Genomic DNA, 71,199 nt, shown 5'->3' on the forward strand with positions numbered 1-71,199 from the left:
TAGGTATTAGCTTAATTTGCCATCAGAAGTATCATAGTACCTGCAATGATAAAGTTAGGATCTAAATTTAACAAGCCAATCGAAACATTTAACTAAAAACCTGAAAATTTTTATTCTTTAGCGAAAACGAACGCCTGTACTAACCCTTCTATAACTCCACCGTTATTCCGTGTTGGTTTAAAGTGAATTACTAGTTCCTTAATTCCTTGAAAATCATAGGGATAATGCTCTTGGTTCTCTTGTCTTTATCATATTATTCTAAGATCGTGCACTCCATGCATGTTTTCTTGCTTATTTCACTTGATTAAAAATTGTTCACTTCACTATCTTTGTTGGCCATAAGACGGCAGGACGGTAATTAGACTAGGTACACCCTACACTTATGTCTTATGTGTGTCACCATCATTGGCTAAGTAATATAAATGTTAATTTGGTCTAATTGTCACAAATAATGTGATAATTTGCTGACTTAATTAGCTACTAGCTTTTTAGAATCATCTACATATTTTTTTATGATTGCTTGAATGCCTTTATTTGAACACTTTTTGCATAAATCATATACTATGCAACAAGGAGATTATAAAAACACATTAGAAAAAAATATATTACAAGGAAATCTCGAATATACACTAAAATTCGCCATTTTTAACTTGTTAAATCCATGCAACACGAGTTTGCATGCAGGGTAGGTCTGAGGTCTGAGCATTGATGAGAATTCATAATTCAGCTGGTTATAGACATATTGATCGAGATATATAGGCAATTTAGGCCGTATTTTGTATTAATAATAAGCAAAATACATACTCTCTTTAATTTAGTGACGTATTTTCCTTTATATTTAACTTAGTACTTCGTTATACTAGATCAGAAATACCAATATTTTTGTGGGTTTTCGGGCCTTAAAAGACATATTTTGCCATGAAAAAAAAACTCTAAAATATCGACAACTCTAGCATTAAAACTTAAATTCTAAAATACAGAAAAACCGGCAATATTCATGAAGCGGAATGAGTACTATTTTTCTTTATAATTAATTGGACTAACATTCTTCAAAATGTGAAGGGACGGCAGCCCTACAATACATGAGACATTCTTCTACGACCTTAATGAAATTTCAATATTTTGACTAGTCCACTATTATACATTCCCTGCACATACCACCACTTTTTTTTAACAATAAAATTCTCATGAAAGCTCCTTGTATTTGGACTTTTAGCAACAAAAAAAATGACATAATATTCTTTATTTTATTAATCATTCTATACTTTATACTCCAACCGTCCCAATTAATTATTTACTTTTGATTAAAATACTTCGGCTGAGATGGAAAAATTAATTTAACATAATATTAATAAGTCAATGATACTTTTCTTACCAACTAAACTTTCATGGTATATAACCATTAGTGGAGCTCCTGTTTAAACTTGAGTGTCCCTTCATAGTGGCTCCCAAAACAAATTAGTATAATCTTTTATATATTTTTCATTCTTTTTTATTATTTATACAAATATTATCTAAACTCCCTAAATTTTATTTTTCAAATTTTCATACCCTTTTTTTTTACAATATTTTCATGCAATTTGATGTTTTGTTCATCTTAAATGTATGTCACATGTTTTTCACGTCATTCAAAGATCTATAATTCCTAATGAAATAGTAATCATTCGATACAGATTAAAATCTCGGTCGACGATATATTCATGCTAGGCAACGGAATTCGGAACTTCTGATTGTTTTTCATTTGAAGGGATGCTATTTTGTTGTTGGTGAGTTTTTTTTTTTGTGTGTGTGTTTTATTTCATCAAAAGAAAACTAATAAAAAAAGAAAAAAAATATTATATATTGAAAAGGGAAAAAAAAAAAGGTATATGGTGGTGATTGAGAGAGCGAGTTCATTGTCTTCCTTGTCATCGACAAGGAAGACAGAAAAAGGTCGGAGTTTTGAAAAAGATACGAATAATACTCATGAAATTGTTAAACTAAAATCTGTCAAAAGAGCGAGCTCATTTTCTTCTATAAGGAAGGAGAAACAAATCATGACTAGTAGTAGTCCGAAACACGGTCAAGAGAGGCTAAAGTCGAAACTTATGCCAAGAGCGAGCTCATTTTCTTCTTTACCTTCGCCTTTAAAAAAGGAAAAACTTATTAGAGGTGGTAGCTCATTGTCGACTTCTAATGTCGAGTCACCTAAGAGGGCGAGGAAGAGTTTGACCGGGAAGGTGAAGTCGAAAATCAAGGAATTGGGTCCCATTTGTAAAAAGCGTAAGGAAGTATTGACTTCTATACAGGTGGATGATGAATTTGAGGTTTGTTTCGATAAACAGATTAATGAGGGGACGATGATTAATCCCGATGACTGCTTTTGGCTGTCATCGGGTAGCATGTCCCCTCAGGAGTTTGGTTTGTTCATGAGCGCGCTTGATCCTTGCCTTGACGAATGGGTTATCTCCTTTGTACCTCAGTCGTCAAATTCTCCTAGTGTTGTTAAGCACGAGGTTGTTACAAGCGGAGAGACGCTTGTAGAGGAGCCTGTTAAGCACGTGGTTATTAATGAAGATCCAGCTTGTTCGAGCTCTCTTGCTTTGAGCACATACACTAACAATTCCGCGTTTTGGAATATGGATAGGACCGGTGTATGGGTGTCTTTGATTAATCTCGAAGGTGAAAATTCAAATTTAATTTCTGATGAAATTTCGGAAGATGAGGAATTAGATTCTAATTTTCCTAGCCCTACGCATCAGGAAATTAATTGGGATGCGTATTCATCTGATGTCGGGATTTCTTCGTCTGCAAGATCAACTCAAGAGAGTTCTCACAGTGATTGGTCTTCTGACCTACTTTCTGATTCTCTGGATTGGGATCTTGATTCTGAAGACCCGATATTTTGGCCATTTGGGTTAGAGTCTGGGTGGGATCCGAATCTAGAATCTTTTTCAGTGTCCCCTCGTAAAGGGACATACAAAACAGACCTAGATTCGGAAAATGATGGTGTTGGTGTTGGGGTTGGTGTTGTTTCCCCTAATTCTATCAAGTTTCGACTTCATGCTAGTCGAGATGGTAATAAAGACGGATTTAAGAAGAAAATCCTTTTTGTCTCGGGTTTAAGTGCCTCGAAGATAATCGAGTTTAAAAAGGGGTATCGGAAAAAGATAGCTTCTTCAAGACGGTCACAAATTGGGAAAAGAGTTGGTCGTTTTAAGAGACGGGTGCCTCCTCCTATACTCGAGACTGATCTTGAGGGAATATCACCTAAAGAAACTCCTACAAAAGAAACACAGGAGGAATTGGTCAGTTTTGCTTCTGATATGATGTCTGGATCGGAGGATTGGGCCGATGAAATGGACTCGGATGGCCCATTAGTCTGGCCCAATGATCAAAGAACTGATTGGAATTGGAATGTTACCTGTGATTTTCTCAACATTTCACCTAGGAAAAATGTTGTCAACATTACAAATTTCGGCTCTCCAAAAGGCGGTTTCACAGTTTCAGGATCTATACGACTGAAATTCCGGTCTAATAAGAAGTCGAAAACCAAATCAAGTTACACCCTGCCTGGTTTAGGAGCATCCAAAAATTTCAAGTTCAAACCCGAGTCTCATAGAAGGGGGAAAAAAACTACGCCACTGAGGCTAAGTCCGTCTTGTAAAAGTTTGGTGGTTATAGTCCCTCCAAAGAGGATATCATCGTTTAAACCGACTGGCTATAATAACGGAATTACCAGGATTACTGCTAATAATGGGAAGAGAATAAGATCTATGCCTATACAAATGGGTAGATCAGCTGAAGAATATATCAGAATGCTATCTGCTGGTTCTGTAAACAGGAAGTTTCCGAAAGCTGTACTAACCTCAGAAAAGAACCCGATTGAGACCGCTATGGGGCTCAGTGAGTTTGATGGACACGAGGGTGTCGATATGGATTTCGAGGAAGGGAATTTCTCTTTTGAAGAATTCAGGAATGGTTGAGATGAGAAACTGATGATTTCAGGATTTTTTTTCCTGTTATTGCATGCAGGAAAATGCTGCCATATTTTTGCTGTTGTTCCTTTTCTTTAATATTAATATGTTTGTTTGTTGCATTTATGTGTGTGATATCAAAAAATGATTAAAAAAAATCATAAAAGACAAAAGATCAAAATAGAGTGATTGAAGATTTTTGTGATCTGGTCATGTACCTATTTTGATGTTTTTCTGTAAGACAATATGATACTGTAATAGAAAAAAATGAAAATACAGAAAAAAGAGGCTAGTTTATTTTGATTACATTGTGTTTAATTTTGGTGTCAATTGGAATAATATTATTGTATACGGATATAAGTTCGACCTTTTTTGAAAATCACATAAACTAGTACAACTTGGAGCGAATTAGATCGTGTATTTGGAGCGAATTTTTGCATACATTAGTTGATGAAGTGCATTCGCTTCTTCAGTCATTCCACCGGTATCAAGTATTGAGTAATAGGAAATAAATATAATTGTTGGACTCAACCATCACCTTAAGGTTTTGATTGAGATGGTTGAGGTCCAACAATTATATTTATTTCATATTATTCAACCATCTCAACAAAACTTTAAGTTGATGGTTGAGGTTCAACAATTATATTTATTTCATATTATTGAGTACGGCGAGTTCTTCCATCATAGAAGCACTCTGAAATTGTTCTTTTATTTCCTTAAATAAATCCATTTTTTCCTCTTGAATCATACGGTATTTGACAAAATGTTCATCAAATTGATGTCACCGGAGTTCCGGGTGGTTGATGATTTCTAGATATATTATCTTCAAAATTTGACATACTCCTTGTTTTCTCGTACTTGAACCTGGGCTTATTATTAATAGCCAGGTAAGGTATATCGGCGGCATTTAAGAATTTGGAATATTTGGTGGTGGTATTTGGGTAATATTTCGGAATATTTTATGAATTTTCTTGATTATTTGGATCTGTATTATTCAACATGTTTACGAAGGATCCTTTTCAGTTGGGATCCATGGCTAAATTAACTACCTTAAATTGTAATTTTTAATATTTTTGAATTAACTTTATAAAGAGAGATTTTTAAGCTGTGTAAATGATGAATAAATATAGTGTAATACCCGCCCTTTTAGGGACTCGTTGACCGACCTTGGGAGCAGGCAGTATCACTTAGTGATGCGTGCCAGAGTTATCGTTTGTCTTGTTTGCCTTTCTATGTGGGTGGTACTCGATAGAGTAGAGGTTACTCGATCGAGTAGCTTGGGCACTCGATCGAGTAGGGGCCACTCGATCGAGTACGTTAGTTACTCGATCGAGTAGCGTCTTTTCAGCGAGGGTTTATAATCGTGTTTTCTTAAAACCGCAAATCATTTCCGCCTCTTTCCCAAAACCTAGATGTCGTCTCTTCCTCTTCTCTTCACCATAGAACATCCCATGAAAGCCTTTAAGGGTACTTGTGCCATAGGAGTGGATTGCTTGAGTCGGATAGCGGTCTTAACGCCGAACTAGGATGCATAGGTATGTCATCATCGTCATCTTTGTCTTTGTAATTCTTTGTATGGTGGTAGTAATAGTAATAGGCTTGTGTACTGATTGTTTAGGGATTGCTTGCTTGGTTGATATCGTATGGCTGATCGAGGAATCGCTGCTTTTGGTTAAAGGTAGGTCCGCCTACTCGGTTTCTGTTGATGGTCTAGTGTGTCGGTTGTTGTGTCGTGGTTGTTGTGTTGTTGTTGTGATTGTGTGGCAGAATATATGTGGTAATCGGTTGGTGTATACAGTTTGTTGGTTGTTGATGTATTGCAGCTGTTTGTGATTGTTTGTCTCTGGTTCTCGAGGTGCGTCCTCGGCTGAGTGGAGTCACTTGCGGGAGTGGCTTCACGCCCTAGTTTCGCCCTCCGTGGAACCCGCCACGGGAGGGGATGTGCACATTAATGGGACAGGGTTATCGCTCGGTATGATGAGCGGGGCTTAGGTGGAAACGGCTGCGGTCCCCCACTGGCAGGGCTGGTCCAGTGGACAGTCGGTGACGGAGATTGGTTGGAGTGATTGTGATTGTATGTGTGTTTGGTTGTGGTTGTTATAAGTTGGTTATGGTTGTTGTGTCTTGTCTCAGTTACTGACCTTGTGTGGTTTGTCTGGTTTGTTTTGTTGTGTCTGCCGTGATCCCTTATGGTGAGCAGTCTGTCTTAGCAGGTGTTGTCTTGGATGGTAGCTGGAGTCTTGACGGGATGAGTCCTCACGAGTAAGCTAGATGTAGTCTATAGAGTTTGACGAGATGTACCTTTTGTATCAGTAGTTGGTTGTATCACTTGTAAAACTATTATAAATGTTCTTTTATTGACCTTTGATGATTACTTTCCTCGGGCAACCGGGGTGGTGATGTCCTTGTATGCTAGGGAAGGTCTTGGTAAGGCTCCTTGGTATATGGGGGTGTCACAAAGTGATATCAGAGCAAATTGATACATACATGTGTTCATGATACATACATGTGTTCATGATTGTGGCTAAATATTCGAGTAAAGTAGCGGCTGCATTTATAAATTCATGTTTGCTATGATTCATGAGTAATGTCAACAAGGAATTATATGTGTTGGGTAAATGACAAGAGATAAGTATTAGTAATGTGTGTAATAATTCGGTGGTGAACTTCGGGGACGAAGTTCCTTTTAGAGGGGAAGAGTAATGTCGCGAAATAAAAAGGTCGATATTACAATAATTTTGTTGTTTGTTTATAATGTTTCCTATTGTTCCTGTTATATTTCCAGCATGAAGTTATAACTGTTTTCATTGTTTGATGAGTAATTTGTATGTTTAAGTAAAAGTTGAGTAATTTGCTATAAAAGGACGGTCGTAGAGAGATAAGCATGTCAGGGACGGTAACGAAGTAGTACAACTTTGAGTCATGCGTTGTAATAGGATCGTTGGGTAACATGTTTGTGTTATGTGACATATTTCGTGTTGGTAATCATGGACTAGTGAGAGTATAGTTCCATAGCTGCGTGGCTAAAAGTTCGGAGTCGTAGTATGGTTGTTAGTTGTGTTAGTACATGTGGCGAATTTGGTAATTAACGTTGTGATTCGTAGAAGTTTGTGTAAATGGTATTAGACAGTTGATGATGATGACATGGTGGGATGGTACTTCTAGAGAGTAGGGACCTATGTCGGGAGAACGGTAGTATCGACCTTGTTTCCGTGTTTTGTGCCTTGGGGAAGGGTGAGTTGAACTTCGGGGACGAAGTTCTTTTTAAGGGGGGAAGACTGTAATACCCGCCCTTTTAGGGACTCGTTGACCAACCTTGACCGACCTTGGGAGCAGGCAGTATCACTTAGTGATGCGTGCCAGAGTTACCGTTTGCCTTGTTTGCCTTTCTATGTGGGTGGTATTCGATAGAGTAGAGGTTACTCGATCGAGTAGCTTGGGCACTCGATCGAGTAGGGGCCACTCGATCGAGTACGTTAGTTACTCGATCGAGTAGCGTCTTTTCAGCGAGGGTTTATAATCGTGTTTTCTTAAAACCGCAAATCATTTCCGCCTCTTTCCCAAAACCTAGATGTCGTCTCTTCCTCTTCTTCACCATAGAACATCCCATGGAAGCCTTTAAGGGTACTTGTGCCATAGGAGTGGATTGCTTGAGTCGGGTAGCGGTCTTAACGCCGAACTAGGATGCATAGGTATGTCATCATCGTCATCTTTGTCTTTGTAATTCTTTGTATTGTGGTAGTAATCGTAATAGGCTTGTGTACTGATGTACCTTTTGTATCAGTAGTTGGTTGTATCACTTGTAAAACTATTATAAATGTTCTTTTATTGACCTTTGATGATTACTTTCCTCGGGCAACCGAGGTGGTGATGTCCTTGTATGCTAGGGAAGGTCTTGGTAATGCTCCTTGGTATATGGGGGTGTCACATATAGGGTATTTATAGATAAAATTAATCACTATACAAATCATAATTTACTCACGTAGAATTCTACATAGAATAAGAGAAGGGAAGGCGATTCGAGCCAAGCCCTCATGGATTTATTCTTGGCCTCCTTTCCAAAAGGCCTTGTACTTATGGCACTTATAAAGATAATCTTTCTTCCTCACGCCACCGATGTCGGGCATGAGTTTGCACCTTAACAATCCTCCTCTCAAATCAAGTATCATCATCTTGACTGAGACCTTGACCTCTTGTGGAGAACTACTACACCTTGCAGCCCCAACTTCTAGACACCCACATCACCAAGTCTTGATAACCCCTCCTAAACGACACACCATGTGTCTCACGGGGACATGTGCTATACTTGCGTACCAAACTCCTCTACATCCAATATACCCTGGACTGGGTAGGAAATCCCTACCTCTAGCGAATCCACAATATCATAATCGTCTCATAATTAATCATACAACGTACTGAGTAGGGAAACTCTACTTCTAGAGTATTCACTTGTAATCGCAGCCAATCACATAAACGCATAAAGAATACCAAAATTGCCACCTACGTCAATCGACTAGATTCTATTACAATCAATTAATGTCAGCACATCGCATACTAAGGATAACCGTACCAACTTACCTTGTTAATACAAGAACTAGACCACGGCGGAAGTTACGCCCCGACTCGCCAACCCCATGTCCAATCTCTCTGATACGTGCATTTTATATAGTCCTTTTTGGCCTTTTTATGCACGTATTTCTATGCTATTATCGTAGTTTTATGCTACGAAATGCCCCGAATATGCTACTTTGGTTTGTTTTGTTCTATTTGCAGGAATGGACCAGAAAGTAGTGAAATCAAGCCTTTTACCGTCCGTTTAGCATGCATTTGGAGGAAGAGTGAATTTGGAGCGGGAATGTAGCTATTTTGAGGTGCGCAAAGAAGTAAGATAGCTAGGCGAACAAAGGAAGAACTTCAAATTGCTAGTGCCTACTTTGAAGAGCCATATCTCGAGTTCTACAACAGATTTTCAGGTGATTCTAATTGGAGAGGAAAGTTTGTCCTCTTATCTTTCCAACGCCACTGGAATCGCCCTGTTTGCCCAAGTAATAACGAAGAAATGACAGCCGTTTGAAGTTCAGTGCACGAAGCAGGAATTGTGCGCTGGAAAGTACTCGATCGAGTACAATTGTGTTCGATCGACTCCTTTTTCTACTCGATCGAGTAGTGCCTATTTAATAAGTGTTCGATCGAGTACCTAAAGCACTCGATCGAGTGGTTTGAGCTAGGATTTGCTCGATCGAGTGGTTTTAAAGCACTCGATCGAGTGGTTTCTCTAATGGGCTCGGGCTTTTTAGTTTATTTTCGTTATTAGGTCAAATAAAATCATATTTCTTATAAATAGGAAGGAGGGACGTCATTTGTAACTCTCTCTCTTCTCTCTTACGATCTCTTATCACATACACTATTCTTTATACTACTTTTCTCCTTTGCTACTGGATATTGATCCTCCCTTTATTTTCCGATCACTGTAATTTTCTCTCTTCTCCCTTTTCTGTTTATTTAATGTTTACTATTTCTCTTTCCTTTGTTTTTGTTCTTCCCTTTGCCATGTCTAGCTAATTTGTCCCTGCTAGGATTAGGGGATTCGATGAATGAATGTTAATTGCTAATTAGTTTACAGATTTGTCGTTGTTCTTTTTGTCTATGTTGTTAATCGCTGCTTTAATTGTATCTTGCTGATTGAATCGATGCAATTAGCCTTTTTAATTTTGGTAAGCCTTGACCTAGACCGGAAGGTTGGAATGGGTGAGACCTGCAGTGAACAATAGAATGCTTTAGTGAGGGCGGAAGCTAAGCTAATAGTATTTTAGGGCGAATTGAGACCGGAAGGAGATATTCGTTGCCCCTTAGACCGACACATCGACTAATCTGATCTGTGACCTTAACTGCAATTAATTGACGTTCATTGATGACCCGAAATCCTAGTTCCCTCTCTCTTCCTTGTTAATTTCTCTTATTCCCTTTTTCTCTTGCTTAATCTTATTAGTTTAGTCAAGACAATTCAAACCCCCCACTGTGACCTCAGACAGACTGAATTTGACAAGTAGATAGTGACCGCCTCCCTGTGGAGATCGACGCTACTTACTGCTAGCTTATGTTAGTGTAACTAGGTATTTTATTTTTGGTATCTGACGACGGTATAAAATTTTGGCGCCGTTGCCGGGGAAATGAGAAGGAAACTGTCTTTTAGGGTTATAAGAATGAAAGAAATGTGAAAGAAATGATGCAAACCTCGACTCCCAATCTTAAATATAAAACCGCTGAACCGCCACACTTGGTCGATTACAAAACCATACACGACAAAGTGGCCATCACTCGACCGAGTGACACCTGCTAGGTCGAGTAAACACCGTTAATTAGTCTCCCAAACTAGGTACACAAACCCCCACTTGACACCCACCAAGGACTACCTAGACACAAAAGGTTTTTCATAAGGTCTTCTAAAATGTTGGGTATTACAATTTGTTCCATTAAACCATCATCTTTGAAATTAATTTTTTCAACAAATTATATTATTTTCACTAAACTATAAACTATATTCTTCTACTAAAATTAAGTAAAATTGATAAACAATAAATTTCTAAATATTTTATTAATTAGTAATCGAACCTCTTTACATTTTTTAATCGTGAAACCCCGTTATTTTATCTAATCGTGAGATTAGACTCCTCAAGTTTCAATTGAAGTGATTAGGCCTTTAAGTTAGATAAAAAGTGAAAATCAATCCCTTGCTCAAATTTTCATGAAAAATTGAATATCTCATATCAAAAATAAACAAATATTTAAAAACCATAATTAAATTACATGAAAAATACAAATATAAATAATTTAAATAGTTTCTTTTAGAAAAAAAATCGAATTGCAAAAAAATAATTAAAATTGAAAAAAGAAAAATGAAAGTTTCAAAACATATGGAAAATAAAATAAATAAATAAATAAACTATTGTACATTTTTCTGCATACTATATGCGGAGTATGTTGCATACTTTCAATTTTTTTTATACTTTTGGTAAAATCGTTCTTTTTTGCCAAAAAAATTTAAGTTAAAAAAGAAAAGCTTTTGATAGCATATATATAGTGTGCAAATAAAGTGAGGGTTTGTTTGGTTATCCAACATAAAACACGTGAATTGCAATTCATGTGATTTGTAAAATTGGTGAGTTGTTTGTTTTCCCCAAATCACATGAATTAAAATTTCATGGGAACTCCTATGATGGGGAAAGTTGCTTACTTAGGCCCCTACGTAATTGGGAATTCCTATGGAATTAACTTCCCACAGTCCAACCAAATTTTTTTTTTTCATTTCACATGAATTGCAAAATCATGTGAATTATAACTTTCTTGGAATTTCAATTCCTCTAGCGAACCACCTGAGTGTAATACCCAGGATATTTGAGGACTCTTGTGACCGACCCTTTGACCAAGAAAGACCTTAGGAAGGGATAGGTGAGAGACTAGGTTAGAATAGGTACCTTTCAGGAGTGTTTACTCGACCTAGAAGGGACTACTCGGCCGAGTATTGTGTATACTCGACCGAGTAGAGCCTACTCGGCCGAGTATGTGAGTACTCGACCGAGTATGGCTGCTGTCGACGCGTTAATATAAATACGCAGGTTCGCAAGATTTATTTCATTTTCCCATTTTTGACAGTTTCTCTTCCTCTAACCCTAACTTACCTCTCTCTCACCAATCACCTCTACCTTCACACACTCTCATACATGTAGCCTACATCTCAACCATGGGAAAGACGGGGATTGCGTAGGAAGGATGTGTGTGTGGTCGTCGTTCGTGTCACCGTTGGTCCGCGTCATTAGGGTTCATCTCGGAGTCTTGCTTGGCTATGTGTGGATGCATTTTCATGGTTGGCGTTAAGGTAGGGTTTCCCTACTCAGTTTCTGTTAATTGAATTAAGATGTGATTGTATTGTGATTACTGTATCTGATGATCATCGGAGTGTTGGTGTTGTGGTGGTGGTTATGATGTTGTGGTGTTGTGATGATTGTGGTGGAGTCACTTGCGGGAGTGGCTTCACGCCCTAGTTCGCCCTTCGTGGAACCCGTCACGGGAGGGGATGTGCACATTAAGGAACAGGGTTATCGCTCGTTGATGAGCGGGATTTAGGTGGGGATTGGCTGCGGTCCCCCACTGGCGGCGAGGATTACCTGTTGCGATGGGTAATCTGGCAGGGCTACACACTTCGGTGTGTAGTTAGTTACTGTGTGAGATTCGGGAGACCGGGGATGGTGGATGATCAGCTGGTTACGTTTCGTATCTGTCTTATCTTGATTGTGCAGTACTGACCCCGTGTTATGTTTTAAAAACTGTGGTGATCCATTCGGGGATGGTGAGCAGTTGGTTTAGCAGGTACAGTTGGTCTGTTGCTGCTGGGCATGGAGGGAATCGAGTCATCATGCTACCGGTCTAGATATGCAGAGGCATGAGTCTATAATAGTCTTTGTCACCGCTTGTAATCAGTTGTGTATTTGGTTGTAAAGAGTTAAAGTATTTACCTTGTAAATGTTCTTTATTGTCTATTTGATCTACTACCTCGGGCAAACCGAGATGGTAACACCTTTATACACTGAGATGGGCCTTGGTAAGGCATCCTGGTGTGCGGGGGTGTTACAAAGTGGTATCAGAGCCGACGATTTTGGAACCTGAACAAATGAACCAATGAATATAGGGCGTCAAATTAAAATGAACCTGGTGTATGTACGTTGGGAGCCCCAGCCGATGCTCGATTTTGGGTGAGTAGGCGCCCTCATTTCAAAATCACGGCTCCATCGTGCTTAAGCCAATCACCGGGAAAGGGTAGCTGGTAGGAGTTGTTGCGTAAGGATTGTTGTCGTGTGCATGTGTGAATAGAGAAATGTGTATCAATGTGAGTCTGGCATGTGGTAACTATGGTTGGAAGAGTTGATGAAGTGTGAAATCTTGTTGTGCGTGGCAAGGCCTAGATGAAAGACCTGTTTAATGATGGTTGCATTACACGATGGTTAATGTGACCTGAATGCCCGGTTTAACGTGAGCATAAAATGAATTGTGGAATGTGTAATGATGTGGTTATATAGATTACTCTCTGTAGGTGAGGTAATTAATTGTAATATGCATACGGGTGTGATGTAATTGTTGGGGTAGTGAAGTAAGGAATGTAGGTGGAAACGTTAATCGAACTGGGTTTGGATATGCATAATTTGTGTATGATGTGCGTTTATGTGGTAGGAGTAAACTCTAACAGTGACGAGCCCGGTTGCACGGAAATCCGAACAACGTTACTCGTTTTGCAGGTCTATTAAAATTAGAATTTCGTTCCTGCTCTTTGATACTCGACCGAGTAGTACACACTCGGCCGAGTATGTAGGTGCTCGACCGAGTGCTCATTCTTGTCAGATTAAAAATCGCAACTGTTTTCAAGTACTCGACCGAGTATTCAGAGTACTCGACCGAGCAGTCCATACTCGGCCGAATAAGCCCAATACTCGACCGAGTACGGTTTTATCGGGACTCATCCGGATTATTCAAAAACCCTATAACGCCTATCATTTTTCTTATTTCCGCCTCCAACACTCCCTTTTTCTTCCCTCTAAAACTTCTTATTCCTTATCTCTCAAGCTCTTGGGTGATTTCTTCGTGGTTGTTTGCTCACTACTTGCCAAAACTTCGTTCAAGGTAAGGTTTTAAATCAATTTCTTCCTTTATTGTCAAAGTTGTGGTATGATTTTGTTCAAACATCGAATTCCCCATCATGTGTGATTGAAATCAAGTTTTCCTTTTAATTCCTTGGGTTTAATTGTCTGTACATCTCGTGTATGCCGACATTAGAGCAATTTTATGGCTCAAATCGCCTCTTGAAGTTTCTCGGGTTTGACTCAAGTCGAAAATTACCATCTTTTTCCTGTTTTAACATGTTATTTCAAAGTCCCTTGATGTTGAGGATGATGCCTTTGAGTAAAATACTTGATGTTTCGGTGAAAAATTTCGTCTTAAAAGTTCGTCTCAAAATTGTATACAATCAGAAAAACAATCCGTCTATGGCAAAAATTTTGTGTAAAGTATCCTTGTTAAAACCTATCTTTTTGCAGCATGCCGAAAACCAGAGGTGTAGCAAACAAGAGGACCCGTGCTAATGCCCAATTTGAGACGGGTCAGTCTAGCAATGAGCCTGTGGTTCCACCGTTGGAGGCATATCCATCGGTAATCTTCTCTGATTTTAAACAGCGTAAGGCTTTTATAGCCTTAATGAGCCGCCCATTCCGACCCACTCGGTGTGTGAACCCCGAGATTTTGGAGACCTTGAGAATTAAGGGAGACATAACCCATATCTTTAAAACCTTAGGAATGGAGGGACTGTATCATCTGAGGAAGAAGTCCTACCCTTACCTGACTTTAGAGTTTATGAGCTCTTTCGTTTATGATGCGAAGGAGAAGACTGTCTCCTTCCGCCTCATGAATGAGGATCACAAGCTGACTTTGGATGAGTTTGGATAAGAAGCAAGGCATGAATGGTCGTCCTTCATGTCGGAGCCCTATTATACGACGTTGCATGTGTGTTCATTATGCTCGATCTTAAGTAGACCTGGCAAAATGGGTCAGACCCGAATGACCCGAACTTGCTTGACTCGAATACGACCCGAAATCCGAATTGACTCGACCCGACCCAGAACTGAACATTGTCTGACCCAATGTTGACCCGAACTAAGGTGACCTTATCTGAAAAGACCCGACTCATAATTAACTCGATCGCAATTCGCAAATGACTTGAAGTGACCAAAAATAACCCGAAATCCGAAAGTGACCCGACCCGACCCGAAATGTGTGTTAGACACGATCCAAACTGTCCCAACCCATACCCAATCCGATTCTTAAGAGTATTACGGTCTTTACCGAAACCAGAAATTGAAACCTTCATTATACCAGGAGATAAATGATTTGAAAATAAACAATATCACTCCTATAGTCTCCGTCAAAACTCCAAGATGATTTCTTTCTCATCTCAACGACAAATGGGACAATGATTTCCTTTAAAACCTTTGAAGTACCCTCTGCTCATTAAATGTGATGCTAACCAACAAAGTGAGAAACTCTTGCGCTGCCTTGGGTATAGTCAACGAATCGACATCCCACTCACCCGAATCGTCATCCCACTCACAGTTACCCACATGTATGTACAAGGTTGCCAACAACTCGTTAGCGAATGCAAAATCAGCAATGCCAATTAACGTAGATCTCTCGCGCTCACCAAATTTTAATTGGCTAATCTGTTGCTTGTAGATGGAGATCCAAAACTCCATCGCCAAAAGAGCAACCGACTCTTCGCCGTCTTCGAAATCATCATGTGTTACATGCATTAGAAAAATAAAGTAGCGAGAGTCAAATCCCGAATACGATCCCATAGCAACAAGACTTTCATAGGCCTTCACCCTTATCTCCAATTCCGAAACGGTTGCACTTGGACATAATAAGGCAAGTATACGTTTCCGGCAGCCCGAGGTTACGTCTTCAAACTTAAACTTTACAAAAGCCTGTGCGGTATCAAAAGCTTTGGTTTCAACGAGACGAATCTCAAGTGTATTTTGAGTTGCATCCGATTCCATGCAACCTGTTATGGCTCTCATGATATCACCCGATTTTAATTCATCAAGATCATACGGTGATATTTTCTCACACACATAGCCAAGGGTTTCCAAGGTGGCTTGTATAATTATAAAAACAAAAAAAAAAGCAAAAAAAAAAAAAAAACGACCACCACAACCAACAACAACAACAACAACAACAACAACAACAATAACTATAACCATAGTCGTGACAAATCACAAATAAACATAACCATAGATGTGATAAAAATATAAAATACTAATAAATCGTGGCAAAAATATAGTAAATTGTGGTAAATGTATGTACATATAGATACTAGCTTAGTACCCGTCCAAATGCACAGAGATGCATAGTTTCGTTTAGTAGAGTAGTTAAAATAGATGAGAAAGAAGTAATTCATAAGTTAGCGTGAACTATTTTACAACCCCATTTACATTTAGGTGTTAAAATCTAAAACTATTTATATATGTGTTATCTAAGAGTTTTGATGATGTTCTAAAACAACAATGATCACATTCCCCTTTTACTGAGATCTGTATTTTATTTTTTTATATGTACTGTGTTGGTCTTATTTTAGAAAGATGTCATGACTTTAGTCAGCGTGTCTTTTTTAATAGCCGCCCTCCTATTGGTAATAGGTACAATGAACTTTTTGAAAAACTCTTTAGAAACGCACTAGACACTGAAATGATCGTACCAATTTCTGATGAGTTATCCACTCTACGTTCAAAGGGTGGTTTTAGTTTACATGTTGATGCAAGCTTCTGAACCACTCCTTAATTCAACTTGGGGCTGTTTTACGTTCACTAGACGACAAAAAAGTTGTGTTCGCTAGATATTGTGTTGTGGACATTGACTTGTTGCTTGTCGAGGATAAACTCCCGCTGAGATTTAAAGTGGTTAGGGATTCAAATGATCCTACAACTGAAGAGTTATGTTGTATAGCATATGGTTCGATATTGGTTAAAGAGTATGACTTGGAAGATGTCTCTCTCTCTTTACGGACTCTCAAGTTGCTCATGGGATCCTTTGTACTACACCAAGAACAGGTTCTCACAAGGTGCTCACAAGTTCTTAGGCATCTCTTGTAAAAACATTTGCCTTGCGTCTCCATCTTCTAGATTTATACAAATGGTTAAAGTGGATAGAGAGAAAAATGAGGTTGCGGATGACCTTTCAAAGCTTGATCAACTCAACCGTAAAGTGACGTACCCGCAATTCTTGGATAGGGTGAAGGCTGAAATGGTGGGATATAGTGTGAGAATGAGGCAGGAGTTGAAGTCGGTTAGCAACAAGAGCACCCTCGTTGGTAAAGTTGGTAAGGGTAGGAAATACAAGAAATTACTAAATGATTGTTGGGTTATCATTATCCGCCTATAGGTAGGCTTATCTACTCTACTTTAAATTTTCAGTTTCCTTTGGTTCAGTTAATTAACTAACAACCTGCCCTAAATGTCATTTGAAGTAAGTTATTATTTTTTTTTTTTTTTTGACAGCAGTAAAGATAGGTTGTTTACATATAAATAGTACGACTCCTAGACTCGAATCGTAGATTCGTACATTATTGCACTACAACGAAAACGCGGGATACCGACGGAAAAATTAAGGCCATACTGACGGCTTTTCCGTCGGTATTTCCATTTCCTGACGGAAATTCGGTCAGGAAACAGGGTCAGCTTATTTCGTCAGTAAAAAAACAGTCCTGACGGCTTTTCCGTCAGTTTTTTTCTTTTTACCGACGGCTTTTCCGTCAGTGCTTGAGACACGTGGCAATTCAGTGTAGCTGTTGAAATCACATTAAAAAGATGTATGTGACGGAATTTCCGTCAGTTTTTTTGTTTCTTCGACGGAAATTCCGTCAGTTTGCGGGACACGTGGCAATTCGGTGTAGCTGTTGAAATCACATTAAAAAGATGTATGTGACGGAATTTCCGTCAGTTTTTTTATTTTACTGACGGAAATTCCGTCAGTTTGTGGGACACATGGCAGTTACTGGTTACTTCTGGAAAAATGAGGAAAGAATGCTGTGACGGAAATTCCGTCGGTATTCTAGAATTCCGACGGAATTTCCGTCGATCTATTAAAAACAGTCCTGGAAACAAGAAATGGCACTTTGCCTGTACCCACGATGCGTTTTTGCATCGTTTCAAATACAGCCACAATGCCTATTTGCATCGTTTCCAATATAACCAAAACCTGCAAAACACATACAATCGTCAACCGCCAAGCGGGAATCCATTTTCACGTCGACCGCTAATGCGGGGATCAATAGACAACAAAAGAGAATTGAACGCAAAATGTTTTACATAAAAAGATAGTCAAATTCGTACATTATCTTACTAATTAAACACGAAAGAGAATTGTCTTACCATGTTTTTCATACTCCCTACTAGACGACAATACTAACCAAACTAAAGGCTCTAACCTAAAGGCTCTAACTTATTATAGGCTCAATAAAACTACCACTACCTCCAAACCCGTCATCACCACCTCCAAAGTCATCCCGCCTATGTGGAGGAAATTGTGAACACGTGTTTGGGGGTTGAGATACTTGCATATCAGCCCAAGCCTTTTGCATTGCCGCCATTTGTTCAGCCTGTTCATGAACCTGTCTTTCAAGAGCAATTCGAGTGGCTCGCTCATCATTCATTTGGGTGAAAAGCTGTGAAATTATGCTAGGAGCATAAGAGAAAGACCGTCGGCCAGCTTTGTTAGGAGGAAGATCATACCATATTTCGGCCCCTTTATCTCCGGTCCTAAACATCCGGTTCTTCTCGTCAAAGCCTCATACAGCCTTGTAGTACGCCCGAATCTCGTCGGGAGACTGTCCAAGTGGCAATGGTTGACTCATCTCCGCTTGGAAATCACGCTGAAAAAAGAGAAAATCGTCAGAAATGATATATATATATATATACCTATCTTTATAAGAAAGATATTATCGTTCTTTGTAATAAAAATAAATATTAAATTGAATACAAAAACTTACCTCAATCTCAGCCGCTCGAGGGTTAACCCACTCGCCCTTCTTATTTTTCTTCGTCTTCGTGAACAACTTGTGGGGGGTGGCCTCTTGGCCCTGAAATTAGTATGGAAACAAGTAAAATCAAGTATATATTTGTCAATCATATATATTAACCACTTTTTAAAAGCAATATAAACAATACTTACCAATTCCTTGAAAGCATCGGAGCAACTCTTCCGACCAAGAGTGTGGGTGCCCAATGCTTTCCCATCTTTACCACCCGACTTCCTATTTGCCGTGTTGATTTTCGAATGTTTGGCAAAAGTAGGATCATTTGGCCTATTCCTAAGGTTCTCCCACCAAGTATGTGCACCCACTTTGGCTTTTTCTTATTATATTTTAGTCCATTAATAAGAGTGGTAATCCGCCTCGTTACCCTCGACTGCCACTCAGGCACAGGATCATAGCCAGGATCGATGGATCTTACATGAGTCTGTTTCAAAAACAATTGTGAAATTAGTTATATAAAACTTAAGAAAATTATTATAAACTTAAGAAAATTATTATTGAAAAACATAATTACCGCAAAGTAATTCCACATCTTCTGACGCTGTGCGTTACTCGCTTCACCCCACCTAGTGAAGTACTTATCTCCTGTGTTACGGGTGAACGACCAAGTAACATATTTCTTGATTGGTTCGTCATCCCACCTGAAAAACACATAAATATTTGAAATTAAAACTGTAAATGTTAAGTTTTAAAAATAAAAAAAATTAACATAAACTTACCAAAAATGATCTCGCCGAGCACGGGCCGATGAGAGAGTCACCTGCATGTTCTCCTGTCTTGTTGTTGGAGGATCAGGATCTTCCTCATCCTCAACCACCTCGTCCTCCCGATCATGTTCAGTTGCATTACTATTGCTCCCAAAATAACGGCGAAAAATGTTCGGCATAATCACTGCATGAAAACAATTCAAATTGTTAGTTCAAAGAAAAAATCGTTAGTTCAAATCAACCATTTCTGCAGGGTATATATAAACAATTGAAACAAACACTAACTATGGAAAACAGAGTATATGTCGTTTTAACTTGATTCTCACAAATTAAGATTTGCAACTATACTACTTTTTACCATTATTGTTTTATTTGGTGTTCATGTGTCCAATGGAAAACTGTGAACTAATTACCACTTGCCTCTTCTTTAATGCATTTTATTGGTTGAATTGAGAGGTTTCTTATAACCAAACCTAACCTAACATTCCGGGGTTCACTTGCAAAATCTGGATGCTCTCTATCGAAATGCTTCCACGCTTCTCCATCACTTGGATGTGCCATTGTTCCTCTTTCTTTTAATCGAGTGTTTTTGTAGTGCCAACTCATCTCACCTGCTATGTGTTTGGTTGCATATAGTCGTTGTAACCTTGGCGCAAGCGGGAAATAAGTTATTGGTTTACATGGAATTCGCCTCCCACTTGAATTCTTTTTACCTTTATACCAAGATGCACGACACTTTGTACATTCTTCAAGATTGGAATTTTCCTCCCAGAAAAGCATGCATCCATTGATACATGCATCAATCTTTTCATGGGGAAGTTGGAGTCCCTTCAGAACTTTTTTAATCTCATTAAAATTGCGCGCCATTTGATTTTCCTTTGGAATTATGTCACCAACGAGACACAAAACCATTAGCGCATCTAAGAGATATGTTGTTCTCACATTTGAGTGATAACAACCTAGCAGCTGCTTGCAACAAACTCATATCACTTCCCTCAAACACCGGCTGTTCGGCTTGCTCTAACATTTTAAAGAACGAAGAAACTTGGGGGTTCGGGGTTTCATAGCGCACTTTTTCATCGTTAAGGTCATCAGGATTAAGTCGATCCTCCAAAATTTGGTCAACAGTATCACGCAATGCATTTTCCACGAACTCACGGTAAGGATTCTCACTAGCATTTGTACTAGATAGTTTCTCACCGTGATATGTCCATACATAATAATTATCGGCGAAACCATACGACCAAAGATGAATTTGAACATCTGCTTTCCTTTTAAAACCTAGGTTTTTGCATTTCTTACACGGACACCTCATTTCACCTAAATTCTTGTACTCACTACTTCCTTCCGCGAATTTAATAAACTCTTTCACCCCCTCTGCAAATGCTTTCTTGGGTTTCTTTTTTTTGTCTAATCTTTCATACATCCAATGTCGTTCTAATCTTTTCATGTTATTATGTATCTACACATTTATATATGTCATTAAAAAATAACCTAACAACAATCAAAATCAAGAATAATACACAATAATTTAACATTTTAACCAATATAAATATTGTATTTCTTTGAATTGGGTCTTTATCACTCCAACCTAAACCCATCAATGTACGTTTCAAGTCACTAGCAAACATGTACTTGTGATTTATTAATGAGGAAAAAAAATTCGGCAGCAATTCCCATCCGTTCTCCAAATACACAATGTAGAATAAATAATTACTCTACATATGCATTTAGAGAACATTAAAGGAATTGTCACCAAACTCTTTTCTCATTAACAAATCACAAGCACATGTTTACTACCTAAATGACTTAAAACGTACAAAGACAGTCCCAAAACGGGGACTATTCAAAAATTACTCACTACTCCTAGTGAGTAATTTTTGAACGGGCACTAGGTCAATATGAACAATAATTTTAACAATATTAAAAACAAAACATACAACAATGACTACTTTTTCAATTAACATAAACTAACATGATTTATTTTTCATTTTACATATCTAGTCTAATTATCATTTTAAAAACTAACATGAATAATTTTTCAATTTACATATCTAGTCTAATTATCATTTTAAAAACATTAACATTTCACAAAATTTAACAATAATCTAATTAACAAAAAAATTAGATGCATACATTAAAACCGTCACAACATACATTTAAACAAAATTGGCTTCTATCCTAAGTCAACATGCATCAACATCAACAATAATTCAACAATAATTAAAACAATAACTAATATTCTAATTCAATTAAGATAATTAAACAAAAAAAAAATTAAAAGACAAATACCTAATTAGCTCCACAAAGAAAAAAAATGAAAAAGAAGGATGAGAAAGAGGAAAGGTGACGGCAGCAGGGGTGGCGGCGGCAGTAGGAGGTGGCGGCGAGCTATGGAGAAAAAAAAATTAAAAACAATTAAAGGAAAAGGAAAAAGAGAAAGGAGAAAAGAAGAAAAACACAAAAAATTACCTTATAGTGATGGCGACGGCGTGGTGGTGTTGTTGGTGGTGGTGGCGGCGCCGGAAGTGGAGGAGGGTGGTGGTGGTGTCGGGTTTTAAAGTGGTGGAGGAGGGTTTGGCGATTTGTAATTTGGGGGAAAATTGGTAAAGTGATATTGAATGGATCCCGTGTTTGAGATAAAAGGAAGGACTGACGGAAATCCGTCGTCGTTAAATAGATTCTCGACGGAAATTCGTCAAGTATTTCAAAAAGCGACGGAAATTCCGTCATAGGCCTACTTTATCAGACCAATAATGCATAAATTTTACACGTCATATAATTTGGACTACTGACAGAATTTCCGTCAGTTTTTTCAAAATTCTGACGGAATTTCCGTCACTGGGTCAATTATTGTGACAGGTTGTCACACACTTGTTTTCAAAAAAATAACACATGTGACGGAAATTCCGTCAGTTTTTGTGTTTTACTGACGGAATTTCCGTCAGTTTTCCCAATTGCCATACAGCTGTCATGCACTGTTGGGTGTGGCAGCCAATGACGGAATTTCCGTCAGTTTTTTGGAAATACTGACGGATATTCCGTCACATGTTTTTTAGCGCCATTAACTTTGTCAACGCGCCAATTATTCGTGACGGGAAATCCGTCAGTAATTGATACCAACGGAATTTCCGTCAAAAATCCGTCAGTATCCCGAGTTTTCTGACGGCTTGTTTTTTCCGTCGGTATGACCGTCACTATGCCGCGTTTTTCTTGTAGTGTTGGTAGTGTAAATGTGTGTTACCAGCAACAGCAGGTGACTTATGCATACTTTTGCCCTAGCTCATTTACCCTTAGGTAAGATTATTGGTAGTCTTGAGACAAGACTTTGGTAAGTCTTAAGACAAGAATTACTCAAGACTACCAATAATCTACCCTAGTCTTGACAAAGTCTTAAGTTGAGTCTTGGAAATTCAAGACTCAACTTAAGACTTTGGGTGAGTCTTGACCCCACCTTAAAGGGAAATTAACCAATGAGTGAATCTCATGTGTCATTTCTTTTTTCTGAAAAAAAGGAGTAAAGTGGAAAAGTAGAGTCTGGGGTGAGTCTGACGGATAATGTATAAAGTCTGAGGTGAGTCTAAAGTGGGTCTGAACAATAAAGAAATAATAAAAGTTAGTGGAAAGCTGATGTGGCAGAGTCTTAAGACTTGAGAGAGTCTTGCTGATAATTTCACCCTTAGTCTTTTAACGGTCTTGCATTTGATGTATCACAAAATCTCATTATAGACGGCACATATCCGTCTATAACTAAAGACGGGCCAAATACAATACCACATTTCTAATAGGACAAGCAACAAGTGGGGTGGTGGGGGCCAAATATATCACCACTTTCAAGCTATTTGACCCCTTTTTAGCTATAGACGGATATATCCGTCTATAGCAAGACTAGCTGTTGATGTATATCCCTTACCCTTGTCCCTCTTTATGTCCTCCATTCTATCAAGTCATCTGATTTTATCTTTGCTGATGCGATGCGCCCCATTTCAATCTCATTATTGAAGTCATCTGATTCAAGTATTCTTCCATTAAGCTGCACTGTTGCAGTCATTGCATCCTTCTATCCCTGACCCTTTCTGTTTCGTTTTTAATATACACAAAATCTCATTTGTGACGGCACGTATCCGTCACTTTGGAGTGACGGATACCATTTTCCCTCACAAATGACCCAAATAGAGGAGAGAGGGAAGCACATGGGGGTGCCCCCACCTTGTCCCCCCTATCCGTTTTGTGAGTGGCATTATCCGTCACTTGCTCCGACCCGTCTTCAGCAAGACTAATTGTTTAATATATGATCTTGCTGGCTTTATCAGTGCCTACGGCCTCCATGTGAAATACTATATTTGGCAACAAAAAAGAATTGTGTCGGTTTCAATAATGGAGCTCGGCAGTTGAGAAACACCATGGATGGCAATGAAGCAATTTACGGAGCCCATGTAGTCAAAGAGATCGCTGACAGGGAGAGATCTGGTCAAGCAACAGTCGGGACATTTTAGATTTAAGTCACTAGTCGAATTCATTAATTTTTTTGGAATTATTCAGATTTGGGACATATACAGTTTCTTCTGATAGTGTTTCATATCAAGTCGGTTTTGTCGACAATTAAAAACACTGCAAAATTTCAGCAGCATGCAACACTATAACATTATCAGACCCTTTGTAAGATGTATGTAACAGCCAAGATTTGCAAATTTTGCAGAAATAAGATAATTAACAACCAGTTGAATGTTTTGAAAAAATCTAACAACGATGAGTCTCGACTCTCGAGCATATAAATAGCCAGCCAGCCAGCCTACAGAGATTTACAAAATCACAGTATGTGGTCGAGAATCCATTGAGAAGAAATCTACACTTTTAGCCCCATATTTGATCTTAGTCATCACCGGGTAAGTTATCGATACAGGCAGTAGTATCGATATATTCCAATGCCGCAACCAGGACTATATTATATACCATGGAGACTAAAATTTAGTCAAGATTTCATCCACATAAAATAGAACGGCTATTGTAAGGTAATCCTGCTTCGATCATCAACTAATCTTCTCCACACCATCTTCCCACATTGTATCAATGTTAATGCAGCAAAAAAGTATAGCAAAGGAATAGAAATGACGCAACCCCCAGGAGCGAAATTAATCAATGTCTGAAAAAATAAAAGGTTGTTATACAGGGACCAAGATAAATTGCACTAGTACAAATCTACAAATAACCAAGATAAATTGCACCAGTACAAAATCTACAAATAATATTTGGTATTGACATGATTTGTAAATCATCAACAATAAAGAAAACTTTAGAATAGTGTTACGTGCGTACCAGCATTCCAGCAATCAGATGTACAGTAGGAACAAAATACTGATCAACTCTCTTTCCCTCAGCATAACCGTTGAAGGCGATCACCATTGAGAAAGTGTGAATGGTTACAAATGCGAGAGCAATAATTGCTGCAATGAAGGTAAAAAAAATCATTACCGTAAGTAGAACTGAGAAAAATAACATTTATCCTAACAACAGTAATAACAACAAATAACATTACGGCCCCAGAGTTCAGAGTAATAGACAACAATAATAAATAACCATAATCTAAACAGAAAAAATAAATAGCGAGTGATTAACGTATCTCGCGAAACATGTCAGCAATCGCTTTTGAAAAAAGGTTACGGGATTTGACACCCTCAAATATGACTCCTATTCACCCGTAGAGGTAGGATATTACACCCAACACCTAGAGGTCTCTTAATAACCATCAGTAATTGTTAGATCTTCATTGCGGACTTGCGGAGATCTTGCCGACATTTTTAATTGGTTATGCTATTCAACCAAATTTATGACACTCAACTAAACATTTTTTCAATCTTTTTTCTAACTTACTCTAATTGCGTTGCATGCCTCCATCCCCCTCCCCTCCCCAGGAAAAAAAAATCATCAGCATACTTTTTATAACCCTCCCAAACTTCAAATACTAACCCCGTTACTGCTTATTTCCCTTGTACCATTCAAAAATAAAAGCGGGGGAAGGGGTCATAAGCACATTGAAAGGGCACTTAAACAGGATATCGAATAGGCAATAACAAACACGCTAAATGAAGGTGAATGTACAGAACCATCTACTCACCAGAAACAAGAAAAAAGGGCATCATCTTGCATCTATCGGCATAATAAGTTGCAGGTCCAAATGCAGGTGTCAGGAGGCTAACACAGAAAAATACCGCATGAGCCAAACCATGACCTAAGCCACCAGCTGAAGGATAAGTGGATAACAACAGCAAATATATTGGGTTAGAGATAACGCTCTGTTTGTTACGTAGTACAGCATAACGAAATCATCCATAGTACTAGCACCGAAAGACCCATACATTGGTTTCCAAATATGATAATTTGTAAGGAAACACCATAAAATAATATTTTACTTAAGGGAGCAATTATACATGTGTCGGATCATATCTCCCATAAGGCCATAACTAATTTTTATGGTTGATATACGATTTGAAATGTCAACAATATCTTACTCGAGTCACATTCAAATAACAAAAGACCACTCCATCGAGAAGGCGGATTAGTGGGTATTAATACTTTCACAACCTTTTAAGCTACATTAATGGTTACCTAACCATAGCGAAGTATATCGTATTCATTCTGAGCAACAACTCAAACAAAAAAAAGGTAAGAAATGATGGACACTTTGGAATATAACTCATACTCTTATTGGAGGCCAGACAAAAGGGTGCAACGCGACATTACCAATTTGGACTGCACGGCATCAGACAGGTAAGAAGTCTAGTCCGGTAAAGTACCCAGGAGTTTAAGGAAAAGAGAGAAATAAGTGACGGACATACAAATTTCAGGAGTTTCTATTTTTGGAGGTAATAAATTTCATGACTTTACAAAACCAAATACGGAGTAACAAGAAAAGAAAAAAGAACGTTAATCCAAAGAATACATGATTGTTGATCTGAACCGCAGTTTTACATTTGTTAGGTATGGATGAGAACTGGAACAAGTTAATGCCTGGACAACATTCGTTGTTTAATATAAAGCAGAACTAGTGATTATGTTTTCGCTCCCGAAAATTATTAAACTTGCAACTGTCCTACTTTTGTCATTAACTCACTTCTGGAGGCATAAACAAATCAATTACAAAGAATCCCATCAAGTTAGAAAAGTACTTTATTTTGGTAGGGAAAAGTGATTATGCTGAAGTTCTTAACTAAGAAGAGTCCCAGTTAAAGCTCTTTCTAATTGACGATTCAGAAAGACATCTAATATCAACCATTTTTGTTAAATCAATGCCGATTATCACTACAGAGACATTTTAGACTTGCAATATGTATCAATAAACAAGGTTTTTTCAATGTTCTTGGTAACTTACCCAGAGCAATTTGCATCTTATCAGTCAGAAACAATCGAGGTTTGGAAACACGGTCAGCAAAAGCATCCAGCATAACCTCCAACCGCCTGAAGCACGTTACAGGGTGAAAAATAAACATTAGTCCTGGAAAGAGATCAAACAAATAGAGAGCATGAGTAAAAAACTAAGCAAGTAACATTTCAGAAGCGTGTGCAATTACTACAAATTTGCATGGACTCCTCACTCAGCCAACTGAACAGTCTCTCAAAAGTTAATAAGTGTGGATATTCATGACCACAATGTCCTATACAGGCTATAGTTGTGGATATTCATGACCGGTAAAGAGACACTCACATCCCCACAGAACATGAACAGGTACAGGTACAATAAATGAAATTACGCTAACATAGTGAATATAAAAATCATTGACTCAACAGGTCAAAAGCCCACCAAAAACTGATAATCATCTCATTAATAAGTAACAAGGACCAATTGTAAGGTGATGAAGTATCATAAGTTATTTGTCCTCATATATGCCAGGAAGTTGTTCAAGTGAATGTCCATTGATTTCTTAAATCGTCCCAAAATCACTGCTACATGGTCAATGTAAATGACTAAAGGCGCCCTTGTCAATCTCGCTTAACCGGAATACAACAATTACTGATTTGGGTAAAGAGGACAACAAATACACCACCTGACACAGAGTTCTTCTATGCACGTGAAAAATGTAACTACTTGTGAGGAGGATCATAAGGAGCAACTACAATCTGTTTAAAGTTCAGACATGCGATGACACAGTTATACAGTGGTGGGCTGTAGCGTTCAGGATAAGTCTATGTGAGTAATTTTTGGGCTACATTAGAAAAAGGGTACCCTTGATTTTAAATGAGAATTTATCCCTTAGCTGACCCCATATTATCTAGGGAAAGCTTACTTCTTGCCACAGTATTGGAAAAAGGTTGCTCGAATGGATTTTGATAAGAACTTTGATAACAACTCAAGCTACATTTATTTTACAAGCAATGGATGGTACACGAGAGTAACATAGAATTTCCTCTTATTATCCATGAAATTGATTGCAAAATAGTGACAATTTCTAATAACCAAAATAAATTCTCTCCAACAAACGGAAAATGGTGGAGCCAAGGTGGTAACCAAAAATACTCAACCTTTCCACTGTACACTCCTTATTTTGCATCATGAGATGGCTACATGAAAACTCACTAGTCACTCCCTTCGTATAACAGCCAAATAATGTACAAGTGGATTTCGAAATAATCAGTGACATTGACATTTAAGAAAGTTCTTAATGAACTAGGTTCTCATCAGCTCAATACGCAGATTATAGAGTAACCACAAGTATAAAACGTTTGATGCTTGAAGCAAGTCAAGGGGTGAGGGGGTGTCATACTTGTAGGCTTTCCACAAAAGAATTCGAAGCCCTTCCTGGAAGCAAACAGACGTAAATACAAGAATTGCATAAGGCCACCATGATGTTGATTTGAAAGGCAGAAAACCCCTCCAAAGCCCTGAAAGAAGAATCAAGCTCACCAGCCACAGTAGCGTACTGCATGGTACATAAAGAAGAAGAAAAAAAAGTAAGACATGGGTGTGTCTAACCATCTACAAAAAATAAAAAAGAGAGCTTTTCCCCCTATCCCGCCCTAGGCGGTAGCCTTTGAGTTAATATACTCTCGCTATTGTTGTATCGTCCTTTGAGGGGACAAAATTATCAAACTGCAAAAGTATATGACCCAAAACCTAGATGAAAAACACCATGATCATAAACTTTCCTCAGGAAATAGACCGTTACGGAAAGGCTCCATAACTCCAAAACACTCCCACCTCCTCCATTAATAATAATATCAAGTCTACTACCTAAATTTTATCCAAAGAAGTGAATATAATCGAAACCCTGGGCATTGATTCCTAAGGTGCCATCAAATTTCATCATCTTAGCAATCAGAAAAATATGATAGCCCAACACATTGTTATAAGCTACGGATTTAGCTACCCTCATCAACAAAAACAATATCGAAAAAGAGAACATAACCCCAAAAAGAAAAAATTCACAAGCTGCATCAACAGTTCTTATCTAATAAATTAAAGGGTATAAACCAGTGACAAAACCAAGGGGGGCTAGAAGGGGCGCTCGCTTTCTAATTTACCTCATTTCATTACTAGTACACCCCTAAAAAGTTTTCGCCCTCTAAACTACAAATCCTAGTTCCGCCACTAGAATTAACAATCACAAACAAAAATTGGAAAGATACCCAATTCAATTTATGTATACATCTGTAATAATAAATCAAAAGAAAAGCAAAAATGACTGAAATTTGATCATTCCAGAAATGGAAGAATGCAATAAATTGAAAACCCAATAATTAAAAAAAAGGGTATACCTTGAAAGAACAGTGAGGATCAAGAAGGGTTTTTTAGAAATGAGAGAGATGAAGAGAGACAAAGAGGGTCCTAATGCAATTAGTGTGTATCCTATACCTGCTCCAACCGTCATTTCCTCCTCTTTGTCTCTCTTGTAGACAACAACAAGAAGAACAAAGTGTTGTTTTGTGTTGTGTTTTGTGTTGAAGAGTTCAAGTTAAAGCCTTGTTAAATGCACCAATGTTAATGCTCTTTGACAATTACACACACTATTGTATGCTTTTGTCATGGAAAATTCCCCATTTAGGATGATATTGATTATGGTGAACAAATGAGAGGTGATTTATTAGAGGCAGATTTTAGATTTTAGATTTTAGGTCGGATTTATATTTATTTATTGTCCATGATCATAATGGATTGTCGGTTTGGGATGAGTTAGAGGATCAGATGTTTTAAAAGATTTGAATTCGATAATTCTGTTCGTTTGTTTTGTGAACCGGATAGGCGAGATTTAAAAGACATAATAAATAGTGAACATGTCAACTATCAAAGCATTAAATTGATTCATTAGGCAATTATTTACTTGTTGTCAAGGATTCGAATGTTTGGGATTGAGATGTTGTTTGTCGATGATGATGATGCTGTAATACTCGGGCTTTAGAGACCGATAGAGGGAGAAAGGCGTAGACGGTAAATGAACCAAATAATTTTCTAATTATAGTTACCAATTGGCTTATGAAACGCAAATGCATTCAGATAGGATTAAGGACGATTTATCAATGAACTTTAATCCCTAGTAAAAAGATAACCGTTTTTTCTCCTTGTAATAAGGTGAGAAGGCTAGAATTCTAGATTGTTCATCTACGCTAACACCAACATATTTCATCCTTTCTGATGAGTAAGGTACGTTGAAGTCATCGACTATCAATCCATTTCGAAAGTGAGATGTCCATTAAAGGCCATCAATCAGCAACAGATTATCCTTGCGAAATCAAAGTTTAATAACTTCTTTGAAAAAATAAAATTCTAACTTCACCTCTCTAATAATAGTTTTAGATTTCTCATGAAAATTTTCAAGTATTCAAAGCAAGTTTATAACACATTATTTTTATTTTTCATAGAAAAATTGCTCCTAAATTTTTAAAATCTGATCAATCCGTTATTTTAGCACACCTAAAACAACATCTACGAGACTACGACTTTAAATTATCTTTAGAAATATTGTAACTTAGGATTAAACTCTAAAATATATATTTACTAGATTTTGTGCCCGTGCGTTGCACGGGTTTCAAATTTGCTTCTCATTTAATTGTTGTGGAACTTTTTTTACCATTTTAAACGGTGTTCACAATTATAAATATTAATTAACATCCATAAAATATTTTACCGATAGTAGTTATTGCCCGAGATAGCTGATTGTCTTGTTGGTTAATATTAATGATTTTACCCTCTAGGTTTAAAAAAAATACAAATACTTCGTATGAGTTTTAGTGGGTAAAAAGCTCAAAATAAATATAAATAATGTATAATTGAAACCAACCCAAACACTATAACATTATTTTATTATATATACACCATATATATATATATAGGCTCCATCAATATATATAACAGAGTAAGTTATTTTTTTAATTGTGACAAATCACTCAAAAATGTAACCAATATATCATGGAAATATCATATATAGCTTATAAAAACACACTTCAATCTTGCACGAGTTTACATCAAATAATTAACATCCAACACAGTACCCCTTATATAATCGGGTTCCGATCCACAAAATGTTATATTGAATTAACTATGGATCTTAAAACATGAAGCTAAGTTCAAATATAGACTAACTAAGCCACTACCCCGCACTCGTCTTGAAATGTTATTATCCAAAATCAGCCTCTTTGACTCCGTCTTGCGAAGGCATGATAAGATTACGTAGTAATCTTGTAATATCAATTCCTAGCTAATATTGTTATATTCTGTTCACCACCTTTGTAACCAATTTAGGATAGTTTATCAATTGTAAATCTAAAAGCTCAAAATATCAGGACGTGTAATATTAAACACGATGTCTTGGGTTTGTCCTATATATAGAAATGCAAGAGTCTTAAAGTGTTGAAATTCAATGTCATCCATATGCTAATCCGCTCAAACACCTTATTAAACCGAATAAATTTAGCCAATTACGTTAATCCACAATGTATTCGTATACATAGTAGGTCATTGTTTTAAAAACAAGTCTCATTCTTTTAGCTATCGCTTCTATTACACTTGTCTATTTGTTTTACACTTTTACTTAAATTCTTATTTCAGACCGTTCTTATTTCAGATGGTCACTTTTCGTCTGAAACTTATTACAGACAAATGTGATTATTTTATAGTTAAATGTAACCACAATGGTACAACGAGTGTTATAACTTATAATGACTTGTTTTACAATATTGATCACATGTAGCTGTAAAATGATGTTAAAATCCTGTCTTATTATTTCAGCTCAAAATGGCTAGTCCGAACCAAGATCAACTGTTTGTTTCATGTAGTTTCATTAAGGCCAATCATATAGGTGTTTATGCCTTCTTTTAGACATGATAAGTTTCAATATGATTTTCTTTATTATATTCCGAACTGCGACATATCTCATTAGCTTTCTCGCATTCTTCAAAGCTTACCAGTCATCCACCGCGTGCCCGTGTACTTTACACTGGACATGATAAGATCATACTCAATTGTGATAGGACATGTTATTTTTTTAAAAAAAATATTGAAGTGTAGATATATGGTATTGAATGTACGTATAATAAGACTCCCTTTGAGATAGATATACTCCCTCCTATCCACTCTTTTCTTCCCTATTTCCTAAAACGGATTATTCAGGTTTTCTTCCCCTTTCCTTTTTGAGAAAGTTTTTATTAATATTATACTCTTACCTCTTTCCACTCATCAAACCCCACTATATACTTTATTAATATTTAATTCTAATTATTCCTACCTCTCTCCAATAACCAAACCCCACCCATCTCCTTTATTAATATTTAATCATAATTATTCATACCTCTCTCCAATTATCAAACCCCACTCATATATTTATCAATATTATACTCCCCACCCTTAATCTCCGTGCCCACTTCAAAGGGGAAAAAAAGGGTGGATAGGAGGGAGTATTAGTTATATTAGACTTCCTTAAAGCAACAATGGTCATTATATCAATTTTCACTTTTATTATTATTGTGCATAAACTTTATCTTTTGGTTTTATTTGAACATGTTTAAATTATTTATCTTTTTTTTTGTATAAGAAATTGTATATTTTTATCATTTGTTTGACATAGTTCACAAGTAGTTGGAGACTGATATCTCTTGAAAGTAGTTGGAAAAAGTTTCGTTTTAATCGCTCGAAAAATGCTCTCTATATAAATCATAATAATAATAATTATTATATAAGCAAAAATTTAATCAGTATTTTGTTTTGCTACTTTTGTATGAGAATAATTTGTTTATACGATAGCATAAAACGGTAAAACATAGTTATGAACTTATGGTAGGTGAAGGAAACAACAAAAAACTCACTTTTTAAAAGAATTTAGACGTGAAGTCAAGAAAAGAGGCAAAGCTTTCTACCACTTTGAGATAGGCAAAATTATGGCTATTTTAGCAAACTAAATTATAAGTTTCTGATCTAGGGGTTTCAATCGCATCCCCCTCTGGAATTGCCAGTGCTACAATTTTGTTTATTTCATATGTATGTAGTTCTTTCAGACTCTAATACTGTCTTTTTATTTCATTAGAATTGGGTACAAAACAAAAATAACGTAAAAGTATTAAATACGAAATATTAAATACGAAACATGAATTAGTTGCATTAGATTTGTTATAAACTATATGAAGAAAATAGTACGCAACTCTTTACGTATAATAATTCTGAAAATTTTATAAGCGATAGGATTATACAACTTATTAAATTTTATAAGCAAGAATTCAGTGAAGCTTAACATTACTAAGCTTTGTCAAATATAATCATGCATTATGCATAAATAAAATCGACCATGTGATGATGTAAAGAAATTATAAATTATCTTTATACATATAAAACGACATACAATTCTTTAGGGTATGTAGCATAATAATTTCTCGTTGTATTGGGTATTTAGTTGACTTCATTCATCTGCGTATCATGACGACTTTGAGAACTCCACATTAAGACAATTAATCCTGCAAAAGAAAAATAAAGAGATTAATATCATATCAATACCAATAGTAAGTTCTATAATAAAAAAATATGCAAATAATAGCAAGCTTAAAAAAATTTCCAGATTTAAAATCAAATATTTAAGAACTTATAAATTAAACAACTGAGAACGTGGTGTTTTTCTAAGGAAGTATTGAGTGGTATTGGGTATAGGTCATCATTGCCTCTATTTATAATGGAGTTAAGGTTAAGATAAGGACCTAAACTTTACAATTTTTTCCGGTTAAGGGACTATACTATTAAATTATCCCGTTAAGGACCTCCCGTTATCATTTCCGTTAACTTTAGCGCAAATGATACAGAGATGCATGATTTATGCAATTTATGTGGGTCCCACCTTAATTGAAAGAAAATTAATTAATAAGTTTATTCTTCTCACCACTCCCTTGTCCATCCACAGTGCACATCCCAGTATCCCACCACAAAGCCAACTCCATATCAAGAAGATGATGGAATTAATTAAGTTAGCTCATAGATGAACTTCCAGTTTAAAGATTATTGTAGAATTCAGACTCTCTTGTTGCCCATGTACTTTAAGACTGTTATCTTTAAAACAGCTAGATTTTGGATGCTCGTTGAGTTTTACTTGACCGATGGCAAATGGAATATTTACAGCCGAGCTGACTTATTGGCTTGGAGACGGGAGTGACCAAATGGGCGAGGCATGTTGATGACTTGATGGATCAAGCTTGGTGGATTATGGCGCATGATATTGGCCTCTAGGGGCTCCTCAAGCCTATTCATTATGTCTTAAAAGCCAGTTCCAATAAATTGGGTCCAACTCCTAAGGAGCAATTTATGTAGGCGATTTAGCACCCTGATACTATATGCAAAGCGTGGGGGTGACTGAAGACCGCAAGGTCCGCAACTATGCTATCTTGAAATCTTTCGAGGCTGTTGAGGTGTGGACTAACAATGGTTATGAAAGTCCGATGGTTTTTAGAGCAGCTTGTTGATGACCCTTCTTTTCTAGCGTCACAAGCACAACTTGGTTCACCAGGCAGGTTAGTAGTGGACTATCCTAATTGTGCATACCTAGATTGTTTTTTTTTTTTTTTGGTGAAAGGTAAGTATATTAGATAAAAAGATATCAATGTACAAAGCTCATATGATCATATTACATAAGATTCTTGCTCTCTAACCATTCTATATCAAAAATGCTTAAATGACTCTTATCCCTCTCCCTTACTCTAGCTTTCATATCATTCAATATTCTTTTTGCAAGCCATTCAGGGCGAAACAAAACCATCTCTTATTGTCTGCAATTGTTACGCTCTTTGCCATAGCATATACACTGCACATACCTACCTAGATTGTTAACTCACGAAGAAGTCATAACTTCCAAGAACAGAACAGTTGACTCCACCATTGGATGATTTATTAAAACTAATACCGAAGTCGCTGTCATTTCAAAGGTTTGAGTAACCGACGATGATGAAGATGGATAAATAGATGGCGACGAGCACAAGGCTCATAAAAACTTCCTATGGTGATTAGTGAACTAGAAAAGGACTTGTGACGCTGCATGTTTCGATTGTCATCGTTCTTTTTTCTCTCACGTTTTTTTTTCTCTGTTCATCTTAATGCTGTTAATGGATATCTAATCATTTTAACAGAAATGTTAACGGAGTTTGTTTATAGGTCCTCACCCGGAAACTTTAAAAGTATAATCCCCTAACTGGAAAAAATGTCAAAGTTGAGACCCTTATCTTACCCTTAACTCATTTATAATGGTTACTTCCTCCATTCAACTCCACTCTACCACTTTACTTTTTCACGTTCGCCAACGCGTGTTTTACGCGGTAAATATCGTTAGCTACGTATTTGTAAAAATTATAAAAGTTAGATATTGTTAATGTACTCGTAAAGACGAATCAAACAAGATCCGACATGAATATATTTTCACTTATATATGGAGAGAAAATCGAGATTGAATGTGCACTTGTAAATAGTGTAGAAAATAGAAATAGGTAGAATGGAGTTGAATGGAGGAAGTATTATGGATGAGTTTAATACAAAATAGGAGTTTGTCTAAGGTCATCTACTTTCGCGGGATCTAGATTTTCTGGTATCACAGTCAAATTGGGTTCTTGAAAGTGTTTCTATCAAGTTACTAAAATATGACATCTTATCAAATTCTCTATCTTTTAAGATTTATTTTTAACTTTTAAAATAATTTTAAGATTTAGTTTTAATAATATTAATTTATTAATTTAATTTAAAATTGTTTAGGTATTGTAGAATAGTTGGAGACTTTAGAATTGCCTAAAAAAAGCCTCTTTTATATATATACTAGATTTAATGCCCGTGCGATGCACGGGCCAAATTGTAAGATGTTCTTGTAAATAATTCAATTACTACGCACTTTTATTATATAATCTAAAATCTAATCTAAAATAAATTAACATATGCATGTGAAGTTAGGTCAATCTACATACAATACTACTTTAAATAAAGAGAGTGAAATATTTACCTTGATCATTAACAACTCATACGTTAGAAGAAAATTCACCATTGAAGCAAAAATCCTAACTTAACACTACATACATACAATAGTCTTATCTTCAAAATTACAAATTATTATAAGGAAATATAGAGTTGTAACAAATCATAAAATTCGTTCATTTGATAAAAATAAATAAAAACATTAAATTTATCACCTTATAAAATCTTATCGTTGCACTCTCATCAATTTGTATATCGAAATCCTGCATATCAAACAAAATAATTGATTAATATTCAAATTAAAAGTTTATAACACAACTATGCACTAAATATTAATTGATGAAAAATATTCTTCTAATCTAACATTAAAAAGCAAGAGAAAGTTAAATATATTCACAAACACAATAGAAATAATAAATTATATTAAGAACAAAAGGCAAAAATACAAACAAATAAATAAATAAAGGGTCCTGATTTTCGCAGTACACATTTTACTCATCATAGTACGCTGTTGACAATTACGCCCCTCTCATTTCCTGTCCTATTTTCTCTCTCTAATTTACTCTCTCCAATTCCACATACCTATTTTTCTATAATTTCACACACCTTATGACCAATGAACAAAACATCAAGGGAGGTGGTTCAGCGGCCGATTAGTGGCTGGCGGTAGGGCTACAATGGTGGGTCGAACTTCGAAGGGTGGTGGCTTGGGGGTTGGGATTTGGGAAATTGGGTACTCCGCCGTCATAGGATGTGAACGCCAGCGGGAAAAGCATTTGTCGCTGACCAAACCGCCGACGTTGGGGGTCCGGCGATGGGCCAGGGGTTGGTGGGTCAGGGTGATGACGTGGAAATAGGGGAGGGACTAGGAGGTTATTTGGTAACTGCGTAGCGGAGCGTAGTACATCTTGTACTATGTTGATAATTGTACTACTTTATTAAATAAAATATACTCCACTGTGTACGTACTACTTTGATCTTTATTTTTGCGAGATTACCGTCGAATGAATTGCGTATCTGTGTTCATTATGTGGTCGCCGGATTTGTGTCATCCCCACGAATTCGATTATGTCGCCGACGACATCTAACTATGCCAATATCCCCGTATTTCACTTCAATTAACAGTAATTAATTTGAAAAAACCTTAATAGAAAAAAGTTGATACAAAACTATAAGAAAAAGTCATTTCAATTACTAGTAATTGATTTGTGAATTAAATATCTATGTTCTATATTTGAATAATTGTTCATAATTGAATAATTTGGGAGTTAAAAGAAAATAAGTATGTAATAATAGAGAGAAGGTAGAGAGAGAATTGAGTTTGATGTGTTTTTAGTTAAGGGTATTGAAATGGAAAATTTGGTGCAAAATGTACTGAGATGAGTAAAATATGTACTGCGAAAATAAATTACGTAAATAAATTGTAATCAACGATGAAAAACGTGAGAATAGAATAGAATGGGAAATAAAAAATATGTTTGGTAGGCTACATCACACCACCTTATATATGGTTATAATTCCCTACTTTGTATATCATTCAAACTCTCTATCGTATAAATTATTTAGGGGTCGTTTGGTTCGCTGCTTAGGAATGAAATGGATTGGAATGAGAAACCATAGAAGTATGGGGTTCCAACTCCATCCCTTTCTAAACTTGTTTGGTTCATTGAAAAAATAAACATGAAGGTATGGAGTTTGAATCGATAGGAAGGAGATGGGTATGAGATTCCAAGGGGTTGGAATGGAGTTAGAATCCATTGGGTATCCAACTCCATTCCAAAATGCTCCAACCAAACATTGGAATGGATCAAATCCATTTCAATCCATTCCAATGATGTCAACCAAACACCCCCTTAGTTTGTATATCTTTCAAACTCTATCGTATAGATTCTTTATTTATTAAAATTAATAAATAAAAATAAGATTTATTCTATGTAGTTTGATAAAATTGGACTCTCTATAAACGCTCGAAAAAAGCTTCCTTTAATAATATAGATAGATAGATACTAGATTATCCGATTTTAGATATTTATCCGAACTCCCTACATATTTCATTCCCGATATCATCCTAAATTATTATTATAAACCCCTATTAAGGAGATTAGCACTTTTAACACAGACCAAATTAGACTCCTGAGCCTCCCTCAAACCCCAACAATAAACCACAACAATCGATTGAATATGGAATCATCAGAGGAAGAAGAAAGAATTCCAATAGCCCAAAGACCAGAATGGTCAGATGTAAAACCAGTTCCACAAGATGATGGTCCATGTCCTGTTGTTCCTATTTTATACTCTGATGATTTCAAAGAAACCATGGATTATTTCAGAGCTGTTTACCTTTCTGATGAACGATCTCCTCGTTCTCTTCAACTTACTTCTGAAGCCATCCACTTCAATGCCGGAAATTACACTGTATTTCCCTCAACTTTGTGATTTTTTTTTTGTGTTTTTTTGATGTTTTGATTGTTTAGTTGTGATAGTTGGGTGTGATTTGATCATGGGTTTCTGTTAAAGTCGTGATTTTTGTTGCGGGTTTCGCTGTTTTTGGCGGTTAAATATCTGCAATTACACTGTAATTTTCTTCTTTATTGATTTTTTGGTGTGTTTTTGGTTGTTTTACTGCTTCGTTTGTTTAGTTGTTATAGTTTGATGTGATTTGATCATGGGTTTAAGTTAAAGTTGTGATATTTGTTGTGGATTTCGCTGTCTTTGGCGGTTAAATGTCGGCACTTACACTGTAATTTTCTTCTTTATTGATTTTTTGGTGTGTTTTTGGTTGTTTGATTGTTTAGATGTGGTAGTTGGATGTGATTTCATAATGGGTTTGTGTTAAAGTTGTGATCTTTGGAGTGGGATTTGCTGTTTTTGGTAGTTAGATTGATGGGGATAATTTTTTTGGTTGTTTTAATGTTTCGATTGTTGTGCAAGTTTGGTGTAATTTGATATGGGTTTGAGTTAAAGCGCGATCTTTGAAGTGGGATTTGGTGTTTTTTGTAGTTAGGTTCCGGTGTAATTTGATTATGGGGTTGAGTTAAAGCGCGCTCTTTGAAGTGGGATTTGGTGTTTTTTGTAGTTAGGTTCTGGTGTAATTTGATCATGGGTTTGAGTTAAAGCACGATCTTTCAAGTGGGATTGTGTTTTTTTTTGTTAGGTTGATGGGGCTAAATTTTTTGGTTATTTTGATTGTTGTGTTGTGCCACTTGGATGTAATTTGATCATGGTTTTGAGGTAAAGTTGTGATCTTTGGTGTGTTTTTTTTTGGGAGGGGGGTTTGAATTAAAGTGGCATATTAAAATCTGTGGACATCTTGTTTGGGACTCAGTAGGTGATGGCGGTTGTATTGGTTTCTCGTCAAGGGTATGTCGGTAACAAGGTTTAGGGCATGAGAGGGCTGAGGGTACGTTTGCGTTCATCTGACTCTCTCGGTGCCTACTGCTTATAGGTGGAATTCCTGTCAAGGCACTGAGATCATGTTCAATGTAGTAGCAAAAGTAGGGAGTCTTTTTGCTGCAGTATGTTTCTGAAGAAGTAGCTTGCATATATGGCATTCATTCATAATGCCCTCTTAGCTGGAAGCCTATTGAGAGGCGGCGATGTCATCTTGGTACAATTTAAAGATCATGATAGTTCATTAAGGGAGATAGGATTGGCTCATGATCATAGATTGAATGTAGAATGAGCTGACAATCATAAAAGGGTATAAATTCGTTACAAGAGTGTGCCTTTTTGGAAGTTACGTAGCACTTAGGTTCCTCAATTATCTTACTTGATCATTCATTCCTTATTTAGTTAATAAACCATTAACTTTTTGGCAGCTTTTGATAGTTTAGTTGCCCCACTAAATACATGGTTTGAGTGTAAATTTATGTTTTTCTTAGTAGGATTTGACAATTTTGGCTACAATGCATGATATTCCGTATATTTTGACCCTTAACCTTTTACTTTTATGCATCTATGATGTATGTATATAATTTCATTATATATTTTAACCCATGATTATTGGATTCTTCATGCTGATCAGGAAGCCTTGACAATAGTTTCTTTATGCTTTTCAGCATTCTAGATGTTGAGATTTTGACGTGTTATTCTACGCCTTTGTTTTCCCTACAATAGTTGTGTACTGTTAAAAAAAAAACGCCTATAGGAGGTGCTAGTCAATCAAATTTACTTCCTATCGGAGCTTTGTCTATAATCATTGCTTATGTTTAATACGAGATTCGTTGTTGTGATCATCGACATTTTTCTTTTATTGAATGTGCATGCCGACCATGATATAGACTCGAGATTCCGACACGCAAACGGCAAATCCACGCCCCCCCTGCATTGTGTTAGTGGGAAATCTCTCACCATCACCATACCAAAAAGTTGGCATTTTTACGGTGAAGTGAAGGCGAGGGTGCACATCATGTTTTACTCAAAGAAGCAGACCGTGACACAATGCATGGGATAGTTCGTTGGGTTTGATTATTTGGTTGTGCACTTGTAGTACAGATTGAGAAGCAGACTGAGTGCTAAAATTTGGACTGAGTGCTGCAGTCATCTGAGAGAATTTAGTATCAGTGTTTTACAGTATTGTCAACAGTTATATTCTTTATACTTTTTCGCAGGTTTGGCATTTCAGACGGTTGATTCTGGAGTCATTGAATGCTGATCTGCAAGAGGAACTTGATTTCGTTGGAAGTGTTGCTAAGCAGAATTCAAAGAATTACCAGATATGGTAAGAGTTGTCATATTAATTTACTACTGCCTTTATGTTATTGCCTTGCATGTGTCATGTACTCATGTTAGGTCTGGAATTCTCGCTTCATGTGTGTCTTTTTTCACCACCGAACATCTCTTCTGAATATGCTGGTTGATCCTTATTTTGTGTCTTTACATAAAAAAGAGTTGATTATTATACTGTCTTTGAAGCTAGTTACGGATATGCCTATGGAATCTGTGGCCTGCCCTTACTAACCCAAAACTCCTAGAAGAGTAAAAAGGGAGGTCTGCTTGATAAAATTAGTGGAGACCCTGTATCGGATGTATGAGTCATTTAGTAGGATATTTAATTTAACAATAGGCCTTAATTCACAAACATTAATCTATTTCCATTTCACTTCAAAATACTCAAAATATTTCAAATCTATAGATATAAACTTGGTTTGGAGACGTGCCCTGCACCTGTATCGTTATTTTGAGACAGGAGTCTCCATTAATAAAAATTCGGTCCTGCCAATGCAACTCTTGTATATGTACTCGTGCCTAGAGTCTATGTAATATTTCTTTGAAATGTGATACGCAAGTGATGGAAGAAATTCTAGGCTAACACTTCACTCTAGCACAGGTGAAACTCAAAGACTTACAATTATTTCTTATTTACCAAGAAATGTGATATGAGTGATGGAAGAAATTCTAGGCTAACACGCAACTCTAGTGCAGATGAAACTTAAAGACTGCTATAATTATTTCTTTCTTACCAATTCTTTCCAGGAGTTCTGCTCTTCGAGCTCCTTCACTATGCTGGCATTTTAATCTTATTATAGATTTTTTGTAGGCATCACAGACGGTGGCTTGCTGAGAAACTGGGTTCAGATGCTATAGTTAAGGAACTTGAGTTTACAAAGAAGATACTTTCTATTGATGCCAAAAATTACCATGCGTGGTCCCATAGACAGGCGAGTTTGCATTCCAGTTGTTTTTACTATTGTGCTAAGAGTGCTAACCACCTGGTTCATACAATCATAGTTATCATACCTTTACAAACTGTATTGGTATATTCTTATATGGCAAGATACCCAGGCGTAACTTTACAAATGTTTAAATCTTCTAGAGTTGAGAGAGAACTCTACACACTACACTGTAGAGTTACAAATTATAAGAATATTTCATTTCATATTATGAGTGCGCCCTTGTTATTCTGTTATCGATTCATAGAAAGTTACACCAACCCTACCAAAATAACTAATTATACAAATGTTAAAATCTCCTGTTGTGTACATTTCACATGCAGTGGGTCCTTCATGCGCTAGGTGGTTGGGAAAATGAACTTGAGTACTGCCACGAACTCCTTACGGATGACATCTTCAATAATTCGGCCTGGAATCAGGTAGACACTTGTTTCAGTGATGTTGTGCTTGAGTTGAATCTGCGGTTGTTAACATGTTTTTGTACCACCCTGTCAATGTAGCCTCTGGTTACTGGCTGAGCCCTTTTATTATCCAGTAAAATCTTCTTGGATACGGGTTTATTGATCTTACGCTGTAGCTTGAACTCTATGCTGCGCTGGTCGTTACATAAGAGTTTTTTGCTGCTGTCTATAAGTTTTGAATTAGATAACATGTGGCTGAAAATCATCGGACAACCCTGAATCTCTTGCATTTGTGCTACAGAGATACTTCGTGATAACCAGATCTCCATTGCTTGGAGGCCTTGATGCCATGAGAGATTCCGAAGTGGATTACACAATTGATGCCATTTTAGCCCGGCCTGAAAATGAGAGTCCTTGGCGATACCTTCGTGGCCTATACAAAAATGACCTGAAAACTTGGGTAAACGATCTTCGAGTTTCATCAGTATGTCTGAAGATTTTGAGCACCAAAAGTAGATGTGTTTTTGCCTTGAGCACTCTTTTGGACCTCATCTGTCATGGGTTCCAACCAGGCCCAGAGTTCAACGAAGCAGTCAATACACTGCAGAATGCTGAAGCTGGACCTAGTACTTCTTCAGGCTTAGCAGAATCGATCTGTTCAGTCTTGGAAAGCATGGATTCTTTGAGAGTGAATTACTGGGCATGGCGCAAGCAGCAGATCCCTGCTCTAAATATTTGAGTGTCGAGTAGAATTGTTTTACTATTTCGACTCATATCTTGTATTTTACTGGCATCAATGTAGCTGAAATTCAAAAAAACTGTTCATTGTTCAACTTTTTTTTGTTTTGATTTAATGACTACAGATTACAAACTTTCACCAGGAAGTAATTTCATTTTACAAGTTTTCAATTTGAAGAAAAACCCTAAGAAGGATTGTGAAAATTACGGCAATTTACTTGTATCGGAAAATAATTGCACAAAAGTATAAAATTAAAATTCCTGATGATACACACATGTAATACAATGCAAAATACATGCATTGCTTCAGCTTACCAATTAAACATGAAAAGTTCTACAGTAGTGAGAGCAATGGCAATGGCTGTTAAAACATTCAGCATTGTACATGCAGCACTGTACATGCTTGGAGAATATGGACATGACGTGAACGTAGCTTTACATCAATCAATGGCTAATCAAATAAATCAAAACATAGATGTTCTATCAGAATCAACTGGAATCATCTGCAAAAGAATGGGACCAATAGAATGAGTTTGCAATATTAGGGTTTTTTCCGGGATGGTGACTTGGATTTGGAAGGGCTGGAGGACTCCTTGAAAGCAGATGGACATAAGTTGTTAATCTTGCAAGAGTCACATCGCGGTCTCAGTGGCGTGCATATAGTCTGCCCAAAACCTACCTGTTGATTATTTATGAACAATTTTGTTACGAGTTTAGAAGGAACAAACTGCATCAATGGCATTGACTACTTCAAAAGCATTGCAGTGAGGATATATAGTCCTGATCATACAGAAAGCTGGTATAAAGTCGAATCAGGTTTTAACAGTGTGTTCAAAACAACAATTTTTCCATCATATTCTAAAGTTGATGAATAATCAAATAACGAGTTATTTTGTAATCATACAAGAGCTCAAGCTGCTCAACATACCAGAAGAGGATTTATAGGGTCCCATTCTTCCTTTGGAAGCCACCTCTCCAACGCTACTCGTGTTTCCTCTGGTGAGGTAGTTTTCTAGAACAGAAACAAGATATGAAGACATTATTTGCATGCATTAAAACCCAACTTCATGTCTGAAAGTTTTGCTCCCATTAAATACCACGTATAGACAATTAAAATGGTGAGAGCGAACATGATTGGTTTCACTATACTAAGCTTTAGTCCAACAGTAACAATGAGAAATGAGAAAGGAGAAGCGGAAAAGTGAAAAGAAGCCAAACTCAAAACTTGGAACATGTAACTATGTAAAGTTACCTGGTTTGTGCCAGGACGTGAAACCCATCCCAATCTATTACTGATACGATGAACATGAGTGTCAACACATATTCCTTGGACATTATTCCAGCCGTAGTTCATAACCTGAGACAATACATGGACTTAGAAATCTAAAAATTTAACGAGAATACCAAATCAGCTACTAAAATTAGCATACCAGATGAGCGATCTTTGGACCTACTCCAGGGAGTTGTTGTAGTTCAACCAGTGTGCTAGGAATATCTCCATCATACTTTGTCAAACAGATTTCCGCAATTTTCTTCAGATTATTTGCCTTCCTGGTGTAGAACCCCACCTATGATCAAACTAATGTTATACAAAAAAGGCTGTTTGTTTATCCAAAATAGGAAATGAAACAAAGTGCTGTGACCTACCGGGTAGATCAGGGTTTTGATAGTTTCTTCGTCAGCCTTTTGAATGGAATGAGGATCAAGAAGTCCATTTTCTAAGAGACGCTGAACTGCTCCTGCGATTCAAAAGGAATAATTCATTTTTCTCTAGCATGGAAAGTGGCATGAATGAAACATTGCATATAAGCACTGAATTTAACCACAAATTAGGTTTAACTTTGGAAATACGAAATTCGACAAAGATGCAAAACTCAGTAGAATATATCTACCATGCTGAAGTTACACCGTATGCATATAACAATTAACAACCAGAATTTCCAAAATTTAAGGTCATCCAAAGACCTTAAGAGAATGCAGAAGCCACATAATTTTGAATACATTCACTTCTGGAATACAGTGGGAAAGAGACCTAAATTTAGCAAGTGTGGTAAATGTGTGTCGTCGTGCCATGACATCACGATGCTTCATGGAGTTTTCTAGTTATCTGGTCAGAGAACATCATATTAACATAACAAAATGAGGCTCAAGCAAACTACCAAATTAGAAATATTGAGGACGAGAAAGTCAGGAAACACTCGTCAATATATCCTTTCTGCCGAAAGAGGAAATATTCAGAACTTACTTCACTGCAAAGAAAAACCAGGCATTCTAATCGAAGTATTATTTTCAGAAACTAAATGTTGGAAGCAATTGAATTCGCTAGCACAAAGGAGCAAAGAACTAACCATGGGTGACATGATCCTTGGTTTGGCTCGAAAGAAGCCCACCAACTAGAACAGAATATCTTCTCTCCTGGAAAAAACGACACAATAAATAACGAATTTTGAGGATTTGATGCCAGCTCACACAAAATCCCAAGACTAAATCGGAAATTTAAGAAGGCAAGACAACTATAATCACATAAGCTTATCCACAGGAGTGCTGTTTGTTGTCATCTAAACAATTAAAAGGAGTGCCTGAAACAACATACAACTTAATGTATCGAACTATTCTGTAAGGTAAGAGAAGAATGGTTGAAAATATTATACCTTTGGAGGAAGAGAACTTCCAGCTCTCTCACATCCCATGGAGTCTACTGGTGCATTTTCAGAAGATCTCATCTTACGTATTCCTTCAAGAACCTTCTCCCAGTTGCCTGGAGGATCGACTGGAGAAAAAATGTCCCAAAGACTTTAGAAATTTTCAACTAATACACCATGGAGCATATGTATTACAGACTATTGAACTTGAGTGACGTGTCTATCAACCATCACTAGCAAACTTGACCATTCCATAATAACAGGCCAGATAAGTAAACTTTTACCTTCAGATTTAAGAGTAGAAGCAAGTTTAACTTTTGTTTGACGAACCATCGGGATAATTTCCGACTTTCCTGAAAGTGAAGAGCTAAGATTAGAATATTGAAGGGAAATATCATCTAGAATTTAGAAATCACGACAAACTTGACCATTCCATAATAAAAAGCCAGATAAGTAAACTTCTACCTTCAGATTTCAGGGTAGAAGCAAGTTCAACTTTTGTTTGACGAACCAGCGGGATAATTTCCGAATTTCCTGTAAGTTAAGAGCTAAGATTAGAATATTGAAGGGAAATATCATCTAAAAATCATGACAAACTTGACCATTCCATAATAATAGGCCAGATAAGCAAACTTATACCTTCAGACTTCAAGGTCGAAGCAAGTTCAACTTTTGTTTGACGAACCATCGGGATAATTTTCGACTTTCCTGAAAGTTAAAGAGCTGAGATTAGTGTATTGAAGGCAAATATCATTTAGAAATCACGAAAAAAAAATGGACGTCCAAATTTACGAGAAAAGATGAGATGACAAACAAATTGTTTCCACTGAGTACACAAAAGTTACCTGCTGCAGAAGTTGCATTGCTTTTTCGGTATGAGAACTCTTCTATATCAGGCAACGAAGACATCTGCATCAAGATAAGCAAGGTTCGGATTTAGTGATGAGCGTGGAAGGGCAGAAACAAAACAGGAACTTTGATTCCCGGGCAAGTGCACACTTTAAGTAATAGAGAAAGGATAATACTGAATTCTTCAAAGTTCTGATTAAAGGTTATATTCCGGAGTCCAAACAAAGAGCTTATACGAATGAAATGCATATAATCCCAACGAGAAATATGGAAGATCCTGAGGAAAGGCTTCCATCTCATAGATGCATTATAATCAGAATGTCAGAGATACATTGTATTGTCACTAATGAACCGGAAAGGCCAATATCCAACGAGAGAAAAGGTAATCGACAACTAAGTAAAGACTTCATGGGAATCAAAGTGAAGATCTGTGGGGTTCAATCATTGAAAATGTACATTATCTTGATGGTTTAATTAATACCTACTCCCTTTGTCCCCCTCATTTGTGTACATATTCCATTTTTTGGTTTCTCCTTCATTTGTTTACCTCTCTTATTAGAATGCTTCTAATGGGTAATTTGATCTTTCATATCCATTATAGTCCGCTTGTCATCTAATAACTATAACCACAATGTCCCCCTCTTCCCTCTTTGGTCTTTGTGCCAAAAGCAAATGTAAACAAATGACCGGGAAGGAGGGAGTACATCATTACATGGACATTGGGCATAGCCATTTCATAGATACATGGGCATAGTCAATTTTATTTGCTACTTGCTTAGCACAACTACTACAATAGTTGGGAAGTAATTTCATCTCAAAACATCCCAAAGAAGGTTTTAATTAAGTCTTAACTTCTTATTATATGATCGTTGATGACAAACTCCCGTCATATATACTGTAACTTAACTTACCCGTAAAACCGAAACAAAGAAAGCAAAAGTCTGTATGGACTAACAACATATAAGTACAGCATAAATGAATGTATATCAGTTTACATATTCTAACCCTCCTGACATAAAACTTTGGCTCCAGCAATTTTTTATGTTAATTCAAACACCCAAATATGTACAATTAAGAACTACCCACATAATTAATCTCAATGATCATGCCATTAATCAAACAATACAAACATTTAATCAAAAATAAAAATTAAAAAATCAACCTTTACTCCATCAGCATGAGATACAGTTTCACCCTCTTCAATTACTTCTCTTTTAATCCTCTTTTTCCTGACATAAACTGCTGAAACTTCCATTGCAGAACCATTACCTATTCATAAAAAACAAAACAAAATCACACTGTTAATCAAAAGGGTCTCAGCAACACACAAATTCAAATTCTTATGTAAAACCGCCTTACAAAAAAATTTGTGTAAAACCGTATGACAGAAGACTAAATAGTTGATTTAATGAGGTGGGTTAGGATTAAAACCTTGAGATTTGGGGAGAGTAGAGTTAGAATTAGAGGAGGATAATCTAGTGAGTGGCATTTTTAACCCAGTTCCCGCGTAACGTAGTGTGTTATGCAGTTGCCCAATTGAAAGTTTTATGGACATGTTTGTAGTTTGGGTATAATACCATATCACAAACAAGGTGTTTTTTATGGGATTGTTGTCTTCTTGTCTTCCTCTGATAATGTTTGGGTTAACATAAAGCCACGCAGCTAATGGTCGGGGCTAGACCTAACGAGCGAGTTAAATGGGTCGGGTTAATTTAAGTCGAGTTGGGTATACTGGGTTGGGTCAATTCGGGTTCCGGTCTTGAGTTCGGGGCGGACCGGGTCATTTGGAATTTTAATCGTTCACTTTGTTACCTTTAAATTCAGGGAAGTGGCAAATAAGCCCCAAACGTTTGCCACTACGTGCAAATTAGCCCCACAACATTTTACTAGTGCGAATTAGCCCCATTAGTTATACCCGACGTGCAATTCAACCCAATTAGAGATATCCGAGTAAAATTCTCGCCGAAAAATAGTGACATGGTACCGGAAAAATGACTAGAATTAAATTAAATAGGAATCTCTCTAATTCCTTGTTTTCGCCCCTAAAGGAATGAGATTCGTTTACCCTATTAAGTTCTAACCCACTTAGGGTTGAGCAACTTTGGGTCTTGACCTAAAAAATGGACCGACCGTACCATTTGGTTTTGGATCGAAACCGGACCGAAAGTTTTTAGGTCCGGTCGTCAGTCCACATTTTATTAGGTTTTGGTCTCGGTCCAAGACCGGTTAATTTAGGTCTGAACCGAATAGACCGATATTTTAAGCTTTTAAAGACTAACCATTAGTATAAATCGCAAAGTAAATGATAATTTTATCTTCAAAACACATTATAAATTAATATTAGCAATATTTTCGTAAAAAAACAATCGTCAAATTATCAATGCAATTGATATAGCATAACTTAAATGTATTTTCATATACGAGATAGTGAAAAAAAGTAGTTTTAGCTCCATTTCGGTCTAAAATCAGCCCACAGGCCACACCGAATATTTTGAGTATGATTCAATCCAAGACCGAAAGTTTTGTGTCTGGTCCAGTCCGGTCATCCAGCAAGACCAACATCACTTAACATGCTCACGAATTTATTACAAAAAATTGTAAAAAAATAAAATAAAATAATAATTTATTACTACAAAAAAACAAGGAAATACGGAGTAGAAGCGTTTATAGATGTTCTAAATTCCTGACAAATGTAATAAAAGTTATCTGTCTACTCATTGTTTGTGCCCTCAATCTTTTGTCACAACATTTCAACACAGTACAAACACAAATGTACAATTACTATTAACTGTAGCAGACCAATTTCCCTCAATTTTCTCGCTACATTATTTGCATGTCTCATCTTCCCATGTTCACATAGCAACCCTCAATTTCCGTTTTAAATTTAAGACGGATATGTACTAATATACTACTGTCAGTCAGTCAGTCACCCTACGGCCTACCCTTGATTATTTCCGACATTATTTACCGATTTCTTCACCTGGGCACCTTTATTTTGCTGCATTTGGTAATACCCAGAAACAATTTTGCTTAATTTTGCCATTTTTTGTGTGATTTATTATCTGGGGTTTATGCTGAAACCCTAATTTTGTTTGTTCTAGTTTGTGGTCATTCTCTTTGTGTGCTAAACGCAAGGGTATGTGTTAAGACTGTATACATCCGACCCCCTTACCCCGCAATTTGTTAAAGCCGTTGAGGCATTGGGGTAATGTTGTTGTTGTTGGGTGTGTTTTGATGTTTGCAGAGGTTGCATTGTATTGAATTACAGGTTTGAGGGTATGGAATTAGCAGCAGAAGAATTGGGTCCCACTAAGGATACTGTTCTTGCTTTGTTGGATTTCTTGGTTGATCCTTTGTTACCTTCTAAGTGTTTGCCAAAGGATCAGCTTTCTCAGGAAGATTTGGTTGCTAAACAGGTTGATCATCATCTTACTAACCCTTTTGTTTTAGTATTGTTTTGCATTTCTCTGTCTCATTGGTTCATTGCGTCGAATTTCGTGTTTTCTGGCGCCATTGAGGAACTGGAGTAATATTGTTGTTAAATTTTATAATGACTGAACATGATCAAACATAGCCATCAATTTGTGGAAATGTACATGCATGACAATATGGGGGATGTAATTCAAATCGAATCGCTGTAGTAGAAAGCAGGAATATCTTGAGACTTAGATCCTTGACTATACTGCAATAATGTTTGTATCAGTTGAGACTTGAGAGTAATTAAAAGCAGTAGCTTACCAAAATAGAAGATTTTCGCAAATTGTAATCTTGCAATTAGCATGGGAAGTGACCGTGAAAGGCGTGAAGTTGGGATGCTCACATATATATCATTACACACCATTTTAGTTATGTACTACTAATGCAAGTACTGTGATATGAATGTTTTAAAAATCTTATCGGCGATTTTTTTGTCATGATTCCTATGAGTATAGGTGCATGCAGTAGTGTTACTCTACAATTACTACCACAGGAAGCAAAATCCTGGACTGGAGTTTTTGGAATTTTTGGAATTTTGCAAGCTGGCTACGGTTTTGAAACCTACCCTCCTGTCATACTTGTCATTCATGCAAAGCTCCGACAATGGCGAGGTAGAGTTAGAGTTAGATGCCGTGCATAAAGATATGTCATTGACAGAGAAGGAAGTTGTGAGTGCTTGTGACGTATCTAGGAGTTTAGATGCATCGAGTGACAAGCCAAATATTGAAGGTTGGCCTATCTCAAAAGTTGCTGTTTTCTTGGTAGATTCCACAAGAGAAAACTGCTTTCTTTTCCACAGTTCTATTACAATGGGGGTTTGGTCAGTAATAGAGAAAGATGTAATTCTCGTGGATGAAGAAGGTGGAAGCAAAAAGAAAAGAGTCATTAAGAAGACACCAAAAGAAAATACAATGGAAGAAACAGTTCTTCAGCAGGCTGCATATTTAGCCGTCAAAGAAGCATGCGGTATGCTATCCCACATTTTGTTATTGAGATTTTATTTTCTGTAGAGATTATCAGTCATGATGTCAAATTTTTTTTGGTTGTGATTTTGATTATAAGCTAAAGGGAAAAGACCAGAAACATATTTTATAAAGGACAGAGAATAAGGGATAAACAATATTTATGGAGGACAGATAATTACAGTGGGGGGTTTGACAGAGGACATGATTATAGTGAAACAGTCTATATAATCGTTCAGATGGTCGTGCAATGTCTTATTGGCAAGCAATTCACATCCTTTTCTTAGTACTTGACAATGTTGACATGCTTGATTGCCATCTTGTTTTTGGCACTAAAGACGATGCATACGTTTTGTTGAAGGAAATAAGTTGGCTGGTTTAGAATTAATCCTTTGAGGATATAAGGAATGATATCTTCCACCAGTCAAAGTTCACTTTTTGTTATGCTCAGAACCTACTTTTTTTTATTAGTGGAAAATGGAAATACCTTCACTTGGTAAGCTGCGCACATATGATCCTCCTTACAACACCATTGCCGTAGCCTTTGAGGCACTAGGATAATGTTGTCGAACTATTGTCGTTTTTTGTTGTCTATGACATTGTCGTATTATATCATAAATTTGCATGTGGAACAGTGTGTAATCAAGGTAACCTGAAAATATTGGAGAGCCACACGGTGTATTCCGCAAGCAAAGTGAAGACAGGTGTTCGCTTATATATAATGCGGTGTACAAAATTGCAGCAAGAAGAGAACCTGGTTCCAATAAGTGATGTTCTTGCAAGGTTTGACTTTAGTCTTTGATGGTCATTCCAATAAGTGATGTTCTAAGAAGAGAAGCTGGTTCCAATAAGTAGTGTTCGCTTATAAATCTGTTTGTTGCCTTAGAATACAAGGACAAGTAAAGAGTTACGTCTGGTCTCTCAACTCAGAGGTTCTGAAAAGAAGAGGCCACCCAAATGTCATAATAGATTTTTTTTTCCCGGACCCTCGCCTAGTAGGGACGCCATCGTGGACCGGGCTGCCCTTTTAGTGAAAGCAAAGGGTGACTATAGATTCTAGATGGATATGACTGAACAATTGTATTCTCTTTGAGCAGTGATTTTATGTTGATGCAGCCTGCAAGGACCATTGGTCAGGAAAGAGTTGGGTACTTGGCTGCTTACTCCTGTTGTTGAATACTTCCACTTACTTCCATTTGCAGATAAACTGTCGGACTGGCTCTCGAGGTAATATTTTGTCTCGTTCTTAAAGTGACTGGAAGGCATTTTTAAGTGCAGACCTGTAACTTCTGTTTTTGTGTTTTGTCTATGTTTTTTCCCTGTTAGAAGTAAAGATGCACACACACACACATATCTACTTTGCTAATTGGCAGTGAAAATGGATATTAGAATTGAAAGATGGAAATTACTTTCTTTTTAGTATGCAAGCTCTTGTTCAGTTGTATGATTCGTATGTTTATCCTTGTATAAGCCTGTTTTCGGTTGCTTTTGAGGATCCCTTTGGTATATTTTTGGTCACTTGTAGTTACCGGAAAGTCGTCAACCTCCTTTCCTTTGTGCCTTATTTTGAATGGCTTTCAAAAGGTAAGAATGCTGCTGATCTTGAGCTTCCTTTTAGGTTATCTTCCACGAGGCTTTTAAGATGTTTTTGGAGATTTAATAATTTTCGACTATATTTTAATCTGCTTATAGGCCATGGGAAAATCTTGACCATTGTGACGCTTCAGAGAATGGGCACTGCCAGGGGTCTCCGTTGAACGCTGAAGAAAGTCCAAGCCCTTCAAATGATTTTGGAACAATAAAGAAGCTTGACCATTGTGACTTCTCTCACTTGAATGATAAACTACCCTTGAATACCTCAGGTTCTTTAGGAGTATCAAAGGATGCTAGAAATAGAAATAACCACCAATCGAAAAAGCAAGTCACCCCAAATTTGTCGCAAAATTGTGAAGTTGCAGAAGCTGTAAGAAAAGCCAATGGCTGCCAATTGAAAGAGAGCACCCTCCGTTCTATCTCTCCACTTGTTGAACTAGCTAAAGAAGAAAAAAATGGTAGTACTAGCAACTTGAAGAAAGAACTTCCATGCGTCTCTAACCATTCTGAAAGGGCAAAGGCAGTGGAAGAAGACAATGGGTCTCAGCCAAAAGATGTACCTAGTGAACCTGTTTTTGTGTACAAGAAGAGAAATAGATCTCAAAATAGCATTTCCAGTGATTGTAGGGGTACCAAGAAAATCAATGCTTTTAAGGAATTCTCGAGGGATGAAAAGAAGTTCCCGTTTAATGGTTCATTAAGTAGTATGAATGTGGATGGACCTTTCAGGGACGATCGTGCTGATGATCAGAAGCAAATAATTGTTGTGCCGGAACCGGGCCAATCGCTCGTCAGTGAAGGTGCTATTGTTGTGGTAGGTAAATTAATTGATGCTAAATTTTGGTGCCCCTGAAGTTTTGTTCGCATTTCATTTAGATCGGTTTAAAAGGAAACTATAGATTATTTTGAATTAAAACCTTTCTTAAACTGATAAATATATGCTTGACACAAGGTCTAGAATCTTGGACTTAAAAGTCTTCTTTTGAATAGCTGATACTAGTTTAAAAGGTCTTGCCATAATTCATAAGCCGTTGGAATTTCGATGTCAAAGCTAATTGCTCTCCCCTCTCTCTTTACAAAAGAAAAAAAAAAGCTTATTGTGTCTGTCTGTTTTGCAGGCTGAAAATATTGATACAGATCTCCATAGGCACATTGCAGATCCGGTTTATACTGACCAAGATGAAAAACAAAATGGTGCCATAGTCTCTTGTGATTCTGAGCAGCTTCTGAAAATGCAGCTCACTCTTTCTTCAAAGGAAGATCTATTGTCACAAACCGCGCGGAAGGTTCTATGTAGAAAGAGAGAGCTACTGGTATGGTTCAACTTTTAGACGTTCCGCATTTCTCTAGTTGTTTCTATTTTTTTTTATTAATTAATTTCCACACGACTTAAAATAAAGAATTCAAAACAAAAACCTTAATAACCTTGATGTGATTGATTCACTTATCTTTCTCTTTAACTCGTTAGTAGTTGTCTGTATCTAGTGGGTATATGATGTGATATATAAAACAAGTCCACTCCGGCCCGCTGTGAAGAATACAATACATACGTTGAGACTCTTACTTGGACTCTATTTGAAGATCGGGCATGGCCGCATGGCCCACATGGGTGTGTTTCCAAACTGTCATACCAATGTCTTGGCTCTTGAGTTTTGAGTGTCATGTGCACATGCACTGGGCCACTTGGGTATGCAAGGTCATATGAAGAGTCGGAGTAATGTAGCATAAAGAAACATCTTCTAGAGTTGCATATGTTTATATGAACACTTCAGACATGTTGGCATCAGGCGTATGCTTATATCTCTTTGCACACATGACACATTATCCTTTGCCTCTTTCGGGAGTTTGTTTTTCCTACACGGATGCATTTTTTAAACAAAACGAAGCAGCTGCAGATATGAGCTACTGGGTAAATACCAGTAAATATTGTTTAGTGTTAACTGGTATTACTATATCGTAACTGATTCTTTTCTTGTTTGATGCACAATAAGTATTTTTGGTACAATGTCTTTTTCTGTAAGAGAGATTGGCCGTAATATGTGTCAAAGCTTTCAACTGTTTTTTTGTCTTCCTTGTTTGATGAACGATGAGTATTTTAGTGTATACGAATTTGTGCTGGTGCCTGGTGGTATATGTTGAAACATGTCTATGTACTGCAGTCTCAGTGGATTCGCATCATTGCCGATGAAGTTGCTTTGTGTGACAGAAATTTAGATATTGTCTTGAAAGGTATGACATTCCCATTTCACTTGAGTCTACTCCTTATGCTTTAGCCTTTCATTTTGTATCAATCAATTGTTGCTAATTTAGTGGGTTTTTATCGAGTACTTGATGTGAATAATGTTCAGAAAGCTCAGCATTTTTGTATAATTAAAGTGCATTGATACGGTGACTCACTTTTACAATCATCGCTTGTGGGTTCAAACATCAAACTCCAAGAGCACCAGGGCTCATTTTCCTAGCTTAGTTCATGGCAGGAGATACATTCAGGAGTTTTGATGCTTTAGAACTAAAAAAGGTGTTTCTGATAATTTTAGAAATAATTTTAAAAATTATCTCTCTCATTTTGGAAGGCTTGCCCCAATTACACTCTTGTGGTGGGACCCTTCCCCGGACCCTCGCCGAGCGGGGACGCCATCCTGCACCGGGCTGCCCTTTTTTTAACACCTTTCTATCTTTTACTCCGTAGAAGGCTGGCATCTGCTTGTACAAAGTATGATTATCTGTCTACGTGTAGTCAGAATTTATTACTTTTTGGTTTCCGTTGCAAATAGATTTTTTTGTTAATCATTCAGTAGGGTGAAACTTAGATACTCAATACTCGATCTATTTCTCAAGCAGGTGGTGGAGATAGTTTAGCAGTGAAAATCGACGCTGTTACAGAGTGTTGTAATGACGTATGTAAGAAAAGTAGTGCAACTGAAAATAAGGCGGGGCTTAATTGTGAAGATCCAGATTTGCCTCCACTAATGAAAAGGATGCTGTCTGAAGCCAATTTCTCCTCGCACGATCCTTGTCAGGTGAGCAGTACATCTTTCTCGTTCAAAAACGTCATCATGTCTCACATATGGCTCTACTTTGTCTCGTATCATGTTCTCTCTTGTACACTTCCCATCCCATTTTTTATCCTCATTGGACTTCGATGGTTAACCAACGTCGACTTTTATTAATATTTTCTTATAATGAACAATAGTACAAATGTAGAAAAAAGAGAATATGAAAAAAGATAATATGAAGAAGATAATTCGAGTTGACCACAAAGTCAAATGGGGAAAATCTTTACCAACGACAACAGCTGGTCTTTACCAATGCTGCAATGCGGGAATTGGATACACATTCCTATTAATATTCGTATCGTAAGTCTCTTCTTCTACAATGCAGGAGTTGGATAGATTATGCAACGACAACAGCTGGACTTTACCAACATACATTATATCAACACTGGAAGGTATGCCTATCTATCTTGGCCTAAGAAAATTGGGAGACTGTGTAGAGGGAACAAGACTATTTGAATCGAGTTAAATTTAAAATTATTTTAATCGAGTTGAAAATAAAATTGGAAGGTCCGCTGCTCTCGTGAAGTAGAGGGAATAAGCTTAGCAGAAATGTGCAGAGCCAATAAACTTAGAAAATGTCGTTGAACATTCTTATTAGATTATGCTCTCTAATATTGTTTATATAGGAGATTACCAGGCTACTGTCACTATCAAGGCAATTGATTTCGAGTGTTCGAGTGAAGGAATCCTATCTTCAACCCCACAAGACTCGAGAAATTCAGCTGCACGACACATGCTAGCTAGATTACAGAATATGCAGTAGAAATATTATATTTCACCTGGAACTGCCTTGTTGGAATAAATCACCATGGTGCTCCAATTTTGTTACCTTTCTCCGAAGAATGTAGCCTTGTATGGATCACAGTGTAAAGGTTTAATGTCTGTAGACTGTAGGCTGTCTAATTTGATATATTCCCGGTTAAGAAGACTGTTACTTGTAAGCGATGTGGTTTTGACTTTTGAGCCTTCCCTTGGGCCAAGATAGCCGTACCTGCTGTCCGACATGACAAGACATGTCATTTTAGGCCAGAACATGAAAGCTTATACCAAAATAGTCGCCTGAGACTTGGATATGCGTCCGTATGTATAAACCTGCCGTAATTTTTGGCAAGGTTTGTATTGTTGTTTGCAGAGGACAGAGCCAAGCTTTGTGTACTTGGTGGCTAGTTTTCGGATGTGCATGGAATTGGAAGAAAATATTAGACATTGGTCACTTCTTAAATGTCATACTCTATGAATTACTCCCTCCGTTTCGGTCATTTGTTGTCATATTCTATTTTTGGGTATCTCAGTCAATTGTTGTCCTTTCTATATTAGGAATGCATTTCATGAGCAATTTGATCATTCATACTCAATTCGAAAATTTCTCATGGTATCCTCGAACTTTGGCAGATTACACATGATACACCTCATTTCAAGTTTTTACATATGGTACCCCTATATTTACATTTTTCTTTCCTAGAATACCCTTGCCAGACTTTCGTTATAACACCATTAGTATTATTGACTTATGATGCCTTTTTTTATTATTTTTTTGTTATTAAATACACCAATGCTCATGTTATCTAACAAATAAACAAACCCCAACCATAATCTCACTACCACCACATCGGCCATCACCATAAGACTCCGATGACCACCACTCATTGCCAACACCGGAGCACAGGCAGAGATCGTGCGCGCATCCTTATATTCCGCCCAGCACCATATCAACCACCATTATCATCTTACTTTTCTCTCACCATAATCATCCCACCACCTCCCCCAAAAAACACCGTTACATTCGACCACCTCGATACAAATCCGACCACTGCTTCCATTTCCCGTCAAGTCACTCTAGTGTATTGTCGCCGTCCACCTTAGACCGCATATCCCTTCTCCGAGTTAGTTATTTTAAGCTCTAAAAAATATAATTTGAACTACAAAATATGGAGTACAATTTTGAAGAAGTAATCGTGATAATGGCTTAGACAGGTGATTTTGAGTCGAGAATTGTCTCTGTCGGCCAAATTTGAGTCCAGTGGTGGCCAGGGAAGTATGAACAGCGATGCTGACATGGTGTTTGTCGATGGTTGTTGCTTACAACCAGCTCAAGCCATGCGGATGAGCCTTGTAATCTCCCATAGAAAAGACAACCCTCTAGTCCAGCCACTTCTCTGAACCAAGGAAGCTGATTAAGAGACCACAAGAAAATTACGTTAGAGAGTTCAACTGTTCAATATTTATACACTTATACGTTTGTCCATTTTATGGAAAGCACATAATTGAGTTGTTGTACAGTTAGTTTCCGCGGAAAATATGAAAACAGTCCTATAACAAACTACAGACTAGAGAACCAAAATGTTGACATGGTGAAAGTAATGCTAGGGACTTGAGTAAGGCTACATAGAGGTTGAACTTCAGATATTCAGTACTTGAGTATACGTACCAGAATAAGTTCCATGTGTATTAAACATAACCAAAGCCAGCTCAAAGGTTGAAGCAGAAGACTTCTGCATGTCGAAAATAAATGTGTTACGAGACATGTTGAAATTCTGACCATAAAATGCATTTCAGAAATAACAGCCTGTTATCTATAACAAATTAATTCAAAGAGCATATATCAGAAGCTAAAGTATATCGCCGACCAGACACGAAGCTAGAAAAATGGTTTTTTTTTTTCAATCACGGAATATGTTTAGAACCTATATTATCTGTGCAAAGTGACATGCTACTATTCTAACTCACTGGCTAAAAAATTTACGGCTTAGAGTTGATCCTAATTGTCTACAAATGAGCAACATGCCATGTAAACCAACATTATATTTTAAAAAGTGTAGGGGTACCACGTAGAACACATTTTACTTAGATATTAAACAATGAACACTGGAATCGAACCCTGGACGTCTCCATATAAGTTCAAGTCTTCTACCAACTGTGCTACAACAACTATCTGATAATTATCTGCACATACAAATATATATTCTTGAACTTTCATGGTGGGCACGTGCCCACCCGGGCCCCCTAGATCCGCCTCTGTATATACTTACACATATTTTGCCTGACAGAAAGTATTAATATGTAATCCCATAAGAGGAGACACAATATGCACAAAGCTAAGAAAGACGACACTTAAAAAACTCCTTTACTTCAAACTTTTTAGTATCTACCCATCAATCTACAAAATACATGGCTTATTTCATGCAATAACAAGCTAAATAACTTAAGGGGTATATCATGATCTAGACTATCAACAAGCATGCATATCAATTGACCACTATCTATTTATAGTTACAAAATGAAGCGCTTAGTTTTAAAAGGCACGAAGCGCGACGAGGTCACTAGCGCCCATGGAATGAGAGAAAGGTGCCAGAAAAACACAAGACATTCTGTTGTTACAAACAACATAGAATTGCAAAAACAAAACTTTGAGCCACGATACCTTTATTCGGTTTCAAAGAGGACTAACAGGTAAAGGCGTGAAAGCTACGGATAATCCGGCAACAATAAGGACATAATACACGAACTAGAAGAAAAATATGGAAATCGCGTGGAAGTGTATCAAACTAGCTGAACCTTACCTAAAAGACTCACTAGGGACCTCCAATGATTTGTTCCGACGAAAAAAGGATTTGCACCTCAGAAATTATGGAGTAGTTTGCCAATTTATCAGGTCAAGTCTAAACAGTCAATTATATTTGAACAGAAACTCGTAGACTATGCGTATGACAAAGCTAATAACTATCAACAGAAGTGCAAGGCTCAAGTAAAAATGACAAGTTATAGTGCAATATCATACGGGAATCTACCGTTCTGACTCAACCTATATGCAAAAGTAAACGTGAAAATTTTTGAATTTTTGAAATTTTCTAATTTTTTTTTTTTTGATTTTTTGATTTTTATGAAATAAATAAACGTGAATGCAAAACAAATGCAAATGCAGACTCAAAAGGATGCAATACCCTCCCCAAACCAAAACGGACAACGCTCTCGTTGTCCTCCAGCATACACCAGCAGATATATACAGGGGAACGAGAATATACAACCAATAAAGAATGAAAAATAAAATAAAAAGGAGACAAAAATAAAAGAGTGAGAAGGACATACAAAACACGAACTTCCCCAAACCAGCCAGAAAACTGGGGAAGTGAGTAGACCAGTAGCTACTCGTCAGCCTCCTCGTCGCTGTCGCGCACGTCTTCCACCCTCACTGTGTAGTCCGGGTCCACCTCCCGCTCTCTCCTCCTCCTCTGCTCAGCTCGAGCTTTCTCCGCTACCACCTCCGGGTCCTCGTCCTCCTCCTCCTCCTCAACAGACTCCGGGTACCCCTCAGCTCGGTACCGGTAAAAGGAAGGGTGTGGCCAACCCTCTGGGATCGGACGATGTCGACTCAAGTGGTACTCGTATAGAGGGAACAAAGTCAAAGCTAAGTCCCGCTCCATACGAGTCTGTCTCTCTGCAATCTCAACTAACAAACCGTCACGACGCCCTTGGTCCATGACCGAGGACGCCTCAAAGGGTGGTGGAGGTACAAAATTAGCCGGCAGGGACCGGGTGTGTGGATCGGTCGGCGGGTGCGGGAGTAGGAGTGGAGATAGGGATCGGGGTAGGTGTAGGAGTGGCCGTGGAAGGTGGCCGCTCCCGGAAGGTGTGGACCCTCTCCGGGTCTCAAGTCTACGCCGCTTCTTAGCGGCGGGTAAAGTAGTAGGTGGTCGGAGTGAAAGGTGGTAGTCAGGTAGAGGTGGCAGTCGGGCGCCCCGTGCAACAGTAGGCAAAGGGGCTAGACGGGGGATAGTGGGGCAAGGTAAGTCCACAGACACGGAACTATCTATTCCATGTCTGGAAGTCTGTGGTCAGCCAATGCTGAGAGTGCATGGCAACCAGACTCAAATACCTCTCTCCCGGGAGGTACGGTAAGTCACGAGGCCAGACAGGGAAAAGGGAACGGGCAAGAATGGTGGCCATGCCACCGCAGGCAATAGATCCCGTGACCTTCATCCCCCGGGCCTGGAAAGTACATCGGGCGGTCAGATAGGCGATGTTGAGGGTAAAAGGACCCTCGCAGTCAATGTTCAGGTAACCGCCTAAGATGGAGAGCTCGTTGTTGTTGATGTTGTTTGGCTCCTTTCGGCCAAAAATGGTGCTCTCCATCAGTCTAAGAAAGTAACGGGTAGGGGGAAGGTGGACCTGCGCGAGCTTTCGCTCGGGAAAGGTGGTCTGGACCAAGGTCCGCCAAAGATGACGAACGACCCTCCTAGGGGCGGTAGTGTCGCCCGTAGAGGAAAGTCCAAGTCTGCTACCAAACTCCTCCAAAGTCATCGAAAAAGTCCGGTTGAACAACCGGAAAGACACAGAAGAACTAATGGGGGCAGCGACGTGTGCCCCGGAGGAGAAGGTGAAGACTCAGCTCCAGAAAGGTACGGCCACTCATAGTAATGAGTCCGGCCATCCCCGTGCCCCGTAAAAGCTCACAAACTGACTACAGTTTTCAAGGTTAAAACCTTTAGCTTTCAATTTGAGCACGATTTGAAGTCAAAATCTTGGAACTCATATTCTCAAGTTAAAATTTGGGGTTTTAAACGCAATTTTCTAATGAGTTAAAAGTTTCAAAGTTAAGTCATAATTTTTAACCAAAGGTAAGTTATTAAGAGTTTTTAACTTCAAAATTGGAATTTTAAAGTTAAACTTGTAAGTATTTTAGTTAATATTCTCACATGCTTTCATATTACAATCATTTCTTTTGAAAATTTATCTTAGACTATATAAATAAACTGAAAGTATGAGCTTAGAAATTAAAACAAAGTCAATTTCAAGTTACCAAAAAGCTTAATTTGATTAATAACTACTTTCTAATCGTAAAGAGTTTTGAAGTTCTAAACAAGACAATTTCAAGTTACCAATCTTTTTATTTTTTCACTCCAGGAAATGGAAACAACTCTATGTTTGCATTCATTTTCGAAGAGCTCTACCAGAAAGCTATAATGAACGAGACCCCGGTCACGATTCCTTCTTCTTTGAGAGCACAAAAAACGTCTTCGTATCCCTATATGCTGCTCTCAACGGGGACGCGAGTTTCATTAACGCGACCCAAATCAAAGTAGGAGTTGTAGCAAGACTCTTGAATGGCAAAATTATTTTTGCTCATTCCTGCAACATTGACATATTAAAGTTGCTCCCAAAATGTTACACTATTAAAGATTGGGATTCCACTCTCGCAGAGTATATTGCTCTGGGGTACCTTGTTCTCTTGGCTATTCGGTATAATGTAATATCGAGCCATATATTCCTAGACTCTGTCCCTGTCATTTCCAAGCTCGGTAATGCTTGTGCCTTGTTCAGTAATGACAGTCATCGGTTTCTTGCAATTTGCCTCAAACAACTCCTTATAAACTCACCTCCTGGAGTTTGTTTTAAATCACTCACCCATGTCACGGGGAAAACCGACAACCTAGTTGCTGACTTTCTCTCAAAACTTGCTGATGGAACTCAATCTGAAAAGAAGGAGGTGAAACTTCACAAAGTCCTTAGTCAAGCTCGAAAGGAGGCTAAGGGATTTGAAACAACTGTGTTGAAGAATTTAGCTGATGAGAAGAAAGTGAAAAAGGGAGCTGATTTTGAATTTGATCTTAGCGACATCATATCCAAAATTAAAGATATTTTAGACAATGGAAACTAAAATCAAGGCACTAAAATCTCTCTCCTTGATTTGATTTTAGTTTCCATTGTCTAAAATCAAGGCAGCCAACATGACTATATGCATAACAATAAATGACAATAAAAGGTAGAAAAATGACCGAGACGGAAAGAGCATAATAATATAAAAAGGAAAAAAATAGAAAACAATAATAACAATAATCGTTGCAAAACACTAACAAACGTAACAATATTCGTAACAAAATAATAATAAACCGTGGCAAAAGTTTAATAACTCGTGACTATATGCATAACAATAAATATATATTGATGATATATTATGACAAGAGATTGAATCATGTGAGGCACCCTTCTTAGGGTGAGGCGGCTGGACACCTTCTAAACCGTCAGATCTAATAACTAAAGATACTCCAGATGCTGCCACGTGTCCCTATTTAATCATACACTCAAAGCAAATGCCAGCCAATTCTCTCATTTACGACATTTTACTCTCTCTCTATCTTTCTCTCTCTTTCACTCATTTACTCTCTTCACTCTCAACACTCAACTACCGAGTTGCGATTAACTTCGTTCATCATCACCTGAATTACACGCCGTTCATCATAAATGCAAAGCACACGCAGATTCATCATCTCGATATTTTGATCGCGATCGTCATCATCATCATCTCTCATTCGGTCGTCCTTTTTCGGATCTAGGTATGTGATCTTCTCATTCGTATCACTATTTTTCTTCATTTTCGATCAATTATTGTAGATCTACTATTTTCAGACGCTTTTCAATCTACTATTTTTTTCGATAATGTATTGCTAAATCATTTTCATTATAATGCAGGTTTTAATCATCCTCGAAGAATTATCCGATCGATTTAACGCAACAAAATCAATTTGGAGCATTTTCGATCTACTATTTGTATGTCCTGTTCGCTCTCTTCAATACTTACTTCGTCAATTTTTGTTTATTAGGTTTTTCTCATTGTTCATTGCTTAATATGTTTCGTTTTTGTTAATATTGTGCTTTTTTGTTGTTGTTGTTGTTGTGGTGCTCTGTTGATTCTGCAATGTCGATATAGTTCTGTGTTTTTGTATCATGAAACTTGGAGGTGATATTGTGAATATTGGACTGATGTGTTGTTGTTAAACCTGAGTTAATTTTGTGAATTTTGGAGTCGTTTTTGTGAATCTGGTGGAATATTTTGTGAATCTGGTGGAATATTTTGTGAATCATTCTCATTATAATGCAGGAAGTTAAACCTGCCTCATGATTGTAATTTTTTTATGATGAGTTTATGTGAATGCTTGTCTGAAGCATAGACCTTATCTTGCGAAACCTATAGATCACTTTGTCCATAGTTGGTCATTTGTAAAACTTCATCTGAATGCTTTACCTTGTTTTGATATGGCTTTTAATCCCACTTATCTGGAATGTACTTATACGAAACATGACATTTTGTGTATGTGTATGAAATGTATTACTTATTATGTTTTAGTTATTTTCATTTATTTTTGTCTGAACTGTTTTAGTTATTTATATGCCTAGGTCAATTGCTCCTGTCTGCGTATACATTGCCAACTATGGACACTTGGTGTACGGGTCGGGTAGTCGATATCTTTGAAGAGGCAGAGTTTGAGCTCATTAAATGGATATGCTATCTTGCCGGACAGCTTTTATTTGTAGGGATAGACTAGTCTTGTTCATTTGAAATATAATTTAGTAGCTACATTCCCTATCACGCAAGGGTACACTTTTAAGTCTTACAAATGTGTTCTTAAGGTATTACTATGCTCAAACTCTGCCTCATCTGTACAATTCCTTGAGTTGTATTAGAACGGAATTTTAGGTTACCTTTCTTTCCATGTACTAGTAGAAAGAATATGTATCATAGATGAAGATGATAACGATGAAGATCGATCCCTACAAACAAGCCTTTCTCACGACCTATATTTTCTGCCATATCCCAACATTTGTGTTGCTCATTTAGCCCGGCCTTCTAGTTGTGACGGTTTCCTGGCTAAATGAGCAACACCAAATGGTGGGATATGGCAGAACATATATGCCATGAGAAAGACTTGTTTTGGAGGGATCGATTATCTTCATCGTCCTCATCTTCATCTTTGATATATTTGCTTTCTTGTACATCTAAAGAAAGCTTGCCTACAATGCCCTTATAATATAACACAAGGAATTGTACAGAAGCAGGCTGAATATGAGGACAGTAATACCTTATGAACACAGTTGTAGGACTTAAAGTTGTACCCTCGCGTGATAGGGATGTAGCTACTAAATTATATTTCAAATGAACCTATTATGTTTAGTTGTCGGTCGGTGTACTTAGGTCTATCACCGTTAGTATTTAATCTTACTTTTGTATACTTGCTAAGGTACCCTTGTATAAATATGTAATCAGTAGTTTTCTATTTCGGATGTTGTATCAACATAATGTATGAATACTATGTTCTACTCCGTATTAATCAAGTTTATTTTCCTTTTATTTTGTCAATCCTCGAGCATCTATCTTTCATAATAACTTCGAATACAACTTTCATAATAATTTAGCTGGCATGCACTTGATGAGATTATGTTCGTCTCTCGATCTTTGTAATGTTGATTCATAATTACGTGAATCCTATACTTGATTTTGTGAATCTTGGAGTAGTTGTTGTGAAACCTAGATCTGCCATTGTGAAACTTATTCATTTAGTTACTCACCTACTATGCGTTCCTATTATTATTTTTAGTGAATTATGGAGTCTTGGTGCAAAGGGTGTGTCGTGAATGCTTTTGAAGAAGACGAATCGTCATTTCGTGCAGCTTATGTCCAGCATCAAAAACAAAACGCAATCAGTTTGTCTTTTAAGGAAGCGATTTGGCGTGAAGTTAAATTATCTTCCCTCGCTATCACTCACAACATTCTGTTTTCAATATTCAAGGAGTTATGCATAATATATTTTCTAAACTTGATGCCTTTGAAGACAAGGCAAATATGGCTATTGTGTGTCGGAATTGGTCTCAGTTATTTCTTATTCATCCCAATGCTCCCGGTGTAACCGCTGCATATTGGCTTTCTCTTGAAATCAACCATGTGGAGGGTATTCTAATTATTCATAGGGGTGCTAACCTAATATTCCAAACGTGTAAATGTTTCTTTGATCGATAATATGCCAGCTAAATTCATCCTTCATTTTCACCAATATAACCATCCAAGTGCCATGAACCTTCTGAATGTTATTGATCGCGCTACAATTTATGAGAACTTACGTTCTTTACCTCCAGTGATGTCTTCGAAGCGAGCCACCGCAATTGCTATTTGTCAACTTATTTCGCAATTGTATAGATGCATGTTCTATTGATTTACCTTATATTATGGACCTATAGCCTACATTTGCATCCCTTTTCCTAAAATACTATCTTTGTAATTTTCGGCATTGAACGTTGCTATCTTGTTTGCCGTGTTCTATTGTCGATAGTTTATAAATATAATGTATGACTACTATGTTTTATTAATGAAGTTTGCTTTGTGTTCTTTGTTTTTTTTGAATCCTTGCGTTCCCTATTGTTTCATAATAACTTCGAATGACAATTTCAATAATAACTTCAATAATAACTTCATGCCCCGTTGACATTTAGCCCCCAAAAATCGTTAACCCCGTCCCTCCTAGGGTGTCTTTTGGTCTTGGCGTTGGTCGAATGACTATGTATAAGGGAAAGGGTTTAGGGTTGGATTAGGCGGATCCGCGGTAGCGGATCCGCCTAACCCAACCCTAAACCCTTTCCCGTCCCGTTTTAGGACACCCGGCCCCTACTGTTAACCCCGTCCCCTCCTAGGGTGTCTTTTGGTCTTGGCGTTGGTCGAATGACTATGTACAAGGGAAAGGGTTTAGGGTTGGATTAGGCGGATCCGCGGTAGCGGATCCGCGGTAGCGGATCCGCCTAACCCAACCCTAAACCCTTTCCCGTCCCGTTTTAGGACACCCGGCCCCTACTGTTAACCCCGTCCCCCAAAAAGGGTTCACCCGTCCCCTCCTAGGGTGTCTTTTGGTCTTGGCGTTTGTCGAATGACTATGTACAAGGGAAAGGGTTTAGGGTTGGATTAGGCGGATCCGCGGTAGCGGATCCGCCTAATCCAACCCTAAACCCTTTCTCGTTCCATTTTAGGACACCCGGCCCCTACTGTTAACCCCGTCCCCCAAAAAAGGTTCACCCGTCCCCTCTTAGGGTGTCTTTTGGTCTTGGCGTTGATCGAATGACTATGTACAAGGGAAAGGGTTTAGGGTTGGATTAGGCGCGGTAGCGGATCCGTCTAACCCAACCCTAAACCCTTTCTCGTCCCGTTTTAGGACACCCGGCCCCTACTGTTAACCCTGTCCCCCAAAAAGGGTTCACCCGTCCCCTCCTAGGGTGTCTTTTGGTCTTGGCGTTGGTCGAATGACTATGTACAAGGGAAAGGGTTTAGGGTTGGATTAGGCGGATCCGCGGTAGCGGATCCGCCTAATCCAACCCTAAACCCTTTCCCGTCCCGTTTTAGGACACCCGGCCCCTACTGTTAACCCCGTCCCCCAAAAAGGGTTCACCCGTCCCCTCTTAGGGTGTCTTTTGGTCTTGGCGTTGGTCGAATGACTATGTACAAGGGAAAGGGTTTAGGGTTGGATTAGGCGGATCCGCGGTAGCGGATCCGCCTAACCCACCCCTAAACCCTTTCCCGTCCCGTTTTAGGACACCCGGCCCCTACTGTTAACCCCGTCCCCCAAAAAGGGTTCACCCATCACCTCCTAGGGTGTCTTTTGGTCTTGGAGTTGGATCAAGAACAGTTTCAGACTATAAATCATATAGCTTATTTTTTAATCCTATAGCTTATTTTGTGAAACTGGGGAGTTATTTTGTGAATCTCAGGTCTTCTCCTCACATTCAGACTATATAAATCTTATGCCTTATTGAAAAGAATCCTTGAGGTTATTTCGTGAAACTGGAGAGTTATTTTGTGAATCTCAGGTCCTATCCCCCCAAAATAGACTATATAAATCTTAGTTCTTATTTTTGTGTATCCTTTCAGCTTATTTTGTGACGCTAAAGATGATTATTGTGAAACAGGCTACAAGATGAAGCGACCATCACAGGCGGTTGTGCAAGCAAGCGCTTCTGCACCAGGCATTGTTGAGCAAGCTGCCGCTCCTCCGCCAGCAAAAAAACGGAGGGTGTGTACAAAGGGACTGCCTACAGTGAGGACTCGAATGTCGCCAAAAGGGTTGTACAACTTTCTGAAAGATACGAAAAATCCACCGAGCGATCAACAGATTCAAGCTATAAAAGACATGGGCTTTGGCGGTCTGTTAATGATTGAAACAGACAAGGTTCCCGGGGACCTTGCTTATTGGCTAGTGTCAAATTACAACCCAGCAAAGGGATGGTTATTTGACAAAAAACTCCCTGTATTAGAGGAGGACATCCATCTTTGCATGAGCATTCCAATGGGTTCAAGACGTGTTGAGGAAGCGTCACATGTGGATAAGTGTCCTGCTTATTTAGCTACGTTGGAAAACTTCCGAAAGCAATATCCACACAAATATATCGATGATCACCACGTCTTGAACAAATTATCCATGCAGAAAGATGGTGGAGATGACTTTAAACGAAATTTCATCGTTTACATATTCTCGTCTCTGTTGGGTGGTGTGCAAGGGAATCGCGCAAGTTTGAGGATTTTAAAAAGTTTAGGTGATACTTCACTGATTCCGGAATTCAATTGGTGCAATTTCATCAAAGAAGTTGGTGACCAAGTTGAGTCTTGGCAAAAGGAGGAGTGGAGAGATGTCAAACGCTTGAAAGGAGATAATTTTTTTGGTGGACCCATTATGGTGCTCGTGTACATTTACTTGGACCGTTTCGTCTACAAATCAAGATTGGTCATAAGAAAGTTTCCAACTTGTTGTAATTGGACGAAAGAAAAAATTGCAAAAAGAATTAAACAGGAGTTGAAGGCAAATAAAGGTTTCGGTCAAGGTTCTGTGGAGCCTCCCCTTGTCATGAGCTACCACACACTCGCACCCGCACCTCAGCCACCGGTCACAAAGATTGAGCATGTTCAGTCCAAATCAACCATCCAATACCACGAAGAAGGCAAACCAGATATAGGGTCTGATATTCCACATTGTGGTGACAAGGAAACTGATGGCCTTAGTGACAGTAAGTGTGAGATTGTTCACAAACTTGCTGAAGCCGCAAAGGCAGCGGCTGCAGCTTTCGCTATCTGCAGATCTCTTGCTATTCAAGCTACGATCAAGCTACCTTCCTCAGCAACGGTTTCTACTATGGTGGCAGCCGTTAATGGTATTGTGGACGGGTATATTTCATCCCAACAGGATGAGTTTGATGAGAATGTTGGGGATGAAGAAAATGCCGATGATGGGAATAAGGAGGAAAATATAGAGATGGGTAATAATGAGGATGCTAAGAAGGATGAGGACGGTGAACTGAATTTGGACAACGTGGTCAATAATATCGTTGAAAACACGTTATCCATTGCAGCGAATGTTGTGGAGAATGAGCACGTTGTTAATGACGATGTGGACAGGATGGGTGGATGGTCCGACGCTGATTTACGTGCGGCATTGGAAATTATGGATGACACTTTTGTACCGATTCGTCCACCAGATCCCAAAGTGACAAGCAAACCCATTCGGAAACGTCGTAAACCAAGATTGCCAACCCCAGCAGATTGCCCACGGTGGAGGCTGCTAGCAGACGACGATCATTTTTTGTCTTCTGAAGAAGACAGATCTTCTATTGATCCTCAGTCCCAGCCAACACCAACACCAGTTATCGAACTAGCCGAAACCCCAATTGTTATTGATTTACCTGATACTCCAATGATTCCAGTCGTCCGTCCACCATCTCCGAAACTGTGTGTGGAAGAATCTGAGCAATTGCCTGAAAAACCATTGGTCACTCACCTGTACATTCGTCGTCGTCGTGGAAACCGTTTGTCAGGTGATGAAACCACCGGTCCGTGCCAGAAAGCAGAAGAAGAGGGACCAGGTGAGGAAAGCATAAAAGGCGAGGAAAGAATAGATCAGTGTCAGAGGGAAGAGGATGAGGGAACCAGATTTCCTACATTCCCGGTACCATCAGTTTCTGATCATGTTGATGTCAATAATGTTGATGTCAATAATGTTGATGTCAATACTCCTGCCATTGTGCGTCCTAGAAGAGAGATAATTCCAGCTGCTGCCTATCGATCTCCGTATCTCCAAAGAAACATCAGTGTTATTACTCCTTTTAATAGGGAGGAGAAAATACTGTTGGATTTCGGGCTTTGCTCAACAGTAGGACAAAGGTATTTGACTATGAACTTGTTTTGTAAATCTCAGGTCTCATTTTGTGAATCAGACAATTTATAAATCGTAGGGCTTATATTGTGAATCCAATAGACATTTTTGCGAATCGACGGCTTGTTTTGCGAATCGATTGTTTTGATTGTTGAGTGCGGTGATATTCTTTTTCAAAGTAACACTCGAGAGATTGACAAGGAGCATGTTGAGGACTATACCGAAGGTGATCGAGTATGTTTCAAGTGTAAATATTTGGTGTGAGATCCTAAACAAGTAATGAGAAGTTGAAATCACCGGATTCTCTGTTCGTTTATTTGTTCCATACTCCAATGACGGTGTTAGTTCCCCCCGGGTTGTCTGGAAAATATTGATGTTTCTTGATTCAATTAGTAAGTTTTGGTTTGGTGTTATTATGTTTTGTGAAACCTATTTTCATCTTTATGTTCTTCTTTTCATTTCATCTTGTCTTGTTTTCAGATTTGCACTCCAATCATGTCTACATCATGCCCACCGTTCTTCTTTTGTTTCGACCTTCGATGGAATAAATTGATAGTCATACACCCTATGAATGGAGTAGATGTTAACTATTTCGATTATGTGCAACCTACGGTGCGTCTTTTCCTCCATTTCTGGTTATGCAAAGTTGTGAATTTACTTTTTTTTCGTGAATTCACGATCAAAGTGTTTGACAAGCATGTAACACATCCACATAATTAAGTGCTAATTTAGGTTGTGTCGTGCGAAAAGACAGCTCATTAATTGGGTTTCACCAAGATTCGCAGATGGGCGACATGATGCTCGAGTTGTTTATCCCTCCTTCAATTTTGAAGTCCGGTGAAATGGATACCGGCGTCTATTTGTTTCACCTGTTGGAGCATTACAAAGGGAACAAAGCGATTGTCCTTTAATTATAACTTCGTAAGAAACCTTTACTTAACCTTGTGAACCCGAGAGTTAGATTTGTCGGACACTGGAGTTAATTTTTCGAAACTTGGGGCCGGTTACGTGAACTTTGGAATAATTATAAGGACTTTTTGTTTTTCATTTATAGGTAAGTCAACTAAAACGCTATGCATTGAAGTTATGCCTTCGAATTATGACCTCCGGTGACAACATGTTGAAAGCTACTGTCGAACGAAGTGCAGAAGAGTGGAATTGTGTGCCTATGTATGACCCATTCCCTTGTTAATCATGTTTTGTGAATCTTAGATGTTATTATTGGTTTTATCTGTTGTTCTTAATTTCTGAATCGTGGGTCTTATTATGTGAATCAAAGATCTTGATTTGTGAATCACAGGTCTTAAGCTGTCTTATTAATATTTGACAGGGGCTACCGGCGTCTACCTTATTCTGAAGACGACCTTGTGAAGTTTATTTGGCACCGCAAAGGAAGAGATACAGTCACACAGTAAGTATTTTTCCCCTTTACTTTTATTTTTTGTGCTTTTCCCTTGCCCCTTTACTTTTATTTTTATTTTTATTTGGATAATTCTAGTAATGTTTCTTAATGTGCCTTACTACAGCGAGGCTATGGTGTGTACTGAGTGGATGGAAGTCACACGAGCGGCTTTATCTACGCTTAGACCGCGTCAGTGGGTTATGGATCAAGTAAGTAGACTACTATCAGCGTTCATTTCATTGTATTATCTGTAATCTTTTGTTTCATTCCTAATATTATTTTTTTAGGTGATTGATATGTTTGGGATTAGGACGACACTTCATCGACCAGATCTTCTGTACTTGCCATCGATTGTCATCGTGGTTAGCTTTGAACTTGTTTTAATATTCAAGTATCTTGATTATCCCAAATTGATATGGTTTGTAAAATCACCTTTTGTGGTATGTAGAAATGTACAAAGAAGAAAAACCCTTGTATTTGGAATCAATACATCATGGGGACATACAAACCGGTGAATGGTGCCACAATCCGAAAGGTCTGGTCCCTCAACAATTTTTTTTTTTTTTGTGGCGGACATGTAGGGCTGTAAATTGGAGACTAATCTTTATTATATCAGGTTTTTATACCGCTGATCAAAGACAGACATTGGTGGGCTTGTATATGCGATATGGAGAGTAAAACGAATTACATCCTCAACTCAAGCGCGAAAGTACAGTCTTATGATGTACATAATACAACCATAGACA

At 37.7% G+C, this 71,199-nt stretch overlaps 5 protein-coding genes across 10 annotated transcripts; 3 read left to right on the forward strand and 2 right to left on the reverse strand.

The window, feature by feature from the left end:
• The first annotated feature begins 1,432 nt into the window (after window positions 1-1,432).
• Window positions 1,433-4,196, forward strand: LOC141655938 (uncharacterized). The gene has a single exon (XM_074462926.1). The coding sequence runs from the start codon at window positions 1,869-1,871 to the stop codon at window positions 3,963-3,965; it is 2,097 nt and encodes a 698-aa protein (XP_074319027.1). The 5' UTR covers window positions 1,433-1,868; the 3' UTR covers window positions 3,966-4,196.
• Window positions 4,197-23,966: 19,770 nt separating this feature from the next.
• Window positions 23,967-29,376, reverse strand: LOC141656852 (gamma-secretase subunit APH1-like). Its single transcript, XM_074463937.1, has 6 exons — window positions 29,043-29,376; window positions 28,052-28,207; window positions 26,662-26,747; window positions 25,408-25,533; window positions 24,609-24,736; window positions 23,967-24,435 (listed from the first exon to the last, which is right to left on the reverse strand). The coding sequence occupies exons 1-6, from the start codon at window positions 29,153-29,155 to the stop codon at window positions 24,295-24,297; spliced, it is 750 nt and encodes a 249-aa protein (XP_074320038.1). The 5' UTR covers window positions 29,156-29,376; the 3' UTR covers window positions 23,967-24,294.
• Window positions 29,377-37,765: 8,389 nt separating this feature from the next.
• Window positions 37,766-42,663, forward strand: LOC141656854 (protein farnesyltransferase/geranylgeranyltransferase type-1 subunit alpha). The gene is made up of 5 exons (XM_074463940.1): window positions 37,766-38,121; window positions 40,317-40,426; window positions 41,246-41,366; window positions 41,702-41,797; window positions 42,081-42,663. The coding sequence occupies exons 1-5, from the start codon at window positions 37,888-37,890 to the stop codon at window positions 42,516-42,518; spliced, it is 999 nt and encodes a 332-aa protein (XP_074320041.1). The 5' UTR covers window positions 37,766-37,887; the 3' UTR covers window positions 42,519-42,663.
• Window positions 42,664-42,798: 135 nt separating this feature from the next.
• On the reverse strand, window positions 42,799-47,623 carry LOC141656853 (endonuclease III homolog 1, chloroplastic). 2 transcript variants are annotated; one of them, XM_074463939.1, is made up of 13 exons: window positions 47,440-47,623; window positions 47,171-47,277; window positions 46,005-46,068; window positions 45,799-45,867; window positions 45,625-45,693; window positions 45,444-45,512; window positions 45,169-45,287; window positions 44,866-44,932; window positions 44,165-44,256; window positions 43,948-44,085; window positions 43,770-43,874; window positions 43,446-43,529; window positions 42,799-43,196 (listed from the first exon to the last, which is right to left on the reverse strand). In XM_074463939.1, exons 1-13 carry the CDS (start codon window positions 47,561-47,563, stop codon window positions 43,059-43,061), a joined length of 1,245 nt encoding a protein of 414 aa, XP_074320040.1. In that variant the 5' UTR covers window positions 47,564-47,623; the 3' UTR covers window positions 42,799-43,058. The 2 variants fall into 2 exon arrangements, with proteins under 2 accessions (XP_074320040.1, XP_074320039.1); XM_074463938.1 differs by having other exon boundaries at window positions 47,177-47,277; window positions 47,440-47,622.
• A 1,020-nt stretch (window positions 47,624-48,643) lies between these two features.
• LOC141656855 (uncharacterized) lies at window positions 48,644-56,372 on the forward strand. 5 transcript variants are annotated; one of them, XM_074463941.1, is made up of 11 exons: window positions 48,644-49,015; window positions 49,277-49,424; window positions 49,941-50,451; window positions 51,083-51,230; window positions 51,564-51,674; window positions 52,140-52,854; window positions 53,159-53,353; window positions 54,200-54,269; window positions 54,882-55,060; window positions 55,422-55,488; window positions 55,723-56,372. In XM_074463941.1, exons 2-11 carry the CDS (start codon window positions 49,287-49,289, stop codon window positions 55,857-55,859), a joined length of 2,271 nt encoding a protein of 756 aa, XP_074320042.1. In that variant the 5' UTR covers window positions 48,644-49,015; window positions 49,277-49,286; the 3' UTR covers window positions 55,860-56,372. The 5 variants fall into 5 exon arrangements, with proteins under 5 accessions (XP_074320042.1, XP_074320045.1, XP_074320043.1 ...); XM_074463944.1 differs by having other exon boundaries at window positions 48,703-49,015; window positions 55,734-56,372; XM_074463942.1 differs by having other exon boundaries at window positions 48,926-49,015; window positions 49,253-49,424.
• The last annotated feature ends 14,827 nt before the right edge of the window (window positions 56,373-71,199 follow it).

The sequence above is a fragment of the Silene latifolia genome, chromosome 5 (assembly GCF_048544455.1).
Source record: "Silene latifolia isolate original U9 population chromosome 5, ASM4854445v1, whole genome shotgun sequence".
NCBI lineage: Eukaryota > Viridiplantae > Streptophyta > Magnoliopsida > Caryophyllales > Caryophyllaceae > Silene > Silene latifolia.

What these genes read in the sequence shown, in the direction of transcription:
- LOC141656854 (XM_074463940.1), top strand. Translation starts at nt 37,888, where the DNA reads ATGGAATCATCAGAGGAAGAAGAAAGAATTCCAATAGCCCAAAGACCA. An exon ending in TCAATGCCGGAAATTACACT is followed by an intron (nt 38,122 to 40,316) that starts GTATTTCCCTCA and finishes ACTTTTTCGCAG; the next exon opens with GTTTGGCATTTCAGACGGTT. An exon ending in TCAAAGAATTACCAGATATG is followed by an intron (nt 40,427 to 41,245) that starts GTAAGAGTTGTC and finishes GATTTTTTGTAG; the next exon opens with GCATCACAGACGGTGGCTTG.
- LOC141656852 (XM_074463937.1), bottom strand. Translation starts at nt 29,155, where the DNA reads ATGACGGTTGGAGCAGGTATAGGATACACACTAATTGCATTAGGACCC. An exon ending in ATCCTCACTGTTCTTTCAAG is followed by an intron (nt 28,208 to 29,042) that starts GTATACCCTTTT and finishes TGTACCATGCAG; the next exon opens with TACGCTACTGTGGCTGGTGA. An exon ending in ATCTGATTGCTGGAATGCTG is followed by an intron (nt 24,436 to 24,608) that starts GTACGCACGTAA and finishes TTATTTTTTCAG; the next exon opens with ACATTGATTAATTTCGCTCC.
- LOC141656853 (XM_074463939.1), bottom strand. Translation starts at nt 47,563, where the DNA reads ATGTCCATAAAACTTTCAATTGGGCAACTGCATAACACACTACGTTAC. An exon ending in CTCATGCTGATGGAGTAAAG is followed by an intron (nt 46,069 to 47,170) that starts GTTGATTTTTTA and finishes ATCTTGATGCAG; the next exon opens with ATGTCTTCGTTGCCTGATAT. An exon ending in TTCTACTCTTAAATCTGAAG is followed by an intron (nt 45,288 to 45,443) that starts GTAAAAGTTTAC and finishes TTTTTTCTCCAG; the next exon opens with TCGATCCTCCAGGCAACTGG.
- LOC141656855 (XM_074463941.1), top strand. Translation starts at nt 49,287, where the DNA reads ATGGAATTAGCAGCAGAAGAATTGGGTCCCACTAAGGATACTGTTCTT. An exon ending in GTAGAAAGAGAGAGCTACTG is followed by an intron (nt 53,354 to 54,199) that starts GTATGGTTCAAC and finishes TATGTACTGCAG; the next exon opens with TCTCAGTGGATTCGCATCAT. An exon ending in CCTCGCACGATCCTTGTCAG is followed by an intron (nt 55,061 to 55,421) that starts GTGAGCAGTACA and finishes TCTACAATGCAG; the next exon opens with GAGTTGGATAGATTATGCAA.
- LOC141655938 (XM_074462926.1), top strand. Translation starts at nt 1,869, where the DNA reads ATGGTGGTGATTGAGAGAGCGAGTTCATTGTCTTCCTTGTCATCGACA.